General features: G+C 37.9%; 1 protein-coding gene across 1 annotated transcript; it reads left to right on the top strand.

Moving 5' to 3' along the window:
• Nucleotides 1-19,538: 19,538 nt before the first annotated feature.
• DPY19L1 (dpy-19 like C-mannosyltransferase 1) lies at nt 19,539-64,712 on the top strand. The gene is made up of 23 exons (XM_041407919.1): nt 19,539-20,033; nt 20,933-21,001; nt 26,048-26,072; nt 26,588-26,675; nt 27,305-27,442; nt 32,375-32,495; nt 34,045-34,138; nt 36,335-36,392; nt 39,898-39,989; nt 41,434-41,533; nt 42,877-42,954; nt 44,486-44,572; nt 46,022-46,081; nt 48,516-48,596; nt 49,358-49,459; nt 50,150-50,221; nt 51,653-51,702; nt 52,336-52,360; nt 53,993-54,112; nt 59,443-59,617; nt 60,411-60,510; nt 61,942-62,067; nt 63,124-64,712. Exons 1-23 carry the CDS (start codon nt 19,736-19,738, stop codon nt 63,278-63,280), a joined length of 2,316 nt encoding a protein of 771 aa, XP_041263853.1. The 5' UTR covers nt 19,539-19,735; the 3' UTR covers nt 63,281-64,712.
• Nucleotides 64,713-70,369: the final 5,657 nt, after the last annotated feature.

Genomic DNA, 70,369 nt, shown 5'->3' with positions numbered 1-70,369 from the left:
TGGCTGTACATTGGCTCAAGGCATGGCTATGCCAATGGCCCCATTGAAATCAGCACCCTTGCTTTGCATAAAGTTAAATCAGTGCTCAAGCGTTGCAGTGGCTCTGCAACAGCAAAACTCCTCGTGCTGTGCAGAATCAAGACCTTTGGGAACAAGCTGTCTGTGCAACACCTCTATAATAGGAGCCTTTATTTGCTATTTTCCAAAGAGAAACTCGGGGAGCAAACAAAATGAAGATTCTGAACTGTCTCCCGGTAGGGTTATTTTGAAGAGACTGATGAGTAGTCATGATGACTGTAGGCTGCCTTGTGTATCACATTCAGAAAACAGATTTATATCCAAATTATCTATCTTGGAGATAAGCAGTGCAGAAAACAAATTATTTGGAGAATGCTATCTTCTAAACTTCCTGTGCAGGAGCACAATGAATCAATGATTTAATGGTATACTTGAAATACAGAGCAATAAACAATATTTTGAATTGTGATCATTTCAAATACACATAAAATATTAAAATTATACACCAACAATTCAATACATAAAAACTAACAATAATCACTAATAATAACTCTAGAAAAAGAACTGACAGTGGTCTAATTCTCAAGATCTTTATTAAGTTAGTCATTGATGTCAGGGTTGGTCAGTGAGGCTCTAGGAACCTTTGCAGGCAGTATAGAAGCTGGTCCTTGTTCTCCAGAGTAATAACCAGAGGAACCAAGAAAAATCTATGGGGATGCCTATCAGAAAAGTTGGACAGAGAGGTTTTTTTTGAAGAGTACAATAATACTTTCTCCCAATGCAGAGAGTATTAGATATATCACCATTGTCACATTTTTATCTCTGTTAATATAAAATATAATTTGACAATCAGACACATAAAAATCCAGTATTTTTAAGGCTTTTTAGGATGGAAAATAGGTCTATTGCAGGAACTGCATTGACTAACCAATTTGATAAATTAAAATTAAGCAGCCATTCTCAAGAAACAATTTTTGCCTTTTGCTTGACTTTGAAATTGCTTTTATTTCCATTGTGAAGCCTGCCAGGAATATATGCAGTAATTTGGAGTGGTTTAAGGTGTTGTGTCCTAGAGAATCTCCTGGGTTTGAGTCATGTTTTCACAAACTCCATGAGCACCTCTTTCAAAGGCTTGTGTTCTCCAGTGTTTGGGGAAGGGTAGTTGCAGAAATGGTTGTGAACTGAATGGTTGTCCTTCAGCTAGCTCTTTGCCTGTTTAAATTACCAACAATTGCGAATAGCTCAAAGAGTAAGATGAATTTAAAAAGGGAAAATGCTTGCAGCTGAATCTGTAATTGATGATATTTGGAACAAATAATCCCCCAAAACGTGAAGTGATAACGTTTCCAGTTCCTTGAAAAGCTGCGTCTCTTCTCTATTTAGATGCTTAATTTTGGTCAGCTGTTCTGAGAGAGTCAAAGAAGAAACAAAGCATATAACAAAAAACCTGTGTCAGAAGTCACCAATTCCATTTAATTCCCTTCACATCAGTTAAAATGCCTTAAGACAGAGACACAGGTAAAAAGCACAAAAATCATTTTAGACCTTGTCACCTTAAACTAGAATGATTTCTGTGCTTTTTACCAGTGTCTCTGTCTTAAGGCATCTTAAATGATGTGAAAGGAATTATATGGAATTGGTCAAGTTCATGCTTTCGTTCCTTCTAGTCTGCACTGTCTTCCAGTCTGCTTCTAGGGACAATGCATACACAACTTTAAGTATAAATACTAAATCATTTAGGTATTTGGTGTCATCAGAAACAATCCTCTCTTTGAGTTCTCGCAGAGGTGGAGTAAATTGTGATGCTTAAACTGGCAGTCTGTTCTTCATAGGGGTCACTGAAAATGGACTGCTTTCAATCAGAGTTTTTTTTATTGAAAATCCCACTTGATTTTCTGAAGTAAGAACTCTGTGGTGTTCACTGGTCTTCACTCTGGTGTAAAAGTCGAGTGTGGGAAAGCAGTTTCTGTTTCTCTTAAAGACATGGTTGATACATCATCACAAATCAATTATTATTTCTTCCTGTGCTCTCTCATGGATTGATCCCAAGGCAGCCAAAGGAGGAATTAGTTTTTATCTTGATGCAAATTGTAGCCTGTAAGATTTGCATTGATAATATCTGAACATGTACCGAGGGCTTTGGAGTGTCAGGTTTCAATTACCTTCCCTCTGAATGTCATAGCTTTCCGACTTGAGACACCAGTCATACAACTCATCTCCAATGATATTACAAATAAGTTAGATGTACTCAGGGGATTTATCAGCCTGACTTTATTTAATCTCTCCATTTTCAGTTAACATAGTCACCTCAAACAGTACATTTCCAGAGGATTATTAGATTGTTTCAGATGGTTAAAGACTTTGGCCTTCCTTGCTCCTTCATTTTACAATGCACTAGGAATTTTTGACTGAACATACAAAAGTCTAACACTTGTGCTCCCATAATTTCCTTTACCAGGCTTCAAATACCTCTGAGTTCTTAAATGAATTAGTATGTGTTGTAGAGCCTATCGAGCACTCAAGATAACTTGGCATGGTTTCCAGTAGTTCTGGACAGACAACTACTTGTGTTTTCAGTCACAGAAAATGTTTTCTTTCCTATATAGCTGATGAGGGCAAAGACTAACAAGGAATATTATAGGCTCATATTTCAAAGCCATTATAAAGGTAGATGCACAGCTCACACTAATTTTAGCAAGCCTCCTGTTTCTGAGTCCTATACAGAAAGTCTTTGCTATAGTGTTTGTTATTTTAAAAGGTTTATGGTTTTTTTCAGAGACCAGCCTAAACATTTTAACATTTGTTCCTGAATTATTTTAAAGCCTCTTTTGCTCCATGCCATAATATCATGCCTTTGTTCTTCTGTTCTTTCAACCTTGGCCAAACTGTTAGAGAACACATGGATACTTCCTTTCCATTTGCTAATTCAATAATAAGAGAACTCATGTGAACTGAAGAGGTTAATTTACTTTTTTCTTTGTGGAGTTTTGGATGTGGTTGTTTTTTGTTTGGTGGTTTGTTTTTTTTTTTTTGGGGGGGGGGGTCCTATTCTTCAGAGCTTAGTTCTTTTTTACTTCACTTATAGAAGACTAGTCTATATATTTATCTCAAAGGCAGAGTTACCATCATGACAATATACCCAACATTGAATTTTGCTGTCCAAAATTTGAGGCACAGGCTTGAGCTGTCTTGACATAAAAGAAATCAGAATGTAAAATGACACTGAGAGGCATCAGAACAGCACACTTTTACCACTGCCAGGAACTCCCACCCTGCTCCTGAGCAGCTGCTGCCATTCTGCATGCAAAATTTCCCCAAGAGCAAAAGCAAAATGTTTTCCTCCTCAGGGCTTTGGTATAGGCAGCAAAGCAGGCATCAGGTTTGGGACTGGTTTGTCCCCACCTTGCCTACAAACACATAAACACGCAGAGTATTTGATGCTGAGGAAATGCCTCGTCAGCTTGTGCCCAGAGCCACTCAAGGCTGTGGATTCCCCGAGTGATCTAAGAGCTCAGAGCCTAAGATCTGCAACGTACAAGTCTCTCTTTCACCCACACAAAAACTTATGGCTTAGAATATTTTTAACACTTGTATTATTCTGGAAATATGAATCCGCAGTGCAGCTGCAATGAGATGGACTTTTTCACCAGAATGGACACACTGGAAAATCCAGAAAGATGTAAATAGCAATTGTCCGGATGCAACAGCAGAAATAAATTGGAAGCTGATCATAAGATCCAAGTGGGTATTTAGAGTTAGTGTAAATAGAAATACCAAATTAAGCAAATAACATGTAATTTTGAGATGAATTGCCCTATGTGCCAAGCACAACACTTTGCACTGGCTATGCACAGCATGATAACATGAGAATAGGGCAAACATTTTAAAACCTAAAATCACATGAGAAATTGCAAACCACAAAAAAGAATACTAAAAGTCACACGTGCAATGCGACCATAAACAAAACTGCAGTATGGTTAAAGACAACTCTCGCTTAGAAAGAAGGTTCCCATAACATGTAACCTGAAGGAAAACCAGATCATACATCCAAATTTCAGCCATACCAGATTCTAACTGAAAAAAAATTTAAAAAGCACCAGTGTAAGCATGCCTAAACACAGGAAATATGAATGCTTATTCTAATTTTTGTGTTAGAATATGCTGGTAATTCCCTGTTTACTGCTTTGGTTCTGGAGTATGTCCACATAAAATAAGTTGCTCAACTGTGGCTTAAACCAGTTATCCAAACACACAAAGACACAAATGGGATGGCAATAATGGATTTCTGCTTTATCTGGGATTCATGGCAAGTGCTGAACACGCATCCAGATGGAGAAATTATTTAGAGAAGACGAAAAAGATCCCAGAAAAGGAAACAGAGAACTGTGTATCATCTTCATTTAACTAATGAAAGCCATAAGAATTAATAAGTGCACCAATCGGTTGGAATAAAATTGAGAAAAGAAAGAGAGGTCTGCAAAATTTCCCCCACCATTGAATATGACATATATAATTTCACAATGAACAATGACTTCATTTTTGTTCCTCTCCACACTTCACTGATGTTGAATTAACCAATGCCTTAAAATAGATTTCTCCATGTGAAGTCACTTTGAAAATCAGCTTTTGAATGAAACATTTCAAGTTAGTGAGGAAATCACAAGTTAAAAAAAAAAAAAACAACAAAAAACCAAGCTTTTGCAAAAATGTTACGTGATGGTCTGCACTTTTGCTAGTAAAGAGAACCATGATTCCTAAACATCAAGTTCAGGTATAAACCTGATTCTGTAGGTATTGTGGATCTCTGTGATGGAAAGGACCACAGCAGGGAGCTTGTTTATTTAACACAAGTGTGGTTTCAGCTGTTTTAACTGGATTTCCTTATTTGTATATACAAGACATTATGAACTAGTTTTTCTTCTTGCTCCAGCCAAACCCACATGTATTAGATATCCACACGTAGAGCTATAAGGTATAAGAGTACTTTTAAATTTTAATATCGGATGGCTATTCCCCATAATCTAATTTTAAGACTAAAACATTTGAATTCAACATTAGGAAACCAACCTTTTCCACTTCAAGGCATCCTCTGATTTTTCTTTGGTAATTTTACTGTGAATTTTGTGTTGTTTCACCTTGTGTTGCTATTAAAAGTATGGACATGAGAAACAGAATTTCATGAGAACCTCACCTTCCATTAAAAAGAAAAAAAGGTGGAAGAAAACTAAGGTAGAATAAATGTTTCAAAATTCAGGATACCAATAAATAAAACACCTTATAATTCTTGTTTGGACACTTTTTCTTCTTTTTTTTTTTTCTATTTGGGACTGGAAACAGAATAATTTTTGGTGTTGCTGCTATATCAGAAAATAAATTTATTTCTAATATAATTTACTCCAGTTGCAAAACCAAAATAAACAGTAATGGCAAAGGGACTTTTCACTATCACTCTTTACACACCCTTTAGGACTCTAAAATAAAGGGCTTGTGGATGGTTTTTGGTTGGCTGATGAACTGGAAAAATAGGGGAAAATTATTTCAGAATCAAATGAAAATGCAAAAATCAAATTTGGGGGAATTTGGAGGGCCAATTTAAATGAAGAACAAGAAGACCCACACATTTTGGGTAAACACACAATGTCGTATTCACGGAAAATATTTGACTGTGTCCTCAAGTTAATCACAACTCCTTGTAAACTTACTAATTTACATCAGTTTCATCTGAAATACTAAAACACTTTATCACCTATCAAATAACTTTTTATTTTCAACTTCTGATATAGTTTCCTCTTTTTATTTCCAGCTGAAAATCATTTGGTCTGAATTAGAAACTCATTTCCGCTTCCAGGAACCAGATCTTTCTTTTGACAAACGCACTTATCACTGAACTTCTTGGCCATGTGGGGTCCTAAGACACTCCTTCACGTAACTATTTAATCTACTGTATTATTCACTGCCACTCCACCATAGCTTTTCTTCTTAAATTAAAAAAAAAAAAAAAAACAAAAAAGAAAACAAAAAGATTAAAAATAAAGGAGGGCAGTAACCTTCATGATTTCTTGTCAGGCATCATTGAGTTTCAGTGATTTTCTCACCCGTGCCCTAACACTCAGCCTACTCTGAAGGTTCACGGACACAGGAGCTTTTTGATTGTTTGTTCCCAGTGGAAAACTGATGTTCTTTGGGTACACACCTGTGCGGCAGGGGCCGCGCGTCCCGCGGCCGCCCTGTGCCCTCTGCCGGCGGCACCTGCGGGACACGGCAGGCGGGAGAGACAACAGCCACAGGCAAAAGGAAAAAAGGGAAAAAGAAAAAAACCAGGGATTTGTTGCGCTATGTTTTCCCACGTGCCACCTCTGGTGCCGCCAGAATTCCCGCCGCCCCTGACCTCGAGCCCCTGTGACACAGCGGTAACTCTGCTCTTCGCCCAGGGACCTCTTCTGCCCCTGCTGCACAGTTTCACTGGAATGCCTTGGACGTTCTTCAGGCAGCGACATTCCTTTTTTTTTCCCCCCTTACACAATGAATAACACAGTCTGCATCGGGTATGTTTTCCCAGATTTTCCACCAGGTCCTCAGGTGCAAAATCGACGTGGTGAGTGAAAAAGCGTGCTGGCCTGCATCGGATATCTATTTATGTTTCTTAAGTTGATTGGGTTTGTTTCTATCACAGTAGTTTTGTTTGTTTGTTTTCTACTTACTGGTTGGATGGCATCCAGGCAAGACATAAATGTCTTTTTGGATTATAAATGGTAAGATATAAATGTTTTTACTCTGCTATTTAAAGCGAATATTACTGTTGTCTGCAATAAATGAGCCTGAACAAGAGGAAAGAATTAGCTTGTATCCACATGTACTACTTCTAACTTCTTCCAGGTAGACAAAACAATTATTTTGCTCTGTATCTTAACAAAGAAGTAATCTTTAAATACTTTTGGAACATGCACTCAACACCATACCAGGCAGAAAATACACAGCCTGATTTTCATTTACACAAAAGCCAATTTACAAAGCTCAGGAAGCCTTGCAAGGATTAAAGGAGATGTCTGCACCCACTTAGAGCTTTCTTTCCACACCAGAGTTGTGTAACTGAATAGTTGCTCAGGACTTGCTGCTGCTAAACCGGGTAATCGTGCCACACCTAACACCTCACTCAGGGCAAAACTATGCAGATTGCATGTTTGCATAAAGATGCATGTATTTTCTTTTGTGGCAATCATTTTCATACATTTGCAGCCCTTCACTTCAGGTCTCAGAAAGCAAGCTGACGGTCTCAGCGTTTTGTCCCCTTTTGCTTCCACTGATTGTGTTGATCTGAACTGTCATTAATACAGAAGCCATCAAATTACAAAGCCACACCCCACCATTTTAAAGTGTAGCATTGAATTAAGTTGAAACTGGCTATATAGTAAAAAATAATTTCATATAATTAGACAAATTCATATGTGCAAACTTCTTTTTCGGTAGAAAACTGAGTAAAAATCATGAGCATAAGGACTTATTTTCCTCCTTAATCTTCATGATTTTGGATTTTGAATTCAAGTGGACACAATGGAAGAAATGCAATCACACACTGGAAAGGATGAATACAGTCTCTGCAAAAGGATCAGGTTGTCTCATCTGAACTCCCTAGTGAAATGGGAATAATTCTCTTTTAATGGAAATGCTGAAGTCCAAAGCATGTGTCTGCCATAGCCCTGGCATCTCTAAGGAGTAAAGACATATGACTGGCCTTGAGTTTGAACTCCTTCTTCTTCTTCCAAGCCATAGTTGGAGAGCTTTTTTAGAAACAGGAGAGCTAAACCGCACGAAAAAAAAAAATCCCAATTCCATTAGTGCTAAAATTACAGGGACTTTAAGACACAGAGAGGGCAACTCCAAAGAGTAGAGCAGGAATAGGACAGAAACCTGTGTTTATTATGGACTTTACAAGAGGAGAAGTGTAAGAAAAACTTGAAGGTGCAGGTGCAATATTTCTTTTTGCAAGGTAGATGTGAACTTCTTTGCCTTCTTTGGTTTTTCTTTTCTTCTTGCACAAGGAGTGCAGTTGTTTGTCTCTGAACTTTAACAACGGCAAGTGCCAAATTCTGCACCTGGGACAGGGCAACTCCAGTTGTGTGCACATGGAATGGGAGGCTGGAAGCAGTGCTGTGGAAAGGGACCTGTGAGTCCTGGCTGACAGCAAGCTGAACATGAGTCAGCAGTGCCCTGGCAGCCAGGAGTGCCAACCCTGTCCTGGGGGGCATCAGGCACAGCATCTCCAGCCAAGCAAGGGACTCACCTTGAGTTCTGTGTGCAGTTTTGGGCACCATAATATAAAAAAGACATGAAGCTATTAGAGAGCATCCAAAGCAGAGCATTAAGGATGGTGAAAGGCCTTGAGGGGAAGCCATGTGGGAAATGGCTGAGGTCACTTGGTCTGTTCAGCCTGGAGAAGACTGAGGGGAGACCTCGCTCCAGTCTGCAACTTCCTTGTGAGGGAAAGAGGAGTGGCAGACATGGATCTCCCCACTCTCATAACCAGGGACAGGACTTGAGGAAACATCATGAAGCTGAGTCAGGTGATATTTAGATTGGATATCAGGAAAAGGCTGTTCCTCCAGAGGGTGGCTGGGCACTGGAACAAGCTCCCCAGGGAAGTGGTCACAGCACCAAGCCTTGTCTGATTTCAAGAAGTGTCTGGACAATGCTCCCAGGCACACGGGGTGATTCTCAGGGTGTCCTGTGCAGGGCCAGGAGTTGGACTCGATGATCCTGGTGGGGCCCTTCCAACACAGCATTTTCTATCACTCTATGATTCTAATTCAGGTAGTAGTGACAGTGAGGAGCGAGGACCAGAAACAGGCTCTTCACAAGACCTTTGGGACTTACTTGTGGAAATCCTGAGTAGGAAGAAACCTCGAGTCAGTTCAAAAGAAGACAGCAGCAAAAATCCATCACAAAAGAGACAGACAGACGCAGTCTTGAATGAGGGTAATAGAGTGGATATTATGCCCTGAGAAAGCAACATTTATTGTATTCTGGGGTACAGAAGGTACATACAAGGATGCCTTCTCAGTCTCTTGAATTACATGAGACATGTAACCATGGCTGACTGGCTTTTACATGTCCTTGGAAGTGTGATGTTTCAGGGTGTCTGACCTACTAGAAGCAGCAGGTCAGGGGAGGCAGGTTCCAGAGCCAAGATTAATTTCAGCACTCAGATTTTTTTTTTTTTCCTACCTGTAGCACTCCTTTAAAAACATATGAAAGACTAAAAATCACAGAATCTTTGTTGGAGTTAGGCCTCTGTTGCACTTGCACATTTAAGGTTATTTTCTAATATGGCTTTTCTTTCCTCTTTCCTTCTTTGTCCTCTGACTTCATTTTTTTCCTCATCTATTGCCTATTCCTCTTCATTCTCATTCCACATACACATCCCCTATTCTCAATGCTACTAATCAATTATTGTCACAGGTCTCTTCCTTCCTTGTTATCACCTCATTTTAGACCATCCACTTTACTTGCAAAGTAGATCTGTGGCAGACCTAGCAGTGAAACCTGTGTGCCTCTTTAAGAACTGGGCTAGTTTTCAACTGCAAACTCAGTGTTACTTCTTCCTTCTTTTTTTCTGCTCTCAAAAAGACCTTTCTTCTGTGTCTCCGTCTCTCTGGGTGCCTCCCAGTGAACCCCGGCCAGCCCCGGGTCGGCAAACAGCGGGGGGGCAGCCCCGAAGTGACCGACAGCGGGGGGAACACTCTCTGGTGCCCCGAGGGTACTGAGGGCAGCTAGGCTAGTCACCTTTGCAGCAGAAGAGACGCTGGAGACATGGGTGGAGGGTAAAGGCCGTCTCTGAACAGGGGGCCAGTCCAAGGTTTATTCGGAGCTCCCCAGGGAGCCCCTCTCCTCAGGGTGCGCCGTGCTCAGAGCAAGACAAAGGAGTCTCGAGGTTACATTTAAAGGGGGGGAGGAAACCGAGGGTAGATACATTTGCTGACCAATAAAGCCCCGCCAGGGATACAGCCTTAGGGGATGGACATTTGGGATAGCGTATAACATCATCCTTGGGGGGCTGACCCCTGGCTTCGGGCTAATCACTCGACAGCTTTGACCGAAAGATCTAGATAGAAGGGATGGGATGCTGAGTGACTGACAGAGAGCCAGGGCGGGGATTTGGGGGATGATCTCAACACAGGAGAATGGTTACATAGGTAGAGGAAGGGGGTACAAAAACGGGTACATCATCTGGGGAGAATAAGGGGGTACAAAATCCAACTATTACAAAGTATTACAAAGTATAAAAGCCCGCTGCAACACTTCTGACCTCAAAAGAAAGGCCCAAGCAAATATTACATGTTTGTCCCTGCTCTTCTGCTTCCAGAGTTCTTTCTCTTTCCTTCTTTGGTTTTTTTTTTTCCCCTTCTTTTCCAGGTATTGGCTAAATTTGAAGGTGTTGCCGATGTAGTTTACTGTTGAAGACTGACAATCTCCAAGTTGCATAGAGCCTTTGTGACAAACAGCATGGCATCTCAGGGTAAAAGTAGCATTTTCCTCTGTATACTAGGAGCTGTGTGGTCTCCAGCTCAAAGCTGGGTGAGGGGATACTTGGGATGAATGTTTTTCATAAATACCCACTGAGGGATTAGCCAGTATATAATAATAATAGGTAGGGCAGGAAGGGGTCTTCAGAGATCACCTCCTTGACTCAAGCCAAGATCAGTTTATAATTAAACCACCTCTGGAAGATGTTTATCTTTTTTTTTTTTTTTTTTTTTTTAAGAAACCCTGACAATGGAGACTCCACAGGTCCTTTAAAGATTCTGCTGCTTAACTATTCTTTCTTTAGAAATTGGCCCTAATATCTAACCTGACCCAGACTGAAATTTTAGCCCTTCACTCCTTATCCAGTGCTTCTGTCACTCCTTGTAGCAACCTTTTGCCTGCTTGAAAACTGATACTACATTCCCTCTGATTACTCTTCTCTGGGCTACTTTTTACACCTTCCTTGTTTAGACTTTTCTGCTGTATGTGCTTGGTGGAGGGGGAAATCTGCTGTGCAGCTACCATGGCTGATGTAAAATAAGGATGACAACAAGGGATAAAGGAGATTAGGAAAAGTCCCTGTCTTTCAGTGGGTCTACACTACTGAAGTGCAGTGTTCACTATCAGACACATTCCTTTAGCTGAGATCTCCCCAGTGCTAACTAAAGTTAATAGATAACTGCAAAGCAAGACTGTCATCATCTATTTTGTATTCCTTCTTCTGCAGTTTTTCTAACAATGCTGGCAATAAGGCTTATAATGGCAGCTGAAGTGTGGAGGTTCCATGCTGCCTGTAAAATGGAGTTCCACATACAGTCTACTAACATGAAACTGCTTTAAACCTGGTACAGGCAGTTTGTGAGTTGTTAGTGGTCATCGAAGCTCTTTCTTTTTGAAAGGCAGACAGAATTTTTCCAAGTACCACCTCAACAGATCAGAAAGTCTTCTCTAAAGAGAAAATATCTTTTAAAACTTTATAATCTTTTTCTGACAGTTATTCTGCATTCTGCTCTTTGACATCCTTTTCTCCTTCCATTAAGTGGCAATTTTAAAAGCATCCTTCCCCTGAAGTATTTCTTCAGCAAAACCCAGGATTACTAGTGGGCCATAGTTTCCTTGCAGTGCAACCCTGGGACTCATTCTGGAACCACAGCTCTACTCAATGAAATTCTCTGTGACTTGATGACATGACAGCTGCATGGGAGAAATGGCTAAAGACAGATCTGTCTTGTGAAATATGCCTTTCATGCCCAGCAGTGCAAGATTTTTAGTATTCTATAGATGCTTTTTATATATACATGCATGCAAACACATACACTTGTATGTGCACACTTGAAAGTGCATTGTTTAGTGAATTCTACTCATTTTGCTGCGGGGATAGCAGGAGAAAATGAATGCCATCCTATATTCAGGCTTCGGTCCACCATCAACGTATACCTTGATATATATCATCAATGGAATCTCTCTGGAAGAGAAATCCTCTGAACTCCCACGTGTCATGCCACGGGGAGCCATGCTACGAGATCCCTTACTGAGAAACAAGTTGCAGCACATTGAGGAACTGGAGTGGTTGCACCTGCCTTGTGAAACAGTAAGTCAGCTGCTGCTGTCTGAGCATAATGAGTTATTCTGTCAAACTAAAAAGAAATTGAGAATATGGACCAAACAGTGTATTTTAGGAATTTTCCCCCTCCACTCACATAATCTCTACAGTGCTGACAGCTGCATGCTTCCTGAGAAATGGGTGAGGCTAGAAATTTTTGTTGCCTACAGATACTTCTTTTGAATTGTTTTTGGTAACATCAGAAGTTCTAATGGTAGGCATGGAATGGGCAGAGCAGTCCATGCCTTGTGTAAATGTAGATGGGGCTTTTGGGGTGAGAGAGGGAATGCCACCAAGGGTCTGTGGTTACTCGTGAGCAGTGGGTGGTGGGCGAGCAGGAATGGTCCCAGGCATTCTCACAGGACAGTCTGTGGTGCTCCAGGCGGCACTCACAGGGAAGTGAAACTACCTGCGTTGCCACACAGCACTCATGTAGAGGATGAAGGCAAACACAAATTGAAGAGGAGCTTATAAAGAACACCTCTGTATGAAACAGGTAATTTGTATCTGCAGAGCTGGAATGATCACCTGCAGCAATACAAATCTGTGGCAGAAGTATTTACAATTTGTACTTGAAACACAGGCCTGATTCTTCTTACTTTGCATGCATCTCCAAGTGCTTCCTCATGCAGACTTACCCAACATTTACAAGTCAGGTGTGATTCAAGATCTGCATAGATCAGTTGTTTAATTTAAATTATCAGCAACTCTGACAAAGAGCATTAGTCAGCAAGAAATGACAATGGCCCGGACAATCTGTTTTCTTTTCAATCAATGAAAAAACCCCAGACTCGAAGATGAAAGAGTATATTGAAACATAAACGAACGTGTTATTTCACCTGCTGTTGTTTTTAATTATGATGATGCAGTAGCAGAGAGAATGCATTGGACAGTAGAGGGCACTGTGACCTCAAAAATAAACTTCAAACTGGGCTGTAATTGAGCCTTTTTGTACACAGCTGATCAGACAGAGACAAATGCCCTATTCCAACAGAAAAAAAAAAAAAAAAAAAAAAAAAAAAAAAAAAAAAGCTCTGTTTCTTAGTAGTTCTAGAGACTAGAGAAATAATGCCAAAAAGCAAGGAGGGGTTGGACCTAGAGACAGTGTAAGGGTACTACAAATTTCCACAAGAACAAATTGAAAAAAAGGGATGTATTCCATCAAGATGCTTGACACTGTGGCACATCTTAATGTTTTATGAACACAGACTTTAAAGCCTGAGTTGGGTGCTATTCTTAATGAAGTTTAAGAATGTATAATGAAGTATTTAGGATCATGCTCTGAGACAGATTGTCAAAAATTTGAAAAGGTGAGGAAAGAGATGAGAAGATGCAACTACTATTTTTAGTCACCAACAGGGACTCCAAGTAACATTTTCAAAAATTTTCTGTATAAAATTTGTATCACATTTTTAGTCTTGGATGGGTATAGGTTAAAGGGTTTGTAGCCTCAGTATATCTTTTTTCCTCCTCTTCATAAGTTATCTAGCAAAAAGACCAGATTTACCAAGAAGATGCCCTGCAGCCCTCAAAGTGACTGTGTTAGTCACCTGAGTTTTTCATAAAGAATTCACCCTTTCTCAGTCATATACAGGAAGCAAGCAGCATTCCCAAGCCATGATTTTGTTTGTCATTTAAGGGGTGCTTGACGTGTAAGATTATCTTGCCTTCAGTCTTGTCTGCCATGTTACTCAGTTTGCCAAAGGTACTTTTTATCACTGTCTTAATGTGCCTCTTCTCTACCTCCAGTAACCAGAGCAGCAAAGCACATTCTGGAATCCCCACCAAAATGAAAATAAGGTTAAGCAAAGAGTGAAGCAAATAAACTTGCTAACATCTGAACAGTCAAGCTTAGACCCTGCTGCTGTTTCTGATACAGCTGTTTGTATTCAACAGTGGTCCACAAGCTTCTCTTGCTAAAACAGATTTGCCAGTAAACCTCCAGCAATGCAGATATACTGACTTCAATATGGCAACATATTTCAAGAGCCCCACCGTCCCTCACATCTGGCTACTCTGCCAGTTGTTCACTGAAAAGCTAGTCCGTGAGCACTTCCAGATCATTGCTTTCCTTCTGTTTCTAAGTCCATTGCTGACCTTACTGTATTTCCACCATAAGTGGTGGCTATATTCTCAATCTCACACAGTGAGCATCTGCCATGAAATATAGTAGTAGCTCAGCCCGTGTTCATATGGTCCTGTTCTGTTGTTACCACTTAGCTTCTGCTTGTCGCTGCAAGCTGTTTCCTCCGTGTTCTCTGATGCATCTTTTGGCAGCTGCTACTTAGAGACACAGCAGATAAACACCGACTCCGTAAAAAATTAAGTAAAACCACCGTGGCTAGTAAATCAGGTTAGGGGAAGCCGGATCCATCACTTCTGCTTGTAAATATTGAGTTCTGTGGTCCTCAGATAACTTACTCTATAATTTGCTCCTCCAAATAGAAGCATAATGAGATGCAGTTGCTGTGGCTGTGAATCATGGCATCTATGCCAAATTAGCATGACTACTCACAGTGGCCAAATGCCATGCAATGAGAATGTGGCATGTACAGCAAGAGATCTTCATTTTGAAATCTGTAAGGAGATTATGTCATGCAGAGGAGTTAAAAGTCCTCAGAACAGTGAAGAATTACAGAAACATTCCAGGCCTCAGTTGGGAGGAGATGATCACACTCCATGCCTTAGGAAGGGGCACTGCCAAATCTTCCCAGTCAGCTGCTCAATAGGGCAAATGAACACCTCTGCTGCTTTCATTGTTCTGTCTGCAGCAAGGAAAGAAGGGTAACTGGAAATATTTTAGAACTACTTAAAAGGCTCTCAGTGTAGCCTAAATTTCTTTCCTGAAGTCATAGTATTTAGCTGCCCTGGTTTTTTGTAACTTTTTTTTCAGAGCTGCAGGGAAGCACTTAAGGTAGCATGAATATATGGTACTGGAAACCAAAAGCTAAGAAATACGGAAAGCTCTGGTGGAGACTAATTAGGTTTTCTGAGTCACTAATGTTCTTCAGTGTTATTCTGGCAGCAGGAAGTTTGAGACTTATAATCAACATTATAAAAACAAAGGAAGTCATTTCCATGTCAAAGGCTTTCAGGACCTCTCATTCAAAATATGTGTTTTTTTGTTTCTTTTGTTGTGATTGCTGCCAGGGTCGGCAAGCTAGGTAAATTGTTCTTGTTTCTAATAGAATCAAGGTTTCACTTGTATGAGCAGTTAGCCATATAGACACAGATAATCCAGTTCTACATGGTGTTTTTATATATATAAAAGTTTAAGTTAATGCAACTGCAACTTGAAAAATGAGAGAAGATACATAAGAGCAGACATGTGAAAGCAGAGATCAGATTACTAACCTACCAAGAGCATGCTTTCCCCTCCTCAGAACGTAGGTAATGTATGTTTAAAGGGGTTAGCTCAAGGGGGAATATTTGTGTCCTGCAGAAAGTGAACTGGTCCCACAAAGCTGGTAAATAGGACAAGGTACACACTATAATATTTTGCCACTGCATTCTGCTGTTTTTGGTTTTCCCTAGCAAATGTACAAGCTCCAGTGGCAATCCCGCATCTTTACTTCTGCCTTACAAGACTCCTTTGTCTTCTGCACTTATATTCAGCCTGGTCTTCACAAGAAGAGGTCCCAAATATTTCTGTTTTCATAAGATTCTTTCTGTAAGTAAGAATTTGTCTGCTCTGTGACTGAAGCTCAAGTAGTATAAATAATGAGTTAAGTCAGATATGGCCATATGGCGTGGAGTTCAAAACACTCTAACGTCCTGGTTAGTTACCTGAGGCTCTGAGCTCCACATTGCAGCAGCTCTCTTGCTCTCAGCACTAAAATGGCTCATTTGATGCTAGGCTGTGTACATCTAACCATGCAGCAGTCACACAGTGGTTTTCTGAAGAGAAATACTTTCTAGAACATGCCTTCATTGCATGCTAACCTTGGATTAAATGAACCAAGGGAGCCTGAAGTTCCCTAACTTGCTACAATGCAGTCCTGCTATTATTAAGGCTGCTGCTGAACGTGTGAAAGTGTGGGGGATCAACAGAAACTTCACAGAAGCAAAGCCCTGTGGTAGGTGGAAGCTGCAGCCTTGCCACAAAATCTGCAGAATACACTCTGAGGCAGCTCCACAGGAACAAAGCAGAGCAGTAGGAGAAATATCATTACAGACTGAAAAAGGAATCTCTAAGGCACCCTTATTCAGATCACCTCGAAGGCGACTGAAGAGAGAAAGGATTGGTATTGGTAACAAACTAGAAAGCGAAGGTCTCACTCGAGGCAAGAGAAAAAGAGAACTGGTGTGATGAAACAATACAGAAGATGAGAATGAGTGGGGGGAGGAATGCAAGCTCTGGACTGTTTGGTAACAAGGTGTGCCTGTCCAGCATCCCAAGGAACGAATGCTGTTATAGAATGTACAGGAACTGCCAAGGCAAATGTGCTTCACTAGCAGGGGCTTATTCCTGAGGACTGTGAATTATTTCCGCTGACAGTGTGTCACAACCACTATCAAGCTGAGATTGCTGATATCTGTCAGAGAGATTTGGAAATATGAAGGGACAGTCCAGTGATCATAGAAAATGTGTGAGCAAAGAGATGGAGAAGACCTAGCAGAAACAGAAATATTGTGTTCCAGAATGTGCCTTGTCCTGGGACAGCAGAAAACTGCGGAACAAACTCTTATGGATTTTGCTTTCCCTGGACAAAAGAAGTTAGTTAGGACAATCTGATTAAGATGATGTCTCTCCTATGTACTTGTATAGGTCTGTCAGCACCCTTAAGAGTTGAGGAAAATCTAATTTATTTTCAGAGCTTTATTCATTTCCTTCCTTTCCTTTTTTGTTATAAACAGGAAGATTTATTGGAATCACTCCTTTCACTGTAGTGTGCAGGATTAGTAATGAGCTACACTGTCTGAAATGTGATGCTGGATATTAAACATAGCACTTCTCAAAAAAAATATGCAATTCCTGTGAAGATATAAACCCAAGCTTTATTTCTTACTACTTGTATCTTACAGATTGAAACAAATGTCATTTTATTTTTAGAGGTGTCCTGCTCTGCTGCAGCTCTTCTGAAGTAGTGTTGGAGGTTTTCTGTAGCAATTCATGGTTGCTGAATATGGGCACCTTTACATTTAAGAAGGTGATGTTCTGTTTTTGCACACTTACAGTAACTTTTAAAACCTTTAGAATTGTTTAGTAGTTTGTGCCACCCACAGAACCTGTAGCCAGGTTCTGTGGGTGGCACCTGTTGAAATAAATTGCCTGAAGAGTTTTATTAAGAGAAAACAGCCTGAAGGTAATTGATCTGCTGCAGGCTGGAGCAGGCCCAGTTAATCTCAACAGCTGAGCCATCCCAGAGCAATTTTATGAACCTTAATAATATCAACCCTTCGAGTTTCTAAGTGTTCCATGACTCTATTGATTTTGGCAAAAAATCAAATATAGGTTACAGGAGTTAAAAATCAGCAGAACGTATCACAGTGCTCTTTTTCTATGCTGGTTATGTACAAAACTCTATCTGGAGTCTGTACCCTTCAATCACTCAGACAGCAACAACAGACTCCTTTGGTTACTTAATTTATAACAAGGCTACTCAATTAAAATCAAATACAAAGCAGAGCAGACTGTGGGACTTTTTCTCCTGAAAAGCAGGTGGGAAAAATAGTATGTAATCCTCAAACACTTGAAAGGTGTTCCTTTTATGCCCTCATTTATATTTAGTATGTAATAAGCACAGATAAATGTTTCTTGCAATATGAAACTGCCACACATAATTCATGTTGGAAGAAGAGCCTGGGTACTCAGGAGACCGGCTGTCTTATATGAAAAATTGTATTTCTTCCTTGCTTGCTTTCTTGAGATCAGTGTAATACATGTCCTTTGCAGTTATCTCCCCAAAACAGCTAGTGGTAGAAGGGTGATTCTCCCCCAGCAAGGAAATACGGGCCAAGAGGACTTGGACACACAGGATTTCTGTCAGTCCCACAGGCTAGTTTGTTTAGTACCAGGTTTATCTTCACAACCTTATTGGGGTGTAAACGGCCTTACTCCTACCACAAAGAGAGCAAAAGCCATCCTGTTCTTACACTTCCATTGCCTCAGTAGCTGAATCTGAACCAACATTACTTTCGTGTGCTAACAATGTGGCAGTTATCTATCTGTTAAATACATATTTTTTAAAACTTAGTATGGTACTTGCCACATTAGACTCAAACCTTGTGTTTCACAGGATAGGATTCATAAAAATAATTAGGAAAAGGAGATTGACATAAACAGGTTCTAAACATTTTAGAGAAACCTACATATGTGAGAGGAAAAAAGTGGAAAGGCTAGGGAAGGTAAACGGTTGAATGGAAAACTCAAAGATAGAAAACTTGATCAAGAACATAAGATGAAGAGTGCAGAGGGATAAAGAAAAGCCTGAAGACAGCAACGAGGAGCATCTGGAAGGCAAGGAATAGCAAGTCAGAAAGATTAAAATAAGAGGTCAGGGAGGAAAGAGTGAAATGGATCTGTTTGGAGAGACTCATCATTTACTGATGAGGTTATACTCTGCTATATTTAATCAACACTACCAAAAAGTGGTATTTAAATTATTAATATATCCCTATCAGATGAGCCGCTGAGCACTGTTCTGTGCTGAGTAGGAGAGCACAAGGAGGAGGAGGAACAGCGGCTTTGCTGTAGCTGGGTCTTGTTCCACAGTTGTTCACCACTCTTCAGAGGAATAATTAGAGTAGGAGCTTCAGGGATTGTGACTGGGAGCTCCAGAAGGTAACTGCTCTGGAAAAGTCACGAAACACCTCATGTCCCAAGGGGACGAGTCACAGAGTTTATGCGCAACGGGGCCTTTTAACCTCTGAACCCAAAGCAAGGGTTTGGCTGGATCTGCAGGGCATTCATGAGCAAAAAGGCCGCTTTGCAAAGGCAAACCCACAATAAAACTCTAGAACAAGAAGTAGGAGAAGGAACAGGGGTATCTTCTGTGCTGCGGCAGCCCTATAGGAGGTAGCAACAACACAGCCAAGTTACCTTCTGAGAGTTAAAATTTTGGGAATTTGGGCAGGGGGCAGGGGTGCCCCTCACTTCTGGAGAGGACTCAGTTTAAGCAGACGATGTTACAAAGCTGAACGGCGCGGGAACTGCAAAGGCAAGACAGAGAAACACCGAGAGGTGTCGGAGGACGAGGCCGCAGCAGCGCGGGGGGCAGGCCGGCCCGCCCGCACGGGGACCGACGGGAGAACCGCGGCCGTCCCTCAGAAAGAAGAGGGAAGGAGTGAGCGGGAAGAACCCCGCTCTCGCCTCCGCTTTCTCCTTCCTCCTCCCCCTCGTCGCCGGGCTCCGGGGCGGCGCGTCCGTGAGCGGCGGGGCGGAGCGGGGCGGGCGGCGGCGGCGGCGGCGGCGGAGCGAGGACCGGCCGCCCCCTCGCCCCGTTACTACGAGCCCGCTGGCTGCGGCTCCGCCCCGTGGCCTCCGGGCCCTGCCAGGGGGTGGGGGAAGCTCCTCGCTGAGCACCGCCCCCCTCGGCTCGGCTCCCCTCCCCTCCGGCGCGGCGCCCCGGCCCCGGCGGGGACTATGCGGAGATGGTCGTCCCGAGCCGAGGCAGGAACAAAGAGTCGCCGCCGCTCAAGCCCGGGCAGCAGCAGCAGCAGCAGCAGCAGTCGCCGGGCGCCAGCCCCAGCCGCGGCCGCCGGCCGCACTCGCCCGGCAGGCAGGGCTCCGGCGGGGCCCGCGCCATGCGGAAGGGAGGCGGCGGCCGGCGGGGAGCCAGGGGCGACCCCCGGGGACCCTTCCGGGAGGGGCCCGCGGCGGACGGGGAGCGGGACCTGCTGGGCCGCGGCCCCCTGAGTCTCCTGCGCCTCTGCGGAGACCGGCTCCGAGGTGAGGTTCCTGCCCCGAACCCTGCCCCCTCCCCGCTCCCTCTGCCCCCGCGGGGATGGGAGCCGGCCATTCCGCCCGCGGGAAGTGCTGTGGGGCTGAGCGCCGCTTCCCGTCCCTCTTTCCGGCAAGTGGCGGTACCCTTGCCCCGTGGCACGGGGTGGCTTTTGCCGGGGAAGGGAGCGCCGGGACGTCTTTCCCCGGGAAGCGGCGATCGGGGTCCGGCGCGCGGGAAGGTGCCTCCCGCGGGCGGGAAGGAGGAAGGGAGGCGGCGGGCGGTGCCTGGCGCTGCCCGGGGCAGCGGCGGCGAGGTCGCGCTCCTCTCTGCCCGGGCCCGTGCTCCAGCCTGTCACAGCGCGGGGACGGTAAAGAAAGAGAAAAGCTGACAAAACCCACACAGGGATGGCGAGAGGTGGGTGCGAGGGAATGGGAAAGGGCTTTTTACCGCTTCAGCATCCTTTGGGGGAGGAGTGGGGAAGCGTGCTGTTTGTGTAAGTAACTCTTGTGGAAGCACTCTGTCTGGTGGTGATGACTACCGCAGCTTGCGGTGCTGACATGACCAGCCTGTTTCTGCTGAAAAGCATAAAGGGTTCAGTATTCTTTAGAAGTATTGACTTTCTGCTTGAGCAAATTTGCCAGTAACATAATTGTGGAGAAATTCCCTTTTGATAAGTTATTCTGTAAAAGTTATTTCAGAAATTAAAAACCTGGCGATTTATATAGTCACCTTAGTGATGTTTAAAGCTTTTATGTGTAGTTATGAACTTGCTGTATGAAGTTTCTTTCAGCATTTTTGAGGTCTAGTCAAGATTTTTACATAAAACTAATGTTGCAGAGCTCAGATTTCCTTTTATAGCCGCTGTGCTTAAGTGATGCTTAAGGTGCTTGTGTTCTTTCGGCAGTATTTGTTGTCGACAGAAAGGCCTTCATCACAAAAGTGGATAGCAACGTCTGGCTCACGTTCCTTCTGGGTAAGTAGAAGGAATACCTCGTGGCGGGGGGGGGGGATTACTGATCTTTTTACCTTTCTTTCTCTGTAATTGGAAATTGTGTCTAAATATATTTGGAAATAAAACTTTGAAAAAGAAAAAAAACATAGCTGATGTTCAAAAGGGACAGGATATAACCTCCTACCTGGTAACTTTTGGAAAGCTGTTACTGTAGCAGTTGATGTGGTATCACAATATTTATAGGAAAAAAATTCCAGATATTAATGTATTTCTCCTATCTAGTCATTAATTTGTAGGGGAAAAAAGAAAAGGCAGCAACTCTTACTAAGTAATGTAATCACAACAGCTTGTTCCGTGGAAGAACATACAGTTGTAGAGGGATGTAAATTTGGATGTTATTATCTTTGGTAATATTTTTGAGAAAATAATGGAATGATTAGTAACGAAAGTCTTGAAAAAAACACCTAAAGTATTTGCAAAGAAATGCATTCCTAAAGTTAACAGATGTTAGGTAACAGCATATTTGTCAGCTGCACCTTTAGATATACCCTAAAAAGTATTTTAATAAAGACTTTCAGGGTATTCCAAAGATGCTGGTACAGTTAATCGCATCACCAGTAGTCCTGGTTGCCGGAGGGAGTTTCTTCAGTTTGATGAATTACATTGCAAAGTAGTAGCAGGGAAACAGCCCTTAGCTTACAAACTAATTAATGAATAAAGTGTTCCTGAATTGCTTTACTTGCGTTTGTTTATTCAGCATTTCCTAGACTTGTAGTTACTTAAATGACACAGAAATGCTTAAACGATGGTCAGAATTGAAAAATGCTTTCCTCTGATTGAAATTTGAGAGCAGATTAGGGAGAGAGCTTTATAATTTCTGGAATTTGAATTTGTCCATGAAACCCAGTTCATCTATTTAATATTTCAGGGAGGTTTTTTTCATTTGGAGTAAAATCTTAATAGCAAAGTATGTACTAGCATATAGTATTTGCAGTAGTAAAGAATGTACATATACTAAGTATGAAAAAGTGAGTTTTGATTAAGTTTAGTGGAATTTTGAATTTTTGTTGTTGCTTTGTTTGCAAGGATGTAAGGCCCATATTTTAAAAACAGAGCTAGTTGGAGCTAGTTTAATTATAGAGTGTGAGTATTTTTCTCCTACAAATTATCTCCAATTTATGTGCAGCAGTAAAGTTGTCAAGGATGTTCTTATACAACGCTTCACCCTATTATGTTGTTTGGTTTTTTTTTCATAATCACCATTGACTTATTCCTGAAGACATCCTTATTGTATTGCACAGAATCTCAGAACGTAACAACTTGACTAAGCTGCAAATGTAGTCAGAGCTTGCAGGTTCCTCATTGTTTCCAGTTCTGTTGTATTCCTACTTGGTCACTTTGTGGATATTTGCAAAACATGAATCAGTTTATTGTACCCTTCACATCCTGTTGGATTATAGTGTCTCAGCATTTGTTGTTCTCTTGGTAAATAAAGCCAAAGAATGGCTGTATTCTTCAGTATTTAATTTCCAGAATTAGAATCCTTTTTATATGCCATTCATATTGCTTTTCTTAGAATAACACACAGGCAAAAATAGGAAATCTATCAGATTTTACATAATAGCCCTAGTCTGCAAAAATCTTATCATATGCTTTAGTTTTAGGGCTTCTTAGGCTGGGTGAGAAAATGGCATCTGCAAGTTCAAGTACGCAGTAGCTGTGTAAGTGTCTATAGCATTAGGACTATAGTATTCCCTTCCTGTCCTGTCCTTCATTCCCTCTCCAGTAAGGACATTAAGGAGATCAAAGGGTGGTAATTTGACAGAGCTGACTGCATGTTTTGCATCAGAAACTGGCTTAATGCAGTCTGTTGAAAAATGCTGATTTGGACTTAGAGTGGAAGTCTATGAATTAAGCCCATTGTCTCTTGAAATATGAGTAATTAACATTAATTGCTGTGTGATTATGAAGGTCTTCACTTTGTACTTACAATAGAATGATACTGTGGAAATGTATATGAAATTCTCCAAAATAACTGTGAATGTATTTACATTTACTGCATTGACTTTCAATAAAACATTTACTGAAGGGAGGAATCAGATTTAAGGACATTGTTTCCTCTATGAAATAAGTGGTATGTCTGGATGTGAAATGTAATTTCCGTAATAATAGATAATTTATTTGCATCAATAAAATACTGCATATTTGCCTTACTTGGTACCATGTGAATTTGAGTTAATGAACAATACTGGTAACTAAGATGCATTGGACTTTACTTTATATTCTTTCCTAATATGTGATCTGTCTTAATTTTTTTTAATAGTTGGTGTGTGTGTGTATATGCAAATGTATTTCAGTATCTAATCTTACTGAGAATCTTGTGAATGTTGCTGAGAAATAAAATAATGCCTTGTGCACGTGTGTAACTATTAGTCAATAAGCAATAACTAAGATATGGGCTGCTGTGTTTCTTTCCATACAATTGCTGCAGAACATGTTTTTTTTTTTGTATGGAATATGGTTTGCTGCATTGCTGACAGAGCTAACGTGCTTACCTGGAAACCCATGTCGTGTCAGTGCCTGCTCTTCTGAAAGACATTTTCAGCTTTCCATAAGAACTAATGTAAATGTCCTTAGTATAAAAATGACCCCTGTAGCTCTGAACCTTTCTTAAAACATTAAGTTCTGCTTACACCAAGCAATTTTGGTGATTTTTTTTTTTTAGAAACTATGCAAAAAGGTGAAGTTTTAAGTGAAAGATTGAGGTCTTCATTGTCTAACAGGAACCCAGTTGTCTGGGTCCAGTCTTGTCTTTAAAGAGCCTACTTCAAGTGATAGAAGTGGTGCTGTAAAACTCTGAGGGAAGTTTCAGTGTGGTGTAGTACCACCTCACCTGCTGTGTGAAGTGTTTAACATGAGGTCAGTGTTGTTAAACTGTACCAGCAGCTAGTTCAGAAATTTTTTTAGGCAATTTTTTTTGTGTTTTTCTTTTTTTGTTTTGTGGTGGTAATTTTTGTCCTATCCAGCTTCACCTTGGATCTCTTCACTTACAAAACTTAAATTGTAAAATTAGGTCATAATGCAACGCACTACAGTTAGGAACCTTGTTGTGACCATGATAACAAGTACTGGCAGCAGCAGAACTTCCAGGTTCTGTGTTGGAGGAATATGTGAAATTTATTTATTTATTTATTTATTTATTTATTTATATATAGAGTATATATACTAGGACATGAAGTGTACATTAAGTCCACTCCAATTCCACATAAATTTAATGGGTTTACAAAGGCATTTTCTCTTATCCCTGCTGCTTTCCAGAAACAGACAACCCTAGTCTTGTAACATGCAGCCTGAACAAATGCACATTCCCTAACTCTCAGACTATATTCTGCATAAGCGTGCAGGCATTGCTGTGTGTTTTACCAATGTCCAAGCACCTTGACTCATTCCACGTCTTCAGAGAGGCGGCAGCAGTGTCTGGGTGCCAGAAGGAGGGAAGGTGTGTGCTAGTCAGCACCCTGGAGAGGGACACGGTGCTCAGCACCTTTCTGGCCGCAGCTGGGTCTAAGCAGGGAGGTTGATTGTCCTCTCCATTTTCTCTCTGCTCCATACAGCCTATGTGAATTAGAGGGCTATTCATTAACAACAAAGATTTTTGTGGATTAAAGACAACTAGTCTGCCAGATCTTTCTATGGCAGAAAGCCTAGAGGGCAACTGAGACACCTTCAGTCTAGGAGGAGCACTGTGGTCCCTCTAAATGCCTTCCCATTATCCCTCAGTCACGAAGGCTTTGCTTCCGTGGAAGGCTGCATTTGTTGTCAGTGCTGCCCAAGTGAATTGGAGTGGTTCCTGCTCTCTCTGGGTCTTGTCATACTCAAGAGGTCAGAGACCTAGACTGTTAACTCACTGCTTTATCAGCATTTGTCTCTTCCCTTTGTCCCTCAGACTACGTCCCTTGTTCTGTATCTACATGGCAGCAGTGCAGATAGTCTTCAAATGGACAAATGGCACCTAATTGTGTGCAGAGTCTATAATTTTTTAGCAATTACAGTCTCAATTAGATTTGTGTTGGTTGTCATGGTCCATTTGGATTTCTCATATTTACAGCACAGTGTGCTCTGTAAATGAAAATTTATTTTATGAGTTCATTAGGAAAGAAAACAAACATGACAAGATCCAGCCCACTTTGTACAGGCTAGTCTAACATAGGAATTCACTGAATCATCATTTAAGGCATGAGCATTTGAACTCATAAGTTCTCTAGTTCATAGCTCAACTTGAAACTTATAACTTGTGTACCTCTCAGCAAAATAATTACCTAGATGATGGTGGGAGTGTTCATCCTTCCTTTTTCATCATGATGCTGTATCACCTGGGAAGCATGAAAACCTCAGGAGTCCAGCTTCTGCTGGATCTGCTTCAGAAACTTTTTTGCTAAGCTTGTTTTCACCTTAAAGCTTAAAAGTTTGGTCTGTAGTGTCTCCATGAGTTAGCAGATTCTGAAGAAGCTGCCAGACAATCAATACACCAGGAGGTGCAGGAGATGGCTGCAGGAGACAGCAGGCTGCAGGTGATAATGGCTGCAGAGTGACCTTAAGCCCTTTCAGGCCACCAGGTTCTGCCTGTTGGTTGCCCTTGCTTTGACCTAGCAGTGCTGCTCGTAGTGTGCTTCAGGCCTTAGCATGAGTTAGTGAAAATCTGAGCAGGAGTTGAGTGAACAGTCACAGTAGGCATCATAAAAATTCTAAAAAATATTTATGCCTATTAAAAATTGCTTTTAATTCAGTTTTGTTGTTAATAACTGAAATGTGTGCATTAGATGCTGGTGGGTCAGCTTGAGTGATGCAAGCTGTATGTGGAAACATTGCCTAGTGCTGTATACCAAGAAATTTTTCAAAGACCTGTCTGTGGAGGTGTAATTCAGATGTTCCTATTCTTCTGTTCTCTGGGGTCTTGATACCTTCTGTGCATCTCTGAAGCAGTACTGCAGTTACTGCAGTGAACACAATTTCATGTTCAGTTATTTAAATATTTGAGTAACTTTGCACCTTATGTTTCTTTTACAGCTGTTTTCGCAGGAGTCCTACATTGGTAAGGTTAAATTTACTGCTTCAGAGTAATTTAAAATAATAAAAATATAATTTTTGTTATTTTTAGAGAGGATGTTGGGATAGTTTATATTTAGAACATTCCTCTCAAGACTAAATTATGTTTGAACTGAATAATTCTGTTCTTGTGAAGATGATGTGAAAGGTTTCTTAAGCCTGTTCAGAGAAGAGTGAAGCCTGCTCTTCAGGTGAAAAATTGCTGCTTAATCCTTAAGTTTGTGCACTTTAATTAAAATACATTACAGTTTTATATATAGTATATATAGCATTATAGTATTGTTACTAATGCCATAATAGAATTTAATAAATACTCTTTGTTCATACTTTTTCAGTTTCAAATTATCTGAATAGATGAGGATATTGGTATAATATATGAATAAATTACCATAGCAGTTTGTAAGTAAATTTTGAGTATTCATTGATGTTCTTTGCTGTCTATGACTTAGTACATATTCTAAACCAGTTTATTCCATTTTAATTGTTATTATTTTTTGGCAGGTGTCACATAACAACTCTTTTTGAAAATGACCGTCATTTTTCTCACCTGTCAACACTGGAAAGAGAAATGGCTTTTCGCACGGAAATGGTTAGATTATGTTTCAGTGTTTGGAAAACTTCTGTTTGTAATCTGATCATGAGCTTTCCAAAACTTAATACATTCTGCATAAGTATACATATTGATCTCTTACAACTACTGTACATTACACTTTCATGTGCAAAGTATTTGTGTGACTTGCAGCTGATCCCTATGAATGTATCACTTTACAGTTCACTTAAAATATAATCTAAAAGTATGGTTCTAGAGGACCTAAAATAGAAAACTGCAAGTACCTTATACCTTGCTTTCAGTTATAGTCTTATTATGCAGCCTTTTTTGTCTAAATATTTTTTCAATTAATGTATATTGGCATATATGTACACAGACACACCTTTTATCTGCTTTTATTTTGAGAATTGTGAAACACTATGTAATGCATAATTACCAGCCCAAATGAGAGATTGCCAGGTATGCTATGAAACAAAGTGGAAGGAAACCCCCATCACTTGTTTTGGTGGCAGTAATAGAAGGCATTTGAAAAACTGGATAGTCGTCTTCAATAACCCTGTCCTGTTTGTTACGGTACAAAATTTGTTTAAAAATGAAGCTTGTATGTAGTGGTTCCTGAGGCAGAAGCGACATCTTTAATTGTAAATAATTAATCTGTTCTTCTATAGGGTCTCTATTATTCCTACTTCAAGATCATTATTGAGGCACCATCATTTTGGAGTGGAGTATGTGCCATTATGAATGACAAACTGACTGAATATCCTTTAGTGATTAACACCTTACAAAGGTTCAATCTTTATCCAGAGGTGAGTTATGTTTTAAATATAGTACCTTCTGCAAATCTGGTTGTTTTGGCTTTGACTACAAATTTGTAAAAGTTACTTTGGAAAATGTGTTTGCAAAGATACAGTGACTAATGTAGTGTTGCTTAAATATTGTATTTCAGTTCCAGATTTCAAATGAGAAAGTTAGTTCATACATGATGATTAATTTCTAAATTTCAAGTATTTTCGATCAACTATGAAAGCTTTCTAGATCTTAGTATTTTGTGCCCAAAAGTTGCAGACCAATTCTATACTTTTGCCTTTTTGTGTTCTTTTCCCTGAAAGCAAGTAGGTTGCTGACATTATTTACTTCAGGAAGTAAGATGTATGAATTATCAGAAGTATGTGACAATAATGACTGAAGTGATGACGATTGCAAGAGATTATTTTGTTTTCCATTTTTTGTAGGACACACAAAACTGACAGAACCAAGCACATCACAGTTCACAGTGGCTGTGAAATCCATGGGTGGTAACAGTTTACTTAGATGTTGTAGAGGAAATTTGTCTGTGGAGGACTGACTGCTGTTGATTTGTGCATACTTACTGTTCGACTTGTTACCTGGTTAGATCACATTCCTACTCTGCTTTTTTTGTCAGTAAAAAGAACATGTGTTTAAAGTACAGAAATGTTGAGGTTTCTGTCTCTTAAGGTTTTGCCAGTGTGTCTCACACATTTTGCAAAGGGAAGATTCCTTTGGTTAATGTACATTTCTGAATATCATGTGTCAGGAGCAGTTTATTTTTATGAGAACCAACTAATAATGGCTGTGATTGTTGGGTACTAGCGTTTATACTCATTCTTCTGCTCTGTTGGAGCAGAGCTGCTGTCAGGAACTGTATGTGTAAGAGTTCTTGGTGTGCATGTATTTGTACAAGTTGCACGTAGTGGTTTAATTTGCTTCTTAAGTCCTTGCTCTGGAAGAACTAAATGCTATGTAGATGAGCCCTTTTTGTTGCCCTCTCGCTTGTTTAGGGTTTGCTTGGAATTTTTTCCTAATTCCAGGTGGATTGCAATTCAGTTATAGAAATGCCCTACTGTGAACATCATTTGAATACTAAAGAGTTATTTCCTTTAGCTTAAAAAAAATTATTGACTTCAGCTATAGTCTCACTTTCAAAAATCAAAGGATTATTGGTCAAATGAACTTGTTCTTAAAGACTCATCAGTATCATCCTGAAAGATGACTAAACAAATTAGATGATGAAATCAGATGTAGTGGCTGACATTCTATAAGAACACCAGCTTGATTACAGTGCAAAATGTGTATGTTTGTCTGTTCATTCAGATTTTTAGGATTATATTGGCTTTGTACTCTATACTATACTGGTAGAAATTGGTGATGAGGTATGAATTCATTCATCTTTTCTGTGCCTGTGTGGGCATGCAAAGCAGACAAAAAGCCTCCTCTATTCCTTTCAGTCATTTACTGCTTAATGTCTAGACTTCCTGTAAATACTGCTTTGGGGGTTTTTTTAAGTGTGTTTCTTGAGTACTCATGTTTTCACGTAGCTGTATTTATAAAACTGTCAGTAGGTGCAACTTGACATTTGAAATATGTTGTCCGAATTTATAGAATTTTCTTATGATTATAATGGGTCTGGGTGGTGAGAAGATGCTTGTGGATTTATTTGTTGGCAGTAAAATTTTTCCTTCAGATGCACAGTATCCAGTCATGCTCCCTGAAAGTGTTTCTTTTCCTGTTTGATATTTTGGGATCTTTCCAGCTCTTTCAGTCCATTAGTAGCAATAAGGCTGAATTCTAAAAATGTTTCTTTGTTTAATGGATATTAAAATTAAATTTATCAAAGCCAATCTGTAAATCCCATTGCTAAACAGGATGTTAAATTAATTAAGAAAAGTAAAGCAATTCACTTACAGACAGTACTAGCCTTAAAAACTTCCAAAAAAAGGAAAAAAGTAAAATGAGTGTGTAGCAATCAATACATCATTTATGTAAATTATACATATAAGCAGTAAAAAAAAACTATCAACAGCTACAAGGTTGTTCTTGTAGCTGTACAAGATTAAAATCCAAATAAAGTTGATCTTTCAAGTATTTGCTCCATAGTCAGGTTGTTCTAGTAATTGTAGTGTTTTCATTTCTGATGAAAAATGGTGGAGAGATAATGTGTTAGTTTCTGTGGTGGAGAGATAATGTGCTAAGTTTGCTCTCTGGATGTTCATTGTTATGGAACAGTTGATATGTCTGTGTGTGGTCGTGATAATGAAGATGTGAATTGAAATGAAGAGTGTGTTACAAAGGTCCATGTAGTTGGCTTTAAAGCGCACACTCAAAGGCAATTAGTGACAGGGCTTGACTTTTCGACATGTCCTTTTGCAGCAAAGGGCTGGCCTTGTCCACAGAGCGCTCCTGGGTCTGAAAGCTAGGCTTTTGTTTTCCAGGTTGTGCATTTACTGCCTTATCTGATACAGAACAGTAGAAATTCCAGAAACATCACTGTGCTCCAACTGACCTAGCAATTTTGTGCTGCTTACTGATTTGTTTCCGTTTTTATGCCCATGTTAACTGTTTCATGTAAAGTAGCTTTTGGCAAAAAATAGGTTTTTTTCCTTGAAGTACCTAGCCTGATACCTTTTTAGGTATACTTTCTAGGGAGTATTCACGTGTTAAACCTGCAGCAGACAGAGGCACTTATGGCATAAACAGGTTAAATTTTTAAGTTGATAAATTAGTCACTGGATTTTTTTTTTTTGGTGCAACATTAATTTGGCAAGAAGGCTTTATATGCTTTGCTAATGTCAGCTTCAGGGCTGGTGATGCAAATATGCCATTCAGATGTCCTTTACAAAGCACATTCAGGAGATAAGAAGAAAGACACTGATTTGGTTCTCCAGGCCTATTGATGACTGACTGGAGATGGGGCAGTGTCTGGTTCATGTATGCGTATGTGCACTACCAGGAGCACCAGGGCACAGATATTCAGAAACCTTCCAGGAATTCAGGATACTGTACTTTGTAAGGCACGATGTTGAGGCACGGAGTCTTGGTCTAGGAAGATGTAGTTATATTTTAAATATACAGGATTTACGTTGCGAGGGTATGAAGGCCACAGATGAGGTGAGCCATGATGATTGGAGCTTTGGTATTAAAAATTAATGAATTTTACAATCCCAGAACAGTTGAGGTTGGCAGGGCTGTCTAAAGGTCTTCTAGTCTCAACACTGCTCAAACCAGTGTGAAGTAGAGCAGGTTGCTCAGGGTCATCTTCAGTTTCAATTTGAATATACTCCACCTCTCTGCAGATTGTTCTAGTGTTTGATCACTCCCAAATTAAAAATTTTTTTTTCCCCCTATGTATAAGTGGAATTTCCTGTATTTGAATTTGTGCTCATTGTCTCATCTCTTGTCAACCAAAAAGAGTCTGTCTCAGTCATCTTTATTCTATGTCCTTCTTGTCTTGGGCAGCTCACAACTGAGCTCAGCACCGCAAATAGAGTCTTAGCAATGCTGAGTAGAGGGGAAGAGTTGCCTTTCTTGTCCTGGTGACATACAGCTGATGATATATTTGTCTTTTTTGCATCAAGGGCTTGTTGCTGGCTCAAGTATAAATTGTCCGCCAAGACTCACAGGCCTTTTTCTGCAAAACTGCTTTCGTGGTGGTCAGCTTCCTGCTCTACTGGTGCACAGTGGTGTTCATTCCCAGTGCAGGACTTTGTATTTCCCTCTTGGGAAGATTCCTGTTGGCCCATTTCTCCTGCCTTTTGATGTCCCTCTGAATGGCAGCACAAGGATCAGTCACTCCTTCCAGTGTTTATCCTGCAGATTTGCTGAGGATGTTCCCTTGTGCCATCATCTAGTCTTAAGATATAGAGCAGATTGGCACCAGATTAAAAAAATATCCACGGTTGTGTCCTTATCTATCAAGACAGTCATCTCAGAAGGTTATAAAGCTGGACAGGAGTGATTTCACCTTTGTAAATCTGTGCTGATTGCTTCAAATCACTTTTTTGTCCTTTGTATATTTGGAAGTGGTTTCCAGGAGGATTTACTCCATCACATTCTCACACACATTGTCTGTTTTTCATTCTTGCCCTTCTTGAAGATGGAAGTGACATAAAGAGTTTTATTAATTGTATGGGGAATGAGAAGAGAGAATCATCTTTCTTATATATGTTCTCTGTGACACAGGGCAGAGGCAGCTAATACTGCAGTGGTGAAACATATTGTCAGTCTGGGAACCCCTAGGTTATAACTTTCAAAGCAGCTCAACTGGAATGGCCACATTACTCATTTATGAACTCTATAGAGTCAGTTATATCCTGACAGAATAGCTTGGTAATGTTATTAACTAATGACTTTGCTGTGAGATGAGTTCTCATTTTTGCTGTGTGTAAAGTACTGATGTTTTCTGTGTCAGGTGTTGAGATTCAGGTGAGTTGTTGTTCTAAGAACATTACAGCATTTTCATGGAAAAGGGAAATGCTCTCTTACATTGCATCTGCAAGCCCTTTGTAGTGCATACTTAAAATTAACCTATCAAAATTCAACAGACTAAAAATTCTAAAGATTTGGTCCACTAATATTCTTGTGAGGTGGAAAAAAATAATTGACTTGAATGGATTCAGTTTGGTCAACTGTCTTGTCAACAACATTTGTGATTTTAATATCTGATAAACAAAAATACTCAAATCAGGAGCCTTCCGGACAATGCAATACATGGAGATTTTTTTTTCTGAATATTGCAGCTTGATACATGAAATTATTTCTTTTATAAGGCATCTGAGTATCAATATAATTTTAGTCTGTTAATGAAGTCTGTTAGATGCCTCTAGGAAATTGTGGTCAAAAGTGCTGAGATAAATCTTGAGCTTGAAAATGAGCCTGGAAGAGGGCCAGTTGTCATGAGAGGTTACTCTGGGCAGAAACTTCTAATCCTGTTTTCCCTCTAGGTGGTCCTTGCCAGCTGGTACCGCATATATACCACCATTATGGATTTCCTTGGTGTGCCAACAAAGACATGTTGGACTGTAAACAGAGGAAAAGGGCTTAGTCCTGTTGAAAGCTGTGAAGGTAAATTCTGGTTTATCATGGCTTCTCCTTGGAAGCATGCACTTGTGGCTTTACGTATTTCAGAAATAATAAATATCCCTCTGTTACCAAGGGTGAAAAATACGGATTTTGCTTATTAGATAACTCCTCCTGCCTAGATTGAATTCCTATCCTGGACTTCAAAACTTCACAGTTATGGTCTGAGCCTTCATAATGTTGGATTGTTACAAAGAATAAGATGTCCTAAATGTAATTGGAGGCCTACTGTACATGTATTAATTTTTGTAATTTCTGAAGGATCCCAAATACATTCCAACTTCCTGCATTTCAAAATTTCCTCCCTCAGTTTTGGAGATTTTTTTTTTAGAGAAATCTTACCTAGTGATGCTGCTGAGAAGAATCCTCTTCCTCTCATGAGTTGGTATTCAGCATGAGAATTTCAATCTTAAACCTTGATTTGACACCAAAGCAAGAATACTGCCACTTTTTTTTTTTTTCCCCATGTTTGAAATATTGGCTTGTCAAGTACGTATTAAACAATAAAAGTAGCTTACCAAGAAGTGCTTTCGAGGTGTTCTACAGTCAGTTCAAGCTGAATAATAGATGGTAGTTTGTGAAGTTGTTTCATTTTATCATTTAGAATGCCTTTGTGTGATGACAGGGTAGTATTTTTCCTTTGCACAAAGGCAGTAAGAACTTCAGAGCTTGAATGGTTCACTTTCTCTAATTTTGTAAGAAGCAATAAACAGTGTACAACCTTTCATTCCTGTTTTTCATGAAAACAAAACCAACAGAAGCACCAGCTATTGAGACTACTGTGTTTTGTGAGCATATCATCATCTTACTTTAGAAAACAGTCTTGCTGTGTTTTCAGCAGTGGGGAATAATCAGTTCTGCATATGAAACTGAAGTTTTGCTGCCATTCACTTTAATGAATAAGGCTTTTTATGCTGTATTGCTGAAATGATTAGAGCCAGGAGGGTTTAAAGAAATAGTGGGAAAGAGAGTAGCGGCAGAAGAGTGAGCGCAGAAGTGTCTGTTAATGAATAAATTGAAAGACTTGCATTACTGGAAAATATCTTGGCTTACAATGAAACAAAGAAAGCAAAGAGCATTGTGGGTGATGTGTTTAAAGATGGATTTACTCCTGCAAGAGATGGGAAGTGTGAATCTAGGATTAACAAACCTGTTCTAAAAAGCTCTATGAAATAAAAATGTAGTCGAGAGAATATTAGCAGTTTTTCTACCTTCTAAACTTCACAGGTTTTTCTCTGCAGTTAATGCATCACTCTTGGCTTATTCTGTCACTGACTGCCCCAAGGTTATATCTACCCCTACTCTTCCTGTTTTTTTTTTAAAGCTGTGGTCTCCTGATTGAATCTTCACAATAGTCTTAATGACATCTACTATTTTTTTTAATTGTCTCTTTCTGTAGATACCCTGAGATACTATACTGATAGTTTATATATTATATAGATATATTAATATAGTATACTGGTTGTATGGTGCTTTGTAACCAATATGGCCTTTCTTCTGTATTTGACAACATATATTAACTGTTTCTTGTTAGGGTTGGGAGACCCTGCTTCCTTTTATGTTGCTGTGATTTTTCTGTTGAATGGATTCATGATGTCACTGTTCTTCATATATGGTACATACCTCAGGTAAGGCAGTTGAAACTGGGCTATTCAGTTGGTATTCGCTGTCAGTTTTTAGATAAAATTGAAAAAGTGAGTGTAAAAATATTTTTATGAGATATTGATTATTTGTTTATACAGCAGTAGTGTTTTTTTACATACACATTGTCACTAAAAATACTGAAATAGAGAAGCTTTTTGCTTAAAATAATGATGATGCTGCTGGAAAAAAAATTGTCGAAAATTTTATTGAGGCTGTATCTCATTGATACCACCAGGTTGAGGATAAAACTAGATGTTTGTATATATTTTAAACAGCTTTCGACATATTTCTGCTCTCAAAATTATTACTGTAACTCATTTTAAACACAAGTTGAGTGATGGTGTACTTTTAACCATGACTGGGGTTTTCCCAGTGCTTTGCTTTAAGTCATATTTGCATGTATTTCCATTTTAGCATAACTGAGAAGGCAAAATATTTTTTGACCTAATACATTCTTTTGGACAAATTGTATGCACTTCCCCTTTTCTATAAATTTGTGTTTTCAGTATCCTTACATTTCAGGAACTGTAATACACTTTCATACAAAAATGGATTCCACATTCAGTAGAAAAGCAGAAGTGGAAATACATTTTCTGTTTACATCTGTTTTCATGTGTTGGTTTTGCCAAAAAGTGAAAGGCAGCTGTATTTTCCTCTGAGAGATGTGATTGGTTTCCTCTCTCATTCATTTTCTGGCTTCATTGTCATGGGTTTTCTTCTTTCTCCCTTTCAAGCATGTGTTGATAGTTAAAATAAGAAATAGCCCAGGGCAGACACTGTCAGTAAAAACAGGAAGTTGCCTAGTGCATGTTTTGAGGAAGTAGGTAAACTTTGACTATTTGTGTCATTAACTTGTAATACTGCTCTTAAGGGAGTTATACAGAAATTCACGTTATGTATGAATTAAAAAATTCATTGAAAATAAGCTCATTGAAAAATCAGTGAGCTCTTTATTTCTCACTACTTTCTTTAGAAAGCATAGACCTTGAGTTTTGTTTCTGTTTTAGGGTGTTTTTTGGCAAATTTTTGTTTTGTTTCTAGGGCTAACATTCTTAATGTTAAGCATATTCTTACTGTCATTTTGCATTTTAGTGTTGAAGGTTTTCAAATTTATGGGATGTAAAGTTGAGTTTTATGTGCAAGAATGCACAATTTCTGGAGATTGTTTTAGCACTTGGTATCTTTAATCCTCTGTTTTGTACCCAGAACCTACCGATTCTGTTTGACTTGTATATTAGTGATGGGTGAAGGATCTGAGAGGATTTGAAGTTGGTTTTTTTGTTGGCTTTTTTTTTTTTTTGTGTGGTTGATTTTTTTGTTGTTGTTGTTTGTTTTGGGGTTGTTTTTTTTGAGAATCTTAACAGCTGGCTGCTGCTTTTGTTTAGTAGCAAAAGTGGGTATCATCTGTCATTCAGAGTAGTAGTGAACTTCTGTGCACAAAAATGTTCTTTACTTTATATTGCATAACTTGAGCAATTACAAATCTGTTCTACCAAATAGGAACCTTTTCTATTGCTCTTTTGAAATGGGAAAAATCTAAGTAATATCTTTGGGTTTACTTTTTCTGTTTATTCAATAGATGAATTTGATTGGTATGGAAATGTAAAAAATACTTAAGTCAAAGATTTAAAAAGCTTCCTCCTGTTAACATTGCAGTATTTCACATAAAATTTAAATTGTATCTTGCATTGACCATATAATGAATTAATTTTTAAGTATGTTTTTTGAATGTGATTGATTTGATTACCCTAAGTGAATCTTTCGATCCAGACCAGAATTTCCTGTTGGGTGATTGAGCATGCAGATTCTGAAATTTACTGTTCAAGACATTAGGGAAGAAGTACTGCATTTATATTGCCTGGTTTTTAAAAGCACCAGATGTAATGATCTAAACCAAAATTTGTGAGCAGTGGAATAACTGTTTTTCAAGTTAATAACATTAAAATTGGTGTTCTGTGAAAAAGAGTTGATGCATGAAGGACTGGTTTGCTCTGAAATGAGCACTGTCTGACTAACTAATATTTTAATATTGTGTGTACTCCATTGCCTTCCCTTGATGTTTGAAAGCTTTCCTCCCTTCCCCTCAATAAACTTAGCTGTACACAAGTTCAGCTTCATAGTTTTTAAGCAACGTTGACCATGATAAAATTCTGCTGTTCCTATTTTTCTTCTTTTCACAGTGGGAGTCGTCTAGGAGGCCTTGTTACTGTGTTGTGCTTCTTTTTCAATCATGGAGAGGTAGGTTTCCCTCTCTCACCACTCCTTTTGTTTTTAGTTATTATTGAAGTTCAAGCTAATTCTCATTTCACTAAATGTAATGATGTTGCTTATTTATTTGAGATTGAATTTAAACAACTTAAATTAAATTAAAAATTAATAAGACAATGGAAAGAAAAATAGACTATGACTGAAAAATACATAGCACAGTCAAATGTCCCTTTAGTGCTTAAAATAAAAAATCAGAAAGGAAATATATTGTAAATTGGTCCTGAGATTGAAACTTAGTAGCACAATGACTTCAAGTTTCACAACATCAGAATACTCTATTTTCATGCCCATGCCATGCATAACTGGGCTACATTTACCATATGAGTAAGCTTCTGAAGCTTCTTTAAATTGCTATATATTTTACTGGAAATTCATCAATATAAAGAAAAGTGCCAAGAAACCTCTGAATTTCTTATATGCTATACCCAGGATACACAGAATTTAGAAATAGTTTATGTATTTAAAAGATTCCAGTGCTAAACTTAAATAAGCTGCATCACAGGAAAGAAGAAATAAAGGAACTGTCACTTACAACATCTCCTGGTTTTCCCAGTTAATGCTGTTCATGTCATTGTTTCATGTTTTGGAAGAAAAATCGTAGCTTTCATTCTTGTTCCTTTGGGTTGTTTCGTTTGTTCTTTTTTTCCCCTTACTGCTCATTTTATGAAAGGAAATTTGTAAAGAATTTCTAAATGGAAACTAACTATCTTATAAATTAGTTTAGGGTTGAATTTATGTTTTGTTTTCTTACCTTACTGAGCTGAACTTGGTAGAGAACACTGAGTTGTAAGAATGTGTATTGTACGTAACAGAATTAGAGATGCTTCCATTCACAGTAAGCTTTGACAGTTTTGTTATAAAACAAAAATCTGTGTGATAAAATAGCTATTTTATTTTCAAGTTTCATTTGAAATGTATTTCTTTAAATATCCCCCGTGTATGCATGGGGGATATTTAAAGAATTTAGGCATTTAAGAATTTAAACATGTTAAAGCATTGTCACCCATGGATGTTGAAGTGCCTGGTTGAAAACAGGTAAACATTAGAGTTGCTAAACTTATTTTGTGCTCTGCGAGTGCAAATATGGCATTTTATGTGGATTTCTGTTCTTAATGGCATCCTGAAGTGAAATGATGTTTCATCCTTTGCTTGTGAATACCAATAAAATAGGCACTGTTTTGCCAAGTCTGTAAAGTTGGTAACTTCAGAAAGAAATGTGTTGAAAACTTACAGGTAGTGATAGCAAAAAAACCATGTATTTCACTGTGGTACAGTGCAGTTCTTCCACAGGTGATTGTAGGAGAGCCTTTCTCTCTGTGAATGACTTGACCTGGGGAAAAAGTACAGATAATGTATTTTGGAGAATGGTGTGAAAGCAGATCTGCACAGATGTAGTCTGGGCTTAGGTAGGGCTTAAGGGAGGCAACCGTGATTCAAGCTCACATGCATGGATTTCTGGAGAACAATATGAAATACTTGCAGAGGTGCAGCGTTGGATCTCAGCTGGCACTTTTGTGTTTGGACTGTAGCTGAATGGAATACCTCAGACTTACTTGATATTGTTGTGTATATGGCTGTGGTGGTACCTGTAAATCCAGGCGCACAGGGGCTCTCTCCTCACGGGGTGCTCTGTTGAATGCCATGCTGTGGATGTGCCTCTGTGTGTGTAAGAAGGGCCCAGCTCTTTGACAGCCTTGTGATTATGTGCAAATCATCTTGTGTGGGTCGAGCTAGACCAGCTGCCAAAAATTTCCTTTCCTGTTTGGCAAGGATAGGACTGCGCTACACAAGTAAGCCTGATCTGTAAGCCTTATCTCAGCTCTAATGCTGTGTATAAGTGGTATGTAAAAATGCTTTCTGGCCATGAGCTAGTGACCCTAAGGCTCTATGTTTTTGTTTGTGCTGTGCTTGTGCTACTGTGTTTTAATGATTTCAAACTTAGACAAATCTGATATATTTCTACCTGCAGCAGAGTGAGTTTACAGCCTTGATAAATCATCCACAGATGATTGAGTTTAGCATTACATTCCAGCTATAGAAAAGTAGCATAGCCCATGTTAGTCAATCCACTTCTAAGATAATGCTTCCTTTTAATGGTTGTGTATGCTCATAATTTTTTCCCTGTCTTATCTTCTCCAGTATCATAAGATTTGGCAAACCAAATGTTGCTGTAGTCTTGAAAAATATGCAAAATGACTACTCTGGTTTAGAATAATCATGATTATATTTATTGCTTATTAAAAAAAAATTAACTCATCACATCTGTGCAGTCAGCTGAGGACAGCATATTAATACATATGTTTATGAAAAGTTTATTTTAATGATAATTGGTGCAGCTTTTACAAAGAGTGCTTCTAGATGTCAGGGACTGTGATTAATGTGATGGGTTTCTGTTCTTTGCTTTTATTTTACACTGTTAATTTAACGTACTTGGGAAATGGCAAGACAATAAGCAAGGAACTATATAATGTTGATTTTAGTGACTTGTTTGGTAAAACTATTTTTAAAAATGGTTTAAAGATTCTAGGAAGCAAAGGAGAAGGAACATCCTGGCAATAGTATCCTACAGTATTTTCATAGATTCACTATAGTCTATGTTTTGATAAATAACATTTTTCTCTTGTAGTTGTAAAGAACTTACTTCTGTTTTTTAATACAGATCTCTTGATAGCCAGTTTGAATTTGTTCTTTTTTTTTTTTTTAAGGTCAGTGCAAGCACTTTATAAAGATCTGAATATAGATATTGGAGACAACATCTGTAGCTGAGCCATTTGCCACGAGGCCCATTATTTATTTGTCATGAACCCCATTAATTAAGAAATTAATGAAAAAACTATTCAGTTGACTTCAGTGTATTATGCTTTGCTTTATTAGGGTTAAAAAGTGGAATTCATAAGTTATGTATAAGTAGTATAGGGTCTGTATGAACTTCATTTCATGAGTTTAGAATACTGGCCTGTTTTGCAGGGCAGCTTCAGATTTTATACTTAATGTGCTGTTACTGATAGAAATGTGAAATGTTTATAACCTAAAGAACTCCAGCATAATGAGGAATATATTGCTTTATCCTTCAGATCATTTCCCAACACACTGTCTCTGTCTATGTGTGGCAAGTCACTGCATGAATTTGAAAATTATTTATCTAGAAAAGTTTATTATTTCAGCAAAACCAGGGACAAGTAGCTGCTGCCCTGCTTTTTTCTTGGATGTTCTCTAGCTGCCACATTCCATTTTGGAAAAGCAGTGCTCTATTTTAATTACAGTGTATATTAGGCCCCAAGAGTAGAAGCCTCTTCCTTTTCCTTCCTCTTTTCTGCTTCCTGGCTTGTTTTTTGTAACATTCTAACTAAAACCTCATGTAGCTTGGTTTTTGCTTTATTGCAGTATCTGTAGTAATTAATTTTGAAATGTGAATGCATGGTTTTGTGGAAATACATCAGTGTATGTTACCATCTAACCCAGTTCTTATTTTCAGTGCACTCGTGTCATGTGGACTCCACCTCTTCGGGAAAGTTTCTCGTACCCATTCCTTGTGATGCAGATGTTGCTTTTGACCTATATTCTCAGGTACCTCTCAGTTTATGCTGGGTCTTTACAATGCTTTAAAAAAACGGAATGTCACAGGACATTTATTTAATTGCCTTTATTTAAATATTTATTTAAATGCCTCTGTGTGCTGTAACAATGGTATCATTAACAGAGAAACTTTCCTGTGGCTGTTACATTACAGACGCTGCACCAGTAGAACTGCAGTCATATTACTCACTAATTAAAAGGAAAAACTTTGCAACTTGAAGACATGATTAACATAAAAATCAGAATTACTGTGTTGGCAAATACGTGTCTAAAGTAAAAATCAGAATTTTTGGTTGATGTCCCTTCCTTCCCATGAGAAACAAGCTGATACTTCATCAATTGGTTTTGTCCCTCTTGGAGAGTGGTATGTTGGCTGCACGTAGAGTAAGCCTATGCTTTGCAACAAAGGATGCTATAGGCACCCATAAGCTAGTATGTTCTTGCAGTTTTCTATGACTAATTAACTAGTTTCATTAACTAGTTCAATGATTTAGAGCAGTCTAATTACATTAATGCAGGGATGCTCTTGAGTTCATTAGCCCCGCTTTTCCGTGATTATTTCTGGCTTGCAACATGATTATGTTACTGTCTTGCTTCTGTTTTAGAAAATAAGCATGACCATTCATACTTAAGGACTTCTCCACCAACTCCATTGCATCAGATTTACAATGTATTTATGATTTAGTTGAACTTAGTACTTAAAACCACCAATTTTCCTTTATTAGGTCATACTGATTTGTAGTTATTGATGTTTAAAGCAGAAGTATTTAATGCTTGTCACTAATTCATGTTTTTGATATGAGGAAAAGATATGTGCTCTCTAGAATTTTTTGAGATTTGAAACATGACATGTTTCAGAATTGAACTTGAATCAACACAGGATTAAATATTTTAAATAGCATTTATTTCCAGATATGGAGAATGGACTGGGGTTTCAATGATAGATGAGTTTCATGTACTTGTCATTGTCTCCTTCCCTGAAACATCTCTCAGGATTGCTAGCAGAAAGTAAATTTGGAAGAAATGTGAGGGAGGGGAGTTAAATCACTTTCAAATGCAGGCCATTCTGAAACAGTTGTGGTTTCAGCTGAAGTGGAAATGGTTGTGACCTGACTGTAGAGTTGTCACAAGAAGGTGAAGCACTTGCAAATGACATGCTTTGGCCTGCTCTACTGCATACTGCCAGGAGAAGACTTGTTTGGTAATCAGTGACTCATCAAACAGTTAAGGAACATTAAACATCAGAACTGTTGTCATGGAAACTCAAGGGAAAAAAGATATTAAATTTACTTGAGCAGTGTTATTTGTAGTTGATCAATATTGCTAGCTGTCTTCCAAGGTAACTGTTTTTATTGCATTTTATATTGTACTTTTCAATATGCAAACACCTGTGTAATTGTACTTACTGATGCCTATTCTGTCTCTTTTTCCCAAGGATTCCGAGTATTAATACAGGAAGCTTGATTGCACTGTGTGTTTCTAATATCTTTTTCATGCTTCCCTGGCAGTTTGCTCAGTTTGTTCTTCTAACTCAGGTAAGCCCATATTTACCTCTAAATAGCCTTTTTGTCTAACCTGGACAAATTGACTGCTTGTATAGACAGCCATTGAATTCACAACTATACCAGCACTTTCCTTTTAGCCAGACTTCATTCTTGCTGTCAGGAAAGATTCTCACCATTTAACACATCAGTCTTGCTAGTGTTGAGTTTAAAAGTTGACTGTTTACACCACTTACCATTCTGTCTCCAGGACTAAAAATATTTACTTTTACCACATAAACAGCCTCTAGCCTGAGATCAGTACATTAGAACAAGAAAAAAAATTGTCTTTTGAAGCACAAAAATTTAAAAAAGGCATTGGTCAGGCTGTTAAAATTTTTAAATGTACCAGTGTTTGCATGGCATGTAATATCTGGCATGATTTTGCATGATTTTCTATATCATTTTGATGAGTCTGTGAGTAGTGCTGTAGTCTGAGATTTTGGATAGTTGAGGTAACTGTAGTTAGCACTGAAATCTAGGGAATGCTGATTGGAGCTGTAGGATATTGTCACACAGCAACTTTCTTCGTGTTTGAGTTGGTTGAAATGCAGCCTGTTGACTGAAATCCATCTGTGTCTCCAGACCTTTTCACTTGTCTGCCTTACTTGAAGCAGATTGAGTTGGTAGCTTTAAACAATCAAGCTGTGGTATGCAAGGTTTCTAAATGCATAAGAGGAAATAATAAATTCTGTACAATATTGAAAAAAACTCATCAGTATAACCTGTTCAAGAAGCTGAGCCTGAAATTTGCAAATTCAAGGTCACTTCATAATTTCATTAATTTCCCATATGGCTTTTAAGAGGCTGTCTAATCCATAAGTCAACAAGCCTTATTTTCCTCAGCAGCAAATTGTGGATGTTTCCATACTTTGCTGAGAAGTTAAAATTAATGAGTAATTCTTTTGTGGTTTTGACTGATATATTTTGGGGTTTTTTGTTTTGGTTCATTTGTTTGTTGAGTTTTTTTTCTATTTTTGTTTGATTTGGTTTATTTGGTTTGGGTTTTTGTTGTTTGGTTTGGGTTCTTTTGTGTTTGGGGTTTTTTTTTTTATTTTGTTTTAAATTTAAAAGTGAAAGCTAATGTGTTAGTGCTGTGTTTTGGTGACTTGGATTTTTATGAAATTGAATACTTATTTCTTAAGTATTCAACTGTATTTGATAATTCTTATTTAGAGCACCACAACAGGATTTTTGAAAGAGATAATTATGAAACACCTGAGTACTTAGCAAAAAGTAGCAATAAAAGTTAATGATTGTTTGAATAATCTTTTCTTTTGCATGAAGGAGTTCACCAGTGCAAATTGTTTTGACTTCCCTTTCACTTTTGATTTTAGATAGCTTCATTATTTGCGGTGTGTATTATGGGTTATATTGACTCCAGCAAATTACAGAAGATACTATCTGCTCATATGGTAATGCTTTTTAAAATAAACCTTAAGTCTCCTCAAGCAGGTCAAAGCATGAAAAGAGACCATTTGTCTGAAGTGCTTTCCTTAGTTGCACAAAGGTTGAAAACATGCAGTGATAAGGGAGGGAGGGGTCTGGATTGGAACTAAAATTGGGTTTTGAAAACTGCTGTAGTCTTGACCATGCAAAGATCTTGTGGTTTAACTCTCTAGGGAGATACTTAGAAAGGAGGATAAGTGTTAAGTTGAAAATCAATTTTTTTACAAAACTGTGTGAAAAAGTCAGGAAAGAAGGGAAAGATAAGTAAAAGGTGTGTAAGTTTCTGCATAATACCTGATTTTAAGTTTTAAAGTTGAGATAAGGATCAAATTTTGCTTTTTGAAGTGGGATTACAGTTTTAAATACAGAGGAAGATGTAGACAAGTTTTTTTAAGAAATGTGATGGTGTTTAAAATTATTTTTTCTTGCTAAAATTGTGCCATGCTAACTCAGTGGGTGAAAAGAGAATATTTCCCCAGAAAAGAAACTAAATTATATTTCACATGTTTTAAAACATTTTTGAAATACTGTAAATGTTAAACTAAAGGCAATGTTAAGTTCTATGTGATTCATTTCTCATGTAAAGCAGATTTGTTTGGTAGCTTTTTGACAGAAGCAGGTTGACATACTTAAGCTTTCTGGCTTATGTCAATAGCTATATCATAATTTAGGTGCTGAAATGCCATAAATAGCCTATTTTCAGACAGATAAACAGTCATGTTATGTTACAGAGACGGCTTATTGAGTCTGGGTAAATTGCCAGTCTCTTTCCTGGTGTTTTCAATTTTTGCCTCCCTCCTACCCTCCTCCTTCTGTGGAAAATAAAAGTCTTAACTATGTGAAGAGGGGAGTAGAAAAGTCTGCAAATTACTGTGTTTTTTTTCATTATTCCTGTGCATAAAAGAAGACAGAGCTTGCTTATTGATTTTTGCCCTCTAAGTTGGAAAATGTAATTCAGATTGCTTTCTGTTAAAACAAAGAGCACAGTAGATCAGGATGGTGGATAAAAGTTGTATTTCAGCCTTGAATTAGGTGCATATGATCAAACAGAGTTCTCCTTCCTTGACTATGATGATGATGGTATTTTAAATAAATATTTGTCAGTTAAGAAGAAAGAAGGCATCAAATATTCTATTAATTTTTATGTTTGTCCAGAATTCTAAAAGGTAACAAATAGCATGTAGAGAGCTCATACAGTAATTTAGAAAAAAATAAATATGTTAGAAATAGCTTCAGAAATTTATCTGTTGTATTGCATAAATTTATCCTATGACCAGGATTTGTTCTTACATACTTTCAATAAATAAATTAAAACAATTCTCTGCACTTGGCTACCTGCTGCCATCAGGTCCTTACAATCAATGTTTTCAGAACAAATCTGCAAGTGTACCAGGATTGCACTTTGCTGTAAAGTAGGTGTTTTTAAATTTAAAGACACAGTAGGTAATCCTTACCTTTTCTATTTTAAATTGAATCATTTTTATTTTCTTCTTTCAGGTGTCTCTTCTAGTGTGTTTTATTCTGATGTTTGGTAATTCAATGTTACTGACATCATATTATGCTGCATCTTTAGTAGTTATCTCGGTAAGTTGCTTAAGAAGAATCATGTGCTGTGCTGAGACTGCAGTGCTGTACTGTTATATATGTATTGATGTAAAATGTGCAGCTGCTGCACTACCAGACAGATGAGGAACCTTTCACATGAGAGACAGGATTAGACCATAAAGATATCTGGTGAAAAGGTAAATACTAATTCAAGAAATCATGAATTTATACCAAAACCTCTTTGTAAGAGAAACTCAGTTAAGACTCAGTTATTCTACTTTTATACTTCTTTTTATAAAAATATAAAATTTACCATGTATGTAATTTTGACCAGAGTGACTGTAAAGCAAGAAGCATGAGCAAGGAGGAGATTAATTTAAATGCTTCTTATTGATAGCAAATCCTCTAGAGCAGAATAAATGACTAAGCCATATATAACAGTGGTTTAAGACTGTTTGAAACTGCTGCATCATACCACTGTGTTAGCAAAATTACTCACTGAAGATTCATCATCTCACTATTCATTATCTTAATTTTTCTTTAAATAGGAAAAAAACCCGCAATCTCTTTCAGTTTTGTATAGTTCCTCATAAAGGATTTTATGTACATAAGAAATAGGAAAGTGTTGTGAGCAGATCCTATTTAGCTTGCTGCAAATCATCTTAATTTCTGATTCTTTTTGTCTGTTTATGTTTTGTCAATCAGCAAGAGTGTGGCAATTTCTCACTTATGCTAGTAGTATGCCTTGGCTGCATATTTGCTGTAGTATAGTTTGCTTGTTATGAATCTATTCTAGTTTCTTGTAGCAGCTTTTGTAATGATATATTAAGTACAGTTGAGTTGAGTTCTCAACCTGTTGAGTTCCTTACCCGTTTTCTGCTTTGATAGAAGTATTTGTTGGTTGTGTGTTATTTGGATGCTTATATTGGCCTCAGTCTCACATATGGACTGGATTTCTGGAAGCTTTTAATTACAGTGTTCATCAAATTAGCCTAAAATGGGTCTTGCTTGTGTCATAAAATGAACATATTGTGAAAAGGAACGGAGTGACTCCTACCACCCTTCATGTTCTGTTGCCATACTTGAAAATTATTTGTATTGTGCTGCCAGTAATTTATTTCTTGCTTCAGGGTCTTGTCATTCACAGAAGCAGACAGAGCTCAGTTTCCCATTGGTTTTGACTTAAAGAAGCTTAGAACTGAATAATACAGAATCTCCTTGCTTGTTCAGGAGAAAAGTAGTCTTCCATAATTGTACTCGAACTGCAGTAAGAGTTTTTATATTGGCAAGTTTTGCCAGTGCATGGTGAAATCATACTGCATATATTTGTATCTCAGGTTGTATATAATTATGGAAGATTTTTTAATAATTGAATATATGATGTGATAGGCTTACCAAAGGGAAAAACCTCTCATTCAGGATACTAGAATAGCTTGTTGTCACTATGTCACCTGAGAATGTGCATTATTTTTTTTTTTTTTTAATTAGGGAATTCTTGAATGGAGTCCAAAAGTCTTGAAAAGGCGCAAAACAGAAGTCTATGTATGGGTAAGGAATTTCAAATATCTTAAATTTCAGAGAAAAACTATGACTTTTTTTTGTTTGTTTTTGTCAAATACAGAAACAACTTCTGGTTTCGTTTCTAATAATTGAAAATCAAGGAATATAGCTGCACTACTGTCTTTAAAGAATTGTCATTGTTCCCAGCAATTAGTGTTAAATTCCTGAATAAATAAGGAGAGCATAAACACACATTTATTTCAGAAAGCTGAAATAGCCTTTAAATGGCAACACATTTAATTTCACATTGACAACTTTACATGTTTACAAAACCTAAGATCTGTGTGGAAATCCTTTTGAAGTAAAGGTCAATTTTAGAAAAGGCAAGCAAAAGGCTAACAGTGCTTGCAGAAATGGAGATTAAGGTACTGCATTAGATATTCACTAATGTGTGGATATCTGTATAATTTTTTTAAGAATAGTTTTATGACAACAGCAAACATTTTAAAATTACATAGGGAAGTAATTAATTGTAAAACACTGTAGAGTGTGTGGGTGAGGTTTTGGAGGGTAGTAGAAGTTGTGTCCAAACAGGGAGAACACTCCCAAAACTATTATGAATAAAATGTAACACTGTAGAAAACATGAGAATTGACTTGTTGCTTAAGACATAACATTAACATGTAAAAATACCTGAAATGGGAGCCTACCAAGACTATGCCTGACTTAAGACAGGCATTCTTATTAAATGAAGGGTAAGCTGTTAGCAAAAGTGGATGACATTCATGTAGTTATTATAAAGGAATTAGAATTGGAAGGAATTAAAATATTTATAGGAATCTGCAGTACATGTCTACATGTAGTACCAGGGAAAATCAGAGTGTAGACAAATTTCATAACAGTTTTCTGAAATGGGGATCCAAGGCACTTGTGGAACAGCAAACTAATAAATCTGGGTTTTGTAAAAGAATAAAAACTTGTATAATGAGGAAGGTGTTAAGCTGTATGTACGTGCAGTATAATGAGAGACATCCAATGCAGCCTTTGTCAGAGGAAGTCGTGCCTTGCAAAAGTGTTTGACTCCTCTGAAGGATGTAGATAAATATATGTGGGTCAATGTAGCATACATAAATTTCAGGAACTTTTTGGAGAAGCTGTCTAACTGAAACTATAAAAGTAACTAAACTCCATGAGATACAGTATGAATGTCAGAAGGTCAGAAACAAAGGGTGGGATTAAATGGTAAGTCTTCAAAAGACTACCACCACCCTAAAAACGTATATAAAATAATTGATCCTAAATAAGGTGCCACCATTCAGCAGAGAAATCTCAGTATTCTTACACAAAGTTCTCTGAACACACCAGTTCATTACTGAGCAGGTACCAAAAAGGAGAATACTTGATGGAAATCACAGAGAAGGACCTGTAGAGAAAGCAGAATTTCTTTTTTTTTTTACTTTGTAAATTCATATGTAACATTTGTAAATATTGCATGTAGTCTCAGTCAATGTGTCTTACCTAAAAAAAAAAAATGTAAAAACTATAATGCCTTCCCCCAAAATCTACTGACATTGAGTATGAAAATAATTATGAATGGAAATTTACCAAATAGCTGAGATTTTAAAATACGTTAGAATTCTACATCTTCTAAAATAAAGGTAAATACAATAAAGCCAGTGAAGAAAAGTGGAATATAATTATAGTTTTTTTAATGCCCCTTGCGGTAGCAGCAATAAGCTTATAAGGGATAAGAAAGTTACTGTGGAAGAGAAAAACCCAGAGGCATTCAGTAAAGGATTAGGTACCTCCTAGGTATTTGGGTTTCTTAGCAGCCGTTAAATGAGATGATTGAATGCAGCCCATCGTGACAGAAAAACCCTGGTTACAATAGGGCAAAGATCAGGTTTTTGTTGAACTCTCTCTGAACGCCTCTGCTGTGAGTCCCAAATACAAGATACTGAGACAGGTTGTCCTATTCACTTGATCCAGTTTTATAAAGAACTAGCTAAATTAAGCTACACTGCCAAGAATTTAACCTTCTTGGTACAGGAATAAACTTTATACATAACTAAAAGTAGTAGCTGGACATAACAAGCAATTATATTTCCATCAACTTCTAACCTCACATCATCTTGACATGGTGCTATAAATCAGCAAATTCCTCCAAAGATTTGAATTACCAGGCTAGCACAACCTGATAATATGGGGCAACTCTTGTCCACAACCAATCCCTACACACTGATATGTGCAGAACAGGTGGAACAGGCAGTGAGGCTGCCCCTGTTTCAAGGTAACTTTTCTACCCCCTCTGCTGCACTGTTGTATGCAGTGGCACAGGTGTAGTGTAAATCAGTTGTGCAAAATTATTTCAGCTGTAACAGAGGAGAGTTTATAAGTAGTAGCTAAATTTAAGAAGCATTTTAAAAAGAAAAAAATTATAGAAGTTAAAGGCATCCATTTCATTCTAAATATATTTTTCAAGGTCATTGAAGGATGTGCCTGGTTATTTGGGACAGTCACCTTGAAATACCTGACTTCTCTTGTGTTTGGAATAGCTGATGATGTAAGTTCTTTTATCAGAGTATCTGGTTGGTATCTTTCAAAAATTCTGTCATTCCTAATATTTGATTTTGACATCTTGCTGATACACTTTCCTGAATTTCCAGAATTTGTTTTACAGAAGTGGGAGAGAGATTGTATATTTGCTTTTTCTTTTATTATGTATTATCACTTTGAGATGTTATTATAAAAAATTTGCAAAAACACAAATATCTTTACTTTTGTCTTAGTGAATACTCTGTGTGTTTGTTTTAAATGTGGATTTATGGAGCTTTGTTTGTCTTGGGTATCTTCTACCTACACCTTTATTTACTCAGTTTGTTAATTCACTCCTCTCTGAAACTAATTTTCAGGATATTTTTGAAATGCTTGTTCTAACAGGTACAGCCTTTGTTCTATTTCAGCCCCTTTATTCTTTTGTTAAAAACCTGTCTCCATATCTGTATCAAGGGGTAAAAGATAGGAACATGGAGTATTGAAACATGGCTATGCAAAACTTCTGTTGAGTACAATCTTTTTTTCTTTTTTTCTGTTTTCTGCTTTTTATTTAACACCATACAATCTGTGTTAGACTCAAAGATTTTATTTAATACGCTGAAAGTAGATTTTTGGTGCTCTTGTAATGATACTGTAAGTGATATAAACTTCTGTTCTAATTAAAAATATTTCTCAATACAGTATAATTTCTCATATTTATGCTACTTTGTTGTGGAAAACAGGACCATTTACTACAGTTTGGTATTTCTTTCCTGTATATCCTGCCAGGCTCATATAGGAAACATATTGAAATCTAAATTTATTGGCTACAAGGATTTTGATACATTAATGTATACCTGCGCTGCTGAATTTGACTTCATGGAAAAAGAGGTAATTTGGTCAAATTATGTGATTTTGGAAGAGGGAACTTCTTGCTTTATCTTTATTTATAACTTAAAACATTTGAGAACCACACCTCCTACAGTCATCATAAATTCAAATACATACTTGAAAAGAGAAATTAATGAACTAAAGCTAAATTTAATTGGATTTATTGCATTTTAAGTGAACTTAAACTGAAGCAGTGTTTTGATTTTAGATCTAAGAAATATGCTTGCTTGAATGAAAGAAGTGCTTCCTCAGGAATAAATGAAAGGTTACAGTTCTGCAAACAAGATTTTATGGGGCTCTTGGTACCTGGTTTTGAGCATATGGAAAATGTAGTGAGAGCTGCAAGGGCCTTATATAGTAGGTTTAGACTACAGAACAGCATGTGGCATTAATAGACTTCTTTTAATTTATCAGTGCCTTCATAGGCATTTAGAATGTTTATAGATTATTCAACCTATAGTACTCAAATTCAGATGAGGTACAATCTGTTTGTCATCTTTGGATGGCTTACCAAAGAACTGGAAACAATTTACTGATGACCCTAGTATTATGTGTTTAGTATGATTGCTGGGTGGAGTTTACATTTACATTTTACTCCAGAAAGATCTCCTTATATTAATTTCTTTAAAATGGTGATTGAAATAATTACAGATGAAGGAAAGCAATTAATGAACTTGATTTCCATTTTAGACTCCAGTGAGGTACACAAAGACTCTGCTATTACCAGTTGTTCTGGTGGTTTTTGGGGTAATCATCAAAAGGGTAAGTGATTGATTTAGTGAGTCACCTTTACCTTGAACTTACATTTCAGGTTTTTTGGAAGGGATTGCTACTTATTTATTTATTTATTTGATATGGGAAGAAATTTATATGGAAGAAATTGGTGTGGTGGGTTAACCTTTCCTGACTGCCAGGTGCCTGCCAAGCCATGCTGCCATTCCTTACCCTCACTATGATGGGGAAAGAAGAGTAGACAAATCTCATGGGTCAGGGATAAGTACAGGGGCCTCACTCTCATTCACTGTCATGAGCAAAACGTGAAACAAGGAAGATCAAATTAAATTTTTTTTGTGAATTAAAAATAAAATGCAAGAAGCAAACCAAAAACTAGAACCATCTTTTCATCCCCAGGCTCAATAGGTCCCTTCCATAGGCTGCAGTTGTTTTAAGAATGGGGTCAGCATAAGTCCTTTCCATGGGGTATGGTTCTTCAGAATCACACTGCTCCAGCATGAGTCCCCCACAGGTTGCAGGTCCTGCCAGAAAACCTGCTCCTTTGTGGGCTCTTGTCCACAAGCTGCAGTTCCTGCCAGGAGCTGTTTCCTTTTGGGCTCTCTGTGGGTTGCAGCATCCTTCAAGGCATTCGCACCTGCTCTGGCATGGGGTCCTGCACAGGTCTCGGGTGAATTTCTGTCCGCTCCACCATAATCCTTCATTGCCTTCCAGGAAAAAAAAAAACAAAAAAAAAACAAACTTGCATCACTGTGGTGTTCTCCAAAAGCTGCCATATCATGGTTTTCATGGAGCACCTCCTTCACTGACCTTGGTGACTTGAGTCTTGTTTCACTCCCAGTTTTCTTGCTGCTCTCTCTTAAACATGCTGCAGAGTTACCTTTTTGTAAACTTGTTATCAATAGGGGCCAGTCAATGGTGAGTTCAGCTTTGGCCAGTGGTTTTAAGCTGTTTGGAACTGCTCTCTCTGCCATGGGGGCAGCCCCTGGTCTCTTCCCACAGAAGCCATCCCTGCAATGTTCCTGCTACTGAAACCTTGACATGTAAACCCAGTACAGTCAGAAAAACACAGGTTTTCAAGAACATGTATTTAAAATTCTGTATTCTCATCACAGAGATTTTTGCAAAGGTCCAGTCCTGAGTCATTTAGAAGAAATTTCTGTTATTTAGGTGATGAATGCTATAACTGGAGTTTATAACTGTTTTTGTAAATTTGATTATGTATAATTTGTGTAAAAACAACTTACAGTTTGCACAGGAACAGATGGGATAACTGCTAACTGCCTGGCTAATTAAACATCCTCTAAAAGAAGTTCTGGCTAAAACATTGCATGTCTTTTATCTTATCATTATCTCAAAAAGAGATTACTCAGGTGTAGTTTAGTTTAGCAAATGTTGAAAATGCTTCAAAATGCTTATGAAAGTGTGTTCATACTTTTTGTTGTCTCTTATTTTCTTCAGGCAATTAAATATATTCTGTGTTCCTTATCTCACACAGGCCGATATGAAAAGTAAGTATTGCCTTCTTTTTTAATGTAAAACTGAATTTTGTGCTGGAAGTTCATTTGACTTGCTATATGCTACAAAATTCAGAATTCTATGTTATGTAAGTCCTTTTTGAAAGGTTAGTAGTGTGCAGTTCAGTAACTGAATGGATGTATTGCAAATGGTATTTTTGTATTATAACTAAAATGAAGGTTATCTGCTAAACATGTTTTACACATCTTAACCCATGTATGCCTAGACTTTATATTTAATGATTTACTTTTCTGCTCTTTTCCTAAAGCAGTATTTATGTCCTTTTTTTGCTTTTTTACTATAAATAGTGAATGTAAATTCTTTTTTCCCCATTAATTTCTTCCAGATTATAAAGATACCAGAGTTTCATCTCATGGAATTAATTTTAAAAAAATGTGCTAAAATCAATACTTGAGATTTCCAAAGAGATACAGGGATTGAGGAAGATAGTTAAGATTTGCAATTTATTTCAAAACTTGCATGGAGGGGGGAAAAAATTCTGACATTTGATTCATGCCTACTGGATTAGTTGCATTGTCTAATGCCATTAGAGATTATTTTAATATAAAACCATTTCTTCTGTAGTACATAAATAATGATGGGTTTTGGGTTGTTATTTTTTTCAGAGAAGAACGTTTTAACCATGGTGAGGTAAGATTCTTTTTCTGCACAATTTTATTCCAATGGTTAATGCAAATACTCAGTATTGAAATGCAGGTTGCAAGAGACTGATGCTGATACAGGTGGTTTATTTGCATCTAAGTATTTGCATCATTATTTCCCTCACCTTAAGTTGGATCTGGTATGTCACCAGAATAACTCTGAAATGTTGAACAGGGGAATATACTGGCTAATGGGGGTGTTTCTGCAAGAGAGGAATCTTGGGCTTTTACTGTAGCTGTTCCAAAAGACACTGAAGCTAGGCTGGACCTTTTGTTTTCCACATGGAGACTGGGAAGGAGATTGGTTCCTTTACTGGGGTTTCACATGACATGTAATGTTCAAATTCTATTTTGAGATATGCCATAATGATTGTTGTAGCACATGGTTCTTTCTAGTAAAACTGCAAAGCAACGTAGTGTGTCCCCCTCTGGAGCCCTCTGCACAGGAAGATCGTGGACCTGTTAGAGTAGGTCCAGTAGAGGTCCACAAAAACAGAGGGATAGAACACCTCTCCTGTGAAGACAGGCTGAGAGAGTTGGGGTTTTTCAGCCTGGAGAAGAGAAGGCTGCAGGGAGACTTTAATGGGGCCTTTCATTGCTTAAAGGGGGCTTATAAGAAAGACAAGGACAGCTTTTTAGCAGGGCCTGTTTCATTAGGACAAGGAATAATGACTTAGAACTGGAATCGGGTAGATTTAGGCAAGCTATAGGGAAGAAATCTTACTACAATGAGAGTGGTGAAACGCTGGGATCACGTGGCCCAGAGAGTTGGTAGATGTCTGTCACGGTTTAACCTCAAGTTGCCTTAGAGGAGGTTTAGATTCGGTATTAGGAAAAACACCTGAATGAGTTATCAAGCAGTGGGATAGGCTGCCCAGGGAAGGAGTTAAGTCACCATCCCTGAAGGCATTTGAAGACATGTAGATGTGGCACTGAGGTCATGGTTTAGCAGTGGACTTGGCAGTGTTAGATTAATGAGTGGACTTGACCTTAGAGGCTTTTTCAAACCTAAATGATTCTATGATAATCAGATAAAAGTACTGATTGCAAAAATGCCTCTGGTTTAGCACAGCACTTTGACAAGTAACATAAATTAATGTTAGGAGCAATGAGTGACATATCTGATACTTTTTAGAATACTAAAGCAAGCTGCCTCTCATTGTGTCATTATCAAGGATGATCTTATTTTCTTCTCTTACTCCATACTTGTGTATTTTGGGCACTAAAAAGCAGGGTCTCTTAACTTCTAAGAGGTCTCTTAATCTCTTGTATGATGAGGTTATACAAGAAGTTTTACATATTCTGTTGTTGTCTAAGTTAAGCCTGTTAATGGCTGAGGATTTTTTAAATAGCTAGCTGTTTCTCTAGCTCTTTTTTCTTTTATTGATAATGTTTCTCCTTCCTGTTATTCCATTTATTAGCATACTACATGCACTTTAGATAAAAGATAACAGAAAGTCATTGTCACCATCTGAAATATGGATATCTTTACTTTGACTTGGACTCTTTCAGACAAGCTCATCATTTAAGCTATACTGAAAATGAAATTGTGTGTTTAAGGCAGAAATGAAAAGTATGCAAATTTGCTTCTGCATCTTGTGGTTTCTTTTTTTCTTTTCAGCTGGTATTCCATGCATTGCAGCTCTTGGCATACAGTGTCCTAGCGATTTTAATCATGAGACTAAAGCTGTTTTTAACACCTCATCTGTGTATTATGGCTTCCTTGGTGTGTTCAAAACAGGTAAGGTCTCTTTTATCCTGTAGCTGCCTCAGTACTTAGATTATTACACAGATATTTGTCCTAAAGCATATTTCTTTGTGTGTAGTTGCTGAATCTGAGGGTACCAGCTAAAAATAAATAGATTATATTGCCTGTCAAAAATGGTTCCATTCTCCCCACTTCCCAAATAAAGCAAAAGGCTTGCTTTATGCAACTTGTCCAACTGCATTATTATACGAGTTAACATGCTGTGTATCAAGCTTGAGCACAGGGGGACATATCTTAGATTTTACTGTGTTTGCACACCTCTGTGCCACTGCTAGTTTTTATTGACTATTAATTTTATCCAGTGTTTGTCTTTGTTTACACTGTGTTTTCACAGCTCTTCAGAGCTTATTGCCTTGCATATTTCTTGCCTATTAATTCTTTCTAGAAGTCTCGTTTGAAGTCTTGCATGTTGAAAACATTTCAGTCATAAAAATCAAAACTCATATGCCTAACTCAGGCTTAATCGTCCTACTTTGAATAATCTGTAACATCAAATGTTACTAGATTTCCTCCAGATAGAAAAGGTCTTAGAATAGACTTTCTGTGTTTCATTATCTGTGTTTCTGAGAAGTGAATGTGATTAAATCTCTATTTAAATAGCTATTTTGGAAGCTTTGAACATGCAAAAGTAGGGTAAGTGGTCCTTTGTCTGGGAAGCAGGCAGGAAAGGTGGATTGAAAAATGTCTGAACAGCTGGGCCCAGAGATCAGTGGTGCCAAGTCTGGTTGAAGGCCAGTAATTTGAGGGGCCAGTGCTGGGTCCAAGGCTGCTCAATGTTTTTGTTAATGGACTGATGGTGGGGCAGAGTGTACCCTCAGCACGTTTGCTGATGGTGCAGAGCTGGGAGGAACCGCACGGTCTGTCACCTGGTGCCCAGTGACAGGACCAGAGGCGATGGGCACATGCTGAAACGCAGGCAGTTCCCTCTGAACATGGGGAAACTTTTCCACTGGGAGGGTGAAAAGCATTGGCACAGATTGCCCAGGGACGTGGTGGAGTGTCCATCCTTGGAGGTACTCAGAAGCTGTCTGGACATGGACCAGGGGCACTTTGCTCTGGGTGACCATGCTCAAAGCAGCAGGGCTGGATCTTCAGAGGTTCCTATCATCCTGCACTGCACTGTGGTTTTGTAGAAAGTGTCTAAAGGAGAATTAGGGTGCTGTGGTGAAGGCAGTTCTGCCTGTGGAGCAGCTGATACCCCTGTCAAACAACTGGAAGATGAGTGAATGAGACAGATTTATGCAGAGAGGAGAATGCTATCTCATGTTAGGCCAGCTGAACAAATAATTGTTTCCCAGAAAACTGAACTGCTTCCTAAATGATTTTTAGAGAAGGGTAGTTCTTCATAACACTGGACAGATTGCACAGTATCAGTTTGCTTAAATGTGCTCATCCCTTTCTTGATGCCTGATGTACTTGGTATAGGTGAAAGTGTCAAGTGTTTGCCAACATCAAATGAATCTCTACAGTTAAAATATAAAATGCTAAGAAATTGTCAAAAACCTCTTTCTTTAGCCACCTTGTAATTGAGTATTGGGACTTAGGAATTCCCTCTACATGCTTGCTATTCTGGAACATTCACAGGTGTTCAGTTTTGCAGCTCTTAGTTGTTCTTGAAATTCTGGCATCCTCCTAGGTGGTCTGGTTGTTCAAGTAATAGCAGTTGCACTGGTTGTTTTTCTAAGTGAACTTTCATAAGGTGTTTCTGAGTAATTTGAAATTAAGCTGCTTTTCAGAAGTCAGAAAAAATGAAAAAATGTTCTTTTAGCATGCAATTTCTAAATAACAATTATGATTTAAATTAATGCTGTCCAAGTTGATTTGTTCTTAGTTCTTTCTTTAACTGTGTATTTCTTGATGGGTTTTTCTGCCCTGTTGGTTGTGGTGTTGGTAGTAGTAGTAGAGTTTTGTAGTGAAGTTCAATACTAAAAGTATTTATGTATTTTGTGATTTTTTTTAGCTGCATGGTGACTTTTTTTTTTAAAGCACCTGATTAATTTATAAGCATTTCAGTAATTTTTCCTGGATTGTTGTGTGTGTTGTGATTGTTTAGTACTGCAGCTGAGATCATCAGGCCAGTTAGTGAATGCTTTTCATCATTGTTGCCTGTTGGATCTTAGAGGGTGCCACACGTCATAAGTGTGTAAATATTGGAAGGGAAGACAGTATTTTGTCAATATTTTTTATCTGCTGCTTCCAACTGCATTTTGACCCTTTAATTGTTCTGCTGTTCACTGTTGTAGAGTGACAGTGATCTTTTCAGGGAGCTGCAGTTGCAGATGATAACCTATTCTGGGAGCTGCCCTGTTGGATCAGGTGACTCTGGTCCAGTGACTTTTCCTTCCTTCATTGCAGCATCACGGAGGCATAGTTGGTTTGAAAGAAACAGGTCATGAGTGCTAGGGAAGGGCTTCAGATTTCTGCAGGTCAGACATTTATTTTGTGCAGAAAGGGATAAATGACCAGCAGCACTACATAATACAGCCTGGGAATATCCTGGCCCTGGCTTGGGCCTGAGAAGTGTTCAAGTGAATCCAACTTTAGGTGAACAGCATAAAGGAAAATAAAATCCATTTCCTTGTCCTATTATTAGTGAAGGTTCTTTTGCCTGTCCAGCTGTTCCCCAGGTTGGTGGTGATTGACAGCTGTAGAAGACAAGCTGGATTTTTTTTCTGGTCTGACAGATGTGTGCTTGCTTTAGTAGAGGGAGGCTGATAATCTTCCAAGCAATACAGGGCTGGCTTCAGCAAAGTAGAGAAACACTGCCCCATAAGTCTGTTGAGCCACCATTGGGCAGATCACTTCTAAGGCTTAAGCAAACAATAAGAGAACTTTTTTTTTTTTGTTCTTGTTTTGGTTGGTTTGCTTGTTTTTGTAGGGCTAGGAAAATATCAAGTGTTTTTTAATGAGCTTTTTCTGTCCTACTGGCAGCAAAGGAGAAGTAGTTTTTTGAGGCTGAAAAATCTGATTGTATGTGCAATACTGATCCAGAATTTCTTGGATGGAGGAAGATGGAACTTGTGACAAAAGGATTGATTAACACTCAGTACACTTCATCACTGGATAAAGTTTTAGATGTTTGAATGAACATAAGTTAATAAGTGACAATTTGGTTTTACAGATGCAAGACAAAATTAAGCAAATTTAAGATAGGCAGTTATTGCAATTGAGGTCAATACTATCCTTTCATCTAGCAGACCATGAAAGCTTAGCTGCAGTGGTATGTTAGTATATCGAATTTGTTTTGAGGCCAAAAATTACTGCTTGCACATGGAAAAGAAATGTTGTATGTTGTGTTGTTTCAGCCCATTGCATGAATTCTTGCACTTTCCATTTTTCCATTACCAGCAGCTTGTGGCAGCTGATGGGCAATAAAAATTATAATGTCCTTTTTCTAATAAAGAGTATTTTCATTGTCTGGAACGCTTTCTGGTTAAAAGAAGTGACCTAATGTTGATTTTTATTGAAAGTAATTCACTTCATAACACATTTTCAAGAAAGGATTTTTAATGAAATAAAAGTATAAAGTAGCTGCATCTTTGCAAAGCAAGTAACTCCCTTCTTCTGTACAGCTGCATTTTAAGTATGAGAAACCTGTGATTAGAACCTTTACTTCTCTCAGGTTGAACAAAGAGGAGTAATTAAATTAGGGATTGATTCAGTTTTGTCATATAACTTACTGTTTGTGCTTCAAGTTAGGCTCAGATCTGCTGTTGTTACTGTTCAGACTTTTCACCATTTACATCCACACATTTCCTCTTTCTGTTAAGAGAAATTATGCTATCCTGAGTGGAAATTTTGAAAACAAAATAAAATAGCTGGAGAAATACTTAAAGTATTCATTTGGGGAAAATAACCAAAAAACGAAAAACAAACCAAAACCTTGAATTGATTAAAAAAAAAAAAAAACCAAAAAAAACCAAACAAACAAAAAAAAAAACCCAAAAAAACCAACAAAAAACCTAAGGATCAACATCTGATGAAAGTAATGCTTCCTTTGCATTGCATATATATTCAATCATTCTAGGCTCCTTGTGTAAACAAAATAATGCTAAATTCAGAGACTTTGAACATCAATGAGGCTTTATAAAAGTGTGACAGTAATGTAATTTTCTTTGATTTTAAACGTTGTGGAACTGTCAAAGTTCTAACATATCAATGAAGTGACATTTTTGCAGCTGTTGGTGAAAAGGAGGTTTGCTCATGTAGAGCAGTCTACAAATGAATTCATTTTCCTTCATCCTTCCAGATCCACACAGTGGTCAGGCCTGCTTGGGATATTTACTTTCCCTGGATAGTATTGCTGTTCTTCTCAGAGTGTTTAATGAGTCTTTATGGATGGGAGTAGAGTATACTGTAGTTTTGGAGAGGTGGCTGGAGAATTTTAATAATCTGAGGTAGTTTGTGGTTGGTTTATAAGAAATATAACAAACACTACTTAATTGGTGTGGTCGGCCTCGTGGAAGCTTCTACTGAGAGACTTTCTTTTATTGTTTCATGCTTTAATTAAAAAAAAAACAACCCAGGTAACAGTACTATGAATGAATATTTAGTGTGGATTTCATATTTTTGATGTGTGGAGCCTTCTAATTGGGAAAAAAAGGTGTTGTTTATACTTTGTTATTTAATGGTTCAAATATGGATGTGGTAAAGTGTTACTGCTCAAATCAAGCTTCAACACAGCAAATTTAGTACTACTTTTTTAACTAGCCATTTTCACATATTTATGAATATTTGCTTAGAGCCTCCAGCAAATTGTCTTTAGGAAGCAATGCAAGCCCCAGTTCAAGAAAGGAAGGAGAGGGGTAAAAAGCAGCATTAAGCCTACTATCCTCCAAGTCTGTCTTTCTTACATGTTTCAAAAGTTTGCAGTACAATCTCTAAATCTGTATACTACAGATAAAAACTCTAGATGGAAACAGGAGATAAAATACTGTAAAAGTCCAGTTAGCTTTATTGAATCATCTTTACTTGCAGATTTTTATATGAGACTTGACATACAGCTTTAAAAGTTTACATTAATGTGAATTATTTTAAATTATTTTTTATTGCTTTAGAATTGCAAATGTAATGTGCAATATTTGTTAAACATGAGTAATTCTTAGGAATTGCATTCTGAAATACAGTATATATATTATATAGTATTATTTTCTGAACTATCTGAAGTTTAGTGGAGAAGAAATAGCAGAGATGTTTCATAGTGCAATGTATGTTAGATTCCTCATAGAGAAATAAAAATTAATTGTTCTGCATACAACAGTACAGAATTGTTGTCTAGGAATTAATTGATTCTTGCATTTCAGTTGTTTGGATGGCTCTTCTATAAAGTCCAGCCCAAAACATTGGTCTTTGCTATTTTAGCATTGATGACAATAGAGGGATCTGCAAACCTTCGAACTCAGTGGAACATCATGGGAGAATTTAGCAATTTGCCACAGGAAGAACTTCTAGAGTGGATACAAGTCAATACCAGACAAGGTGAACTATTTAATAATGTAGGATGTCCCTATTTATTGTGATGTCGAACCGTGGAACCTGTCACAAATGACTGCAGAGGTGTTGCTACTGTCTGTAGCTCTGGCATGTCTACTAGTCCACATAAAAGCTATGTCTAGTGAAAAAAGCTCCAAAATCTGTCTTTGTTAAGACTCCTGGCTACTGCTCTGGAGGTTCTAACCACTGGTGGAGTGTTTTCAACAAAAACACCTTTGCCAAGTCAAATTGAAATAGTTTTTTACGTAAATGGTGCTGGTCCTGTATATGGGTACATGATCAGCATTTTGCTAGAAGAGAATTAAAAATGTCTATGTGTGTTGTGGTTGCACCCCTTCTTTTCCTACAATCTGTCAGAAAACGGTTGGAAACAAGGTAGTTGCCTTTCTAAAGGGAATATATGTTAAAGCCATGGTGGACTGAGATTTTACTGCCCTTTTAACACTGATGAAAGAGTTGTTATAATAAGTATGTTTTTCTTCCCATTCAAGAAAAATAAGATGTATTAAGTAAATCTCCATTCTTAGATGCTTAGTTATCTAATTGATTATATTGGGTTCAAGGTTACAAAAAACCCAAACTAAAACACTGATTTTGTGCATTTCCTGTTGATGTCACATATGGCCTTTTAAAAAGGAGTACCCTACCCTTTTCATGGTTTTTCTACAGGATTACTGTTCAGATATTTGAATTGCTTCTCTAATTGTTTGATTTCTCATTTCAAAATGAGGAATGATTGTTTCCTCATTTCAAAAATGCCTTTGATTGTGTATTTCAGATGCAGTTTTTGCAGGAGCAATGCCTACAATGGCAAGTGTTAAATTGTCTACACTTCGTCCTATTGTAAATCATCCTCACTATGAAGATGCAGGATTGAGGTAAATGTTGCAGTTGAGGTTTTATTTGTTACTGCTATTGATTCTCGTAATGTCTGTAATACACAGTAGGAATGGCATTGTGTTATATTGTAAAATGTGTTAAAATCTCATAGAACTGGATTTGTTATTTCAGTCAGCTTGAAAATGCATGCTTTATTTCTTGAGGATTTGTGTTCATCAGAAAGGATACACTCTAGGGACAGATATGGCTTTGAACTTACATACAAGAAAATCAGAATTAAGGAATTTGATTTCATCAGTACAATTATATCCTTTCTTTATTCTAGTTACTCCTGACATTGTAGACAGATATATATCTTTTTTCCCAAGATAGCCAGTGCATTTATTTCTGTTAGCTTTCTGTGATGGGCTGTCATTTTTTGTTATAATTGATTAATTATTGAAGCTGAAATTTTGTGGTGGAGTTAGTAAGATTTGTACTCTTGTTATTTTCAAAATCAGGATATTTGCCTGAATTGATTTGTCTGAAAAGGTCATGAATTTCTTTTACTAAATTTAATAATGTAGCATCATTTTTTTGTTAATTTGGTGAGACTGCTTGAAAGAAATCCAACAAACAAGAAGGCAGCAAGATAGAGGGGCATAAAAGAGAAAGGGCAGGGATTTCTTATACGTGCCTTATGCCCTTAGTTCTCTGTCTGGCATTAACTGGCTTTAACTTTTGGTCAGCCCTGAACTGGTCAGACAGTGGGACTTGGATGATCACTGTAGGTCCCTGTCAACTGAAATATTTTGTCCTAATTACAAAATCATGAGACAGGGCATGTTTGGGAAAAATAAGGTAGGGCGATACCTGTATTAAGTGTCAAAAGATGGATGGGCTTTAAGAACATCGTGCTTTGCACATTCAGAGGAAAATACTACTGAATATGATATGGACTGGCATGGTTTGGAAGGACCTTAAAGGTCATCTACTTCCAAAGCAGGATCATGGTGTCAGAGGGCTGATTTTGCTTGATGGCTGTAGGTGGATTCCAGGTCTTATGCTCTGCATTTCAAAGTGTCCCAGCAAGGGTGGTGTGACCATAGTGACACACAGTGATGGGGATCTTTTGTGGAGAGACTTGACACAGGATTGATTCCTCCTGATCACCCCAATCCAAGCAAGGTCGTTTCTAGCCTTGAGTATTACACAGTGAATGCATTGCTTTGACATCTTTACACTTCCAGATCACAGTACCCATGGATCTTGTTACATAGTTGTCTCCTGCTACAGAAAAAACAAAGGGCTGTGTAACTTGTTCTTGGAATCATTATATTTCTGAAGACGTGATCAAATGGCATTACTGATGTAAACTTTGCTTTAGTATGTTACCTTGTGAAATAAAAAAGCCTTTCTCTCCAGTCTAAGGTTAAAACTTACATTTTTATGCACTATTGCAGCTAACCCTTAGATTTTTATTTTTGAAGGGCCAGAACTAAAGTAGTGTATTCCATGTACAGTCGAAAACCTGCAAGTCAAGTAAAAAGAGATTTGATGAAACTAGGAGTGAATTACTACATCCTTGAAGAGTCATTGTGTGTAAGCAGAAAAAAGTAAGTAATCTCCCTCTTTCTCACAAGAGTTATACACCCCTGAAATATGTAGTCTAAGATTCATACCAAGTTTTGGAGTGTTGATTTGTGGTTTATTTATTAAAAGTGTCCAAAATACATTTTTGTCCAGCGTGTGTATATAGTAACCGATATATTTGACTTTACCATCATTAGCAACCCTGTGTTCTTTGTGTAATCCTGGAAAGCTTTGTGCTATGGGTTTTTAAACTTCACTGTAAAACACTGAAGGAAAGAAGTCATTACAGAGGAAAGAAGCACTTATTCTCTGATGGCAAAACAGGTGTGTGTGTATAATGAAAGCCTAGTGTTAATAAAAGGTGTGGAGTAAAAGATAGTTGGAGCACCAAAATTGTTATGACCACTAGTAGTCACTAAAAATTTTGTTGCATTTAAGATATTCTTCAGAAAGAGGTATGCTTTTACTTCCCCCCTCACCCCCCCCCACCTTGGTTTCCCTTTCTGGCCTCCAGAGCACAATTAATTTGGATTTTTGATTTTATTTTTTCATTTAGAATAAAATTAAATTTATCTGCTCAACTTCCTTTCTATTATCTTTGATAAAATTAGAATATTCAAAGTTATTATAACTTCGAAAGGCAGTTGTACAGGGAATTGATGTTGGCTATGATCTTTTATAAAAAGGAAGGAATTACTACTTTTTTAAAGTGTTTTATTTCCTGAATTTTCTCTAGAAATGTTAGCAATATGTATATCATCCTCCATTTTATAGGAAGATTTAAGGGTCTCTGGTGATGTATAATGTGTTGCATAATTTGCATTATGTGCTTCCTCCTCCAAATTAATTCTTTATTAATTACATAACCACAAAAGCCAGATGCATTTTACACATTCTCAATACTATTTTTAAATTACTACTATATTTATTGGTTTTGTAAACTGATAATTTTTCTAGTATAAAGACAAACTTAAAAAATACAGATGGCACAATCAGGTATTCATGGAGCACTATGAAGGAAGCTTCATGAGTTTTTTATGGCATTTTTTCATTTCTCTTTTCGTATTCCTATTTTTTAGGCCTGGCTGCAGTATGCCTGAAATTTGGGATGTCGAAGATCCTGCTAATAGAGGAAAAATTCCTTTATGTACCCTTATGAGCAAGGATTCCAGGCCATATTTCATCACAGTATTTGAAAACAGCAATTACAGAGTCTTGAAGATTCCAAAGGAATAACATTTCAATGCAATGAAGCATCGGTCTTTCAAATCTTTAAACTAGTAACTGTAAGAATTCTAAATCAGAAATACCTTTTTTACTAGACTTAAAATGGAAAAATGTGTATTTTATTTTTTACCATTTTAAGTGAATTCTGATTATAGAAATATCTTAAACCTAACAGTTTGGATTTCTATTTCAGGGTCAGTCCCTTGAGATTTGCTATGCAAATGATTATATGTTTGCACATTTTATTTAACACTGATCGAAAAAGAGCTAAAAGTAGCTATGGAAAAGTTCATAGGTGGACTTGAAACTTCATTTTTTTGGTGCATGTTATTGGAATCCTATTGATATTAAAAAAGAAGACTAATAAGGGTATTATTTGCAGTAAGCAATAGTTTAGCTTCTCAGTGTCCAAGAGTTTTTAGCATTCTTATGCATTCAGAATAAGCTGGCATAATATACATTAAATTTTTAAGGGAAAATGCTTTATTCAGGAAAAATCTGTCATAGCCTTAGAAAGATACTAAAATAAATCCTTCACTGCCTTAACTAGACCTTCAGCGCCTAACTTGATAAGAAATTACTTTCAAAATGTAATGCCCTTTTTCCTTTCTCCATATATTAGATCCTGCCTGGACTTTTTCATCAGCATTAAAGAAAAATGAAATTTATCCCAGTTGTGCTATGGGTATAGTCAGTTGTGTGGGTATAATTGCTCCAGCATTATTAGACTGGTTCTGCTGTTTTTCTGTCATCTTGATGTCACACCAGTATTAAAATTAGATACTAGAGAGCTCACTTTCCGAGATACCCAGTGTGAGGACACCCTTTAGTCGTTTAACTGACTTGGTAGAGTTTTTGTATGTTTATTGCCATTGGGAGCTGTCACAGTAACTGTGATTCTACTGCATCATAAGAGTGCTAAGGTCTGATGTTTCGCCGTGTCTCGTTCATGGTTTGGATTTGTTTCAACTCGTTTTTTTTTGTTCGCATCAGTCTATTGGTATGACTGGTCTTTTCAGCCCTAATAGCATCTGGTGATCCTGGGTGTTGTAGGGACACCATCCATCACGCCTGTAACAGTGTCAATTAAATGGGAACCTGTGATAAAGTAGTAGTATAACAACTGATCAGTATTCTAAAACATCTTATTTTTTTATAATCTGTTTTATTGAGAGGGTGAGGGAGAATGGCTGAAAATGCATTAGCTTTTTAACTTTTACAGAATAGATTTTGGAAAAATTTCTATAAGGAAACTCACAAAAAAAGGGCTTTTGGGAAGTCACTTTTTAAAATGTTAATTGAATTCAAGGAAGCAGGAAAAAGGCTTTATATAAACATTGTGACTAGTGTTTCGGCACAAAAAGGTACTGTATTTTTATGAAGTTTATGCCAACTGTTGACATGTACTTATGTGGTTAAATAAAAAAGAGAAAGACGGAAATTGTGCTCATGTTTCTGGTAGGTGTTACGCTTCTCTTATGTCTGTTAAACTGAAGTTTAACACAGTTACCACAGCAGATATGATTGAAGCTGAACTTTCAACTAAAAAAATGCACAGAAGGGCTGCAGATGATTAAACCAAAATCACACACCTCTTTCTGGCTTCCTTTTTATTCAAAATATCAGTACAGGAATATTTGAAAAGACTGGTGGAATGAAACATTTGAAAGTTAAGGTTCAAAGATGTGCTGTAGTAAAAATGTTCATCACTTGTTGAGGAGGTGACTGTTACTCAGCACATGGCCAGACACTGCAAATTTTCATCTCCAGGGATATTATGCTGTTCCTCTCTTTAAACTGTTCTGAAACCCAAATAATTATTTTAATCTGTTTGATATTAATGTCATAACATTTAGTAATGAAAAAAATGGAGTAAAAAATGCAACATATGATTGTGAGGAAGAAATTTATGAATTCTTGAATCAGGTGTCCTATGTTATGAATTTCCTGTCATCTCAGTAATTTGCTCTCAGTTTCAAAGGAAAGAATTTTTATTTAAATGACAACATTTAACACATAAGAGCACCATGTTAACATTATGCTTATCACTGCAACCTCAGCCAGAAAACACACGTTGGAGGCTTCTTAGCTCTCACTGAAGTTGCTTCTCTCTTTGGAATATCTGAATTGATAAATGTGTAACACAAGTAAGTTTGGCTTTAAATACATGAAGGCCTTGAAGTAATTTAGGCACAAAGCTGGAATACTTCCATACTTGAAGACAGTTTCCATTACATTTTAGTAATATTGGCTCATTGTGCTGGTTTTCACTGCCAGCTGTATTTTGGCAGAGCCAAGATGTACTGCCAGACTGGGTGGGAAGTTGGGGGTGCGTGGGAGGTGGGGAGGAGACACAGCCAGGACAGGCGACCCAGACTGACCAAAGGGACATTGCAGACCATGGCATCATGTTCAGTGTATAACATAGTGGGGAAAGGGAGGAAGAAGGGAGGGATGTTTGGAGGGATGGTGTTTGTATTCCCAAGTCACTGCTGTGGGTGGTGTGGCCCTGCTCTCCCTGAGATGGATGAGCACTTGCCTGCCCATGGGAAGCACTAAATTAATTCTTTGGTTTTTGCTTGTGTGTGCAGTTTTTGCTTTCTCTCTTAAACTGTGTGTCTCAGCCCACAACTTTTCTGGATTTTGCTGTCCTGATTCTCTCCCTGATCCTGCTGGTGAAGGAGTGAGCGAGTGCCTGTGTGGGGCTTGGCTGCTTGCTTAGGTTAAACTATGACAATCTGCCTGAAATGTTTGTTGGAATCTGAAATACTGCTTGCTTTGCATTCAATTTGTTCAGTACAATGGACAGAATTTAGTATCAGACTTCTGGTAATTGTGCAAGCTTAATATTCAGTATGGAATCCAAATGAAGCACCTTTGTGAAATGAAGGTGCTAAGTCCTATTCAGTACTGCCCTGCACTTCATTCTATTCATATACCCTTTTAAAAAATGCTCTTTTGACTTTTTTTGTAGTTCAGTTGAAATAGTGAACTTGAATCAAACTCTTGAATTTTTGTGATTAAGACATGGAGTTCCAAAGCGCAGGACTCGCTCCAAGTGAAGAAAACTCCTTTAGCAAAAACAGATGTATAAGGAAGAGTATAAACACAGGGTTGTCAGAAATCAGCATTGTTTTTCTGCATGGCATGCAGAAGTTCTAAATATGAGAGCTGATCAGATGCGCAGAATTTGCTTGGGTAGGGAAACCTGTCAGTGCTACAATAAGTTCTCAGCTGTAGCTGTACAATATAAGCACTTCTGTTTCAGTACAAAATCAAAGTCAAGTGTTGTGATGAACTGTTTGTAGTGGAGCTTTAAGATGACCTTTTAGGTTGGAACAGAGTAATTGGAGAATTTACAGGGGTAGGCAGAATCTCCTTCTCAGCAAACTGGCTTGTTCCTGATCTCATGCTGTAATTTTCCATTATTGATGTAATTCATATAATGTCTGAAAGCATCAGTTGTTTGAGTGGGTTCATCATGTAATAGTTCAACAACTTTATTACTTCCTCTTACAGCATGTATAGAACACTTACTGCCAATAGATCAAGAGATATGGATAGAAAACACAGAGTGAATGAATAATATTGATTTCATATCTGGCTGAGGACTCAGGGAGGATCCTTAGGACCAGTCTTCCACCCTGTCAAGGTTATTAATGTCTAAAGTGAGTCTTGAGTGCAAGCAGCATTTGTTTTGCCTGCTTGGTAGGAAGGATGAGGTCCAGTTTTTAGCCTGAAGAATATGAAAACCCTGACTAGATTGCATTTAAAGATGATACTGAGCCTGCAACCGGAAAACCTCTCTCCTTTAAATGTCTACATGAAAGGAGACAAATCACTTTGGTTCATTCTTTAGGCTTGACCAAGCTTGTTTTTCAAAGCCAGTGCACCAAATTCTTGCTTCCATTACTAATAATCCCTGTGTTCGAGCACCTGAGCAGTATCATCTTCATGTTACTGAGCAACCGGTTGCTCAGCTTCTCTGGCTACAAGTCCCTGGAGTGTCTTGAGATGCTGTTAGCAAACATTATTTGCAGGCAGTTAGTGTTTTGGTGTAGGTATCTCTGTCTGAGCTCTGCAAAATAAATCCTAGCCTCTTCTGAAGTATTGGCTTTTGTAGTTTACTATTTCTGAAAAACCTGCTTTTTTCTTGGCTTCAGCAACGTTGCAAAGCCTGAAAATAGCCAAGAGTAGGATGCCGCCTATTTTTTTTCCTAAATTAGCTTTATGGTGGTGTATGAATTGCTGTCTTGCTTTTATTTGGAATGTTAAAATGTAATGCATCTATAGTTGGAGAACTTTATCTTCCACTGCTTATTAAAATTTTTATGAAAAAGCTAAAGTTGGAATCAAGCTTAGTAAATGTAGAAACTAAGTAGAAACTTTTACATTGCTGAAGTATTTCAAAGGCCATTTGACTCAAAACACAAATTGTATAAAAGCACAAAGTGCTTTTAGATGTTTTCCTTAACCTTAATTTTCTTTGTTCTAGATCCTTGCTGGATTTAGCTGCAGTTATCATGCTACTGGCTGCTGCATAAAGAATCTTTGATTCGATACACTGGCTATTTTTGTGTTACTACATAATTTGATCATAAAATGGTTTGTGTTGGAATGGTCCTTAAAGGTCATCCACTTCCAACCCCCTGCCATGAGGAGGGATACCTCCCACTAGTCCAGGTTGCTCAAAGCCTCATCCAGCCTGACCTTGAAAAATAAAAGGACAATTACTTTGAGAAAGAATAGATGGTAACAAGATGATCAAAAGAAATTTTATTCCACAACTTCTTTATTCAAAACTTTACTTTTAGAATTTGCTACCTTCAATGCTTAAAACCAATGAAACTGTAGTTAGGAAGTGGTGCTTACAGAATCTGTATCTAGTTTTAAGCTAATGACATCTAGCTTATTTACTTGAAGAACTACAGGTCTGTTTCATCTGTGAGGTTTTGCCTGAAATAAAAAGACATTGTAAAAAAGCTTTTGAATTAGGAGCTTGTGACATGTATTGTCTTATTGTCTTTCTTTGAACCCTCAATGTGCAACTGAATTAATATCTGAATTTAGAAGGAAACCTGTCAGCACTGATGGCTTGTTTTGTAAAGTTGCCCTTGCACATAAGGAAGTAGTGAAGCAATAAAGTTCCAATTGAAATTAATTGAAAAGCATAAATATTTGCAATGTCAGGGGGCAGCTGGACTGTCTAAAGGAAACATTGTTTCAGTAAAGTCAGACTTTATTTGGAACGTCTCTGGGGTTTTTTTAGGGCTTTTTTTTTTTTTTCCTGTGTTCCATTTTGCTTTATTCTGTTTCTCTTCGGTGCTGGGAAATGGGATAAAACTCAACAGAATAGACTTAAGAAAAATTGTATAGCTGAAACTGAGAAGACGTTTGTGTCTTCCAAAAGTGACCTGGTCTTGTCAAAATGCCTGGCTTATGCCAGTGATCAGAGCGTGTGGTGTTCTGTGTGGTCTTGAACTGGTGAGTTAATAGGAGCTGGATTTGTTCTTAGGGAGGACTACATTGCTACTACCCTAAGCAGCACATCCAGGCATAGGCTTTACTGAGGAATTTCTTCAGGCTGCTGGAAATCTGCATGATATGTTTTTTTAGGTCATAGCAGACACCAAGTTTCTCAAGGACTTTGATTTCATCTTAAGAGCACTTTGGACAAGTGTTACATACTGTGTCATGGTGCAGTCCTTTGAAAGGAATAAAACTTGGTCTGACTAATGAATGTGGCAGAGTTGACGTACAGAGGAAGCACTCTGGCCAAAATGAGGGATTGTTGGGATTCTTAATCATTGGGAACATAATGAAGAAAGCTTACAAAAGAGGTGAAGGCATGCCTTTTCCAAAGTCATGAATTATTTTGTGTGCCTTCATTCTAGGGTGTGCAGTCCTGGCCCAACTTCCAGAAAAAAGTATTGGTCAATCAGTCACTCAGAACTGGCTACTTAAACTGAAACTTTCACCCCAGGTGGAAAGGGAGAGAAGCTGATATCCTACAAGCAGCTTACTCTGGGCTATATGTGTAATAGTTATTATAAAGAGTAATAGTATAACAACAGTAAATCTTGAAAACTTGTCAAGAAAGAAATAAGTTTTTTATTTTAAAAAGACTGCCTGATCCTCAGCGATCACTGCTTCAATCTGCCCTTTTGCTTTGGATGTAGGACTAGTTTGTTCATTGTTTTTTGCTGCCACATGAAGAGTTGCACAGTCCTTCCACTCTGAGGCTCCTTTTTTTGTTCTCTTTCCAAGACTGATGTTAAAGCACATTAAGACAAGTCACTGAAGAAGCAACAGGAGGATGTTGCTCTGCTGTGCTAAGCAGTTCAGTTGAAAAGCTTTTGTGAAGACCTGTGCTTAGTGAACATGTGACCTGTACAATGCCCACTCCTGCTGTCAGAGTTTTTGGAGCAGAAGAGCATATGTCCAGTGTGTTTAAAACCACAAAATTTGAATGGCCTGTGGTTGGTGATGTCATTTCATAGCACTATGTTTACCATAGTTTACCAGCTTAACTGCTTGGTTAGTTTTTGTTCAGGTGGGTTTTTTGAATGTTTCAAATCATCTAGACTCTCTTAGGCAGCACATGGTTGCTGTTACCTTTGCTGTCAGTGAGGTTAGGTGCAGGACCTCTGTTCCCTATTGCTTCACTGTGCTTTGCCCTTCTTTCCCCACCTTTTTACCACTTTTTTACCCTTATTGCCGCTGTGCTTCACCTAATGCCTTTGTGTTAAAAGTAATACTCCACTCTGTGACTAAAGGGATTTAAATGCTGTCTGTGCAGAGCAGGCAACTACAATGGAGAGTTACCTGTTCTGTGCTCTCCTGTTTAAATTCCACAAGTAAGTAACAACAGTGATGAACATTTTGATGTTGCTACCACTCTGTAAATGCTTACTGTTCCTTATGGAACTTCCTTCTGCAAACTGTGACAGGAAATTACAGTGAATACACATGAAAATTTTACTGTTCCTTTTATAAATCAGGGCAATTTCCTCTGATGAAGTAGCCAAAATGTCAGAAGATACGCTCTGACAGTGTTTCAGATCACACTGATCTGTATTGGTGGGTCAGATTACATTT

Source organism: Onychostruthus taczanowskii, unplaced genomic scaffold, assembly GCF_017590055.1.
Source record: "Onychostruthus taczanowskii isolate IOZ18803 unplaced genomic scaffold, ASM1759005v1 scaffold28, whole genome shotgun sequence".
NCBI classification, from domain to species: domain Eukaryota; kingdom Metazoa; phylum Chordata; class Aves; order Passeriformes; family Passeridae; genus Onychostruthus; species Onychostruthus taczanowskii.
The sequence above is the reverse complement of the archived record's forward strand: the minus strand, read 5'-3'. Positions and strand labels throughout refer to the sequence as shown.

Coding starts and splice junctions, on each gene's coding strand:
- DPY19L1 (XM_041407919.1), top strand. CDS start 19,736: ATGGTCGTCCCGAGCCGAGGCAGGAACAAAGAGTCGCCGCCGCTCAAG. Junction 60,511..61,941: donor TATGAAGATGCAGGATTGAG/GTAAATGTTGCA, acceptor TTATTTTTGAAG/GGCCAGAACTAAAGTAGTGT. Junction 62,068..63,123: donor TTGTGTGTAAGCAGAAAAAA/GTAAGTAATCTC, acceptor CCTATTTTTTAG/GCCTGGCTGCAGTATGCCTG.